Source organism: Euphorbia lathyris, chromosome 5 (assembly GCF_963576675.1).
Source record: "Euphorbia lathyris chromosome 5, ddEupLath1.1, whole genome shotgun sequence".
Classification (NCBI taxonomy): Eukaryota; Viridiplantae; Streptophyta; class Magnoliopsida; order Malpighiales; family Euphorbiaceae; genus Euphorbia; species Euphorbia lathyris.
Window position 1 is genome coordinate 86,015,176 of NC_088914.1, and position 72,089 is coordinate 86,087,264.

The 72,089-nt window shown below is 36.8% G+C and overlaps 1 non-coding gene and 1 pseudogene across 1 annotated transcript; one reads left to right on the forward strand and one right to left on the reverse strand.

Moving 5' to 3' along the window:
- Positions 1-28,661: 28,661 nt before the first annotated feature.
- Positions 28,662-36,629, reverse strand: LOC136229919 (early nodulin-like protein 1; annotated as a pseudogene).
- A 34,349-nt stretch (positions 36,630-70,978) lies between these two features.
- Positions 70,979-71,083, forward strand: LOC136231533 (small nucleolar RNA R71). The gene has a single exon (XR_010689907.1). It is a non-coding gene; the product is annotated as a small nucleolar RNA R71 (small nucleolar RNA).
- Positions 71,084-72,089: the final 1,006 nt, after the last annotated feature.

Sequence of the window (72,089 nt, forward strand, 5' to 3'; positions counted from 1 at the left end):
AAAATTATGGATTTTCTTTAGTAGAATAAGACAATGAAATTCTATCTAATAAAAAAAGTGACTTTCAATTTATGACGGATAAAATTAATTTTCCAAATATATGAGTGTCATACTTTTGAACTTATTAATAAAGTCTTCATTAAATGTGAGAATTAAATTTAGCCTTTTCTTTATTAAATGGTTTAAATTAGTTTCTTATAAAAATAACGTTTGCATTTACTCCATAATCTATTATTTAATAACATTAAAACTCTGGTCTATTAAAAATGTTGATGTTTTGTCATCTATAATTTTGTTAGATTACTAAAAAGTAATGATAAATAAGAATTAATTTTTTTTTTGGTAGGAATAAGAATTATTATTTAAATAAGTAAGAATATATTATTTCTAATTAAATACAAATACTTTTATATATATATATATATATATCATATAAATATATGTATAAATATAATTTATTATTTAATAGAGTAGAATAAAAGACTATTATATATGTAAGAATGAATTAGATTTAGGGTCTGTTTGGCAACTTGATGTATATTGTTTCTGTTTGCTGTTTGTTTTTCGAAAAATGCTACTTTTGAAAAAGCAGAGATTCTCTACTTTTGTAAAAAGTTATTTTAGCTTTAAAAGGTGAACAAGTCTCTAATAAAACACCTAAAACTCTGCCATTTAAAGTGAAAAGGTAAACCTGTGAAAAGTATGTAAACAAACACCCTCTTAATCCAACTTAGAAGGTTAACGTTTATATATATATATATAAAGAACACATTAAATGTTTACATTTGATTATTGTGAACCATATGACTTTTTTTTTTTTTGAAAAAGAATCATAAGACTTGAAAAAAAAGTTGTAAAACAATTGGGTAAATTACACCCATGACCACTTAACTATACCCTTTTTACATTGTGGCCATTGAACTTTACACTTTCTTACACTGATGGCCACTATGACTGTTGAACAGCTTTTATTACTGTTGAATCCTCTTTATGACTGGTTCTCTCTCTCATTCATTTTATTTAAAACCTAAAATACCAATTTTACCCCAACTCTCTTTTCATCTCTCCCTTTTACTCTTTCTCTTTCACTTTCCCTCTCTATCTTCATCACAAGCTCATTTATCCAACAGTTCCTGATACATCAGAAATATTAATGCGATACATTTATAAATGGTTGCTTTCATTTTGATACATTCGCTATATTAATCCCATTTCATAACAATTCAAGTTATTAAACAGAGGAGAGCATATTTTGAACTTGTATCCTATTGTTTCTCCATCAATTTGAGGTATTTCTTTTTCTCTCTTTATTTCTGTACTTCATATGGTTCTTTTACCTATTTTTAATGGTCATGGTTAGGAGTTAGAATCGAGCTAAGGGTTTCCATCAATTTGGAGTTCCTATGATCATCCTAAATTAGGGTTTTGCTCTTTGTTACTTGAAATTAAAAATTAAAAGGTAAGAATCTTCAATCTATCAGTCCTTAAAGCAGAAATTACGAAAATCAGTAAATCCCCTCTATGTTCATTGACGGTTGATTCTACCTCAGTTCCCTTTCACTGTTGCAAAGACAATGTGACTCACAGTTCCACAAAACAGACTTACAGTTCCAAAAACAATAAGAACCATTAAAGATCAAATGTAAGGAAGCATACTGAAGTTAGTTTTGTGTAGCAAAAATCATGATTTAATATTTACCTAGAATGATAGATAAATAGGAAAGAGACTGCAATTGAATATAGAGAGAGAAAGAGTGGAATAGAGAGATGAAGAGGGACAAAAGCTAAAATGGGTATTCTAAATTTTAGATAGAGGAAATGGGAGAGAGAACCGGTCATAAAGGGGAGTCAATGGTAATAAAATATGTTCAACGGTTAGAGTGGCCATGGATAACAAAGTGTAAAGTTCAATGGTCATACCGGGAAGAATTGAATCAGTGGCCATAATGTGAAAATGGGTATATTTCAATGGCCATGGGTGTAATTTACCCTAAAACAATTATTATAATAGAAAGTTAAACATTTAGAATCAGCAATGAGGCCTTGATTATTTAAGTTTTGAATTTTTTACATATCTATCTATTATTACTACTATAAAAACAGTAACCTAAATTAAAACATGGCAAGCTAATACAACTAATCGTTTATGCAGTCTATGAACAGTTTCAACTGAGAGTTTATTAATTTATCGAGTATTAATTTATAGAGATTTTACTATATAGAAAGAAGCAGGTTAATGTTACTGTTGCAGAATATATTTGAAAAATATATGGAAATAAAAAAACATATAGAAATAAATATTAAATTAATAAATTAAGGTGAATGTATTATATGGTAACAGCAAGAAAAGAAAGAATTTTTTTTTTTAATGTATTACATGTGGCGACATGCGTGGGACCTAATGGTCATCACTTTTGTTTTTTCTCAAACCAACTTATTTTTCTTTTCTTTTCCTTTTTGAAACCTTTTTTGTATTTTTTTTTTTAAACCAACTTAATGCTAGTAAGTAATTATTTATAAATTACATACGATAATCCAACTACCATATAGCATAAACCTTTCAATGGATGTTACTTGCATTTGATATTATCATACTTGAGTTCCTCAATGTGTTATGAATATATTTGGCTGTTACTTGCCATTGAAATACGAATATCAAAAATTAATATCTTAATTATCGTGTTATAATATATTATTTTTTTTAATTATATCTAATATATAAATATAATATATAAATGGAATAGAAATTATAATCATTAGCTATATAAATCATATTATCATGTCCAAAATTAATATCTTAATTTAAATATTCTTATTTTATTATTATTTTTTTAAATTCTCAAAAACTTGCTAAAAATAAAAATTATCTACATTGATTCGAGACTGTTCAGAGCATGCCATGTCTACCGATGTGGTATGACCTTGACAGTCTTGAACTAGTTTGAACCGAAAAATTATGGATTTTCTTTAGTAGAATAAGACAATGAAATTCTATCTAATAAAAAAAGTGACTTTCAATTTATGACGGATAAAATTAATTTTCCAAATATATGAGTGTCATACTTTTGAATTTATTAATAAAGTCTTCGTTAAATGTGAGAATTAAATTTAGCCTTTTCTTTATTAAATGGTTTAAATTAGTTTCTTATAAAAATAACGTTTGCATTTACTCCATAATCTATTATTTAATAACATTAAAACTCATGTCTATTAAAATTGTTGATGTTTCGTCATTTATAATTTTGTTAGATTACTAAAAAGTAATGATAAATAGGAATTATTTTTTTTGGTAGGAATAAGAATTATTATTTAAATAAGTAAGAATATATTATTTCTAATTAAATACAAATACTTATAATATATATATATATATATATATATATATATATATATATATATATATAATCTATTATTTAATAAAATAGAATAAGAGACTCTTATATATATAAGAATGAATTAGATTTAGGGTCTGTTTGGAAACTTGATGTATATTGTTTCTGTTTGCTGTTTGTTTTTCGAAAAATGCTACTTTTACAAAAAGCAGAGATTCTCTACTTTTGTAAAAAGTTATTTTAGCTTGAAAAGGTGAACAAGTGTCTAATAAAACTCCTAAAACTCTGCCATTTAAAGTGAAAAGGCAAACCTGTGAAAAGTATGTAACCAAACACCCTCTTAATCCAACTTAGAAGGTTAACGTTTATATATATATATATATATATATATATATATATATAAAAAGAACACATTAAATGTTTACATTTTGATTATTATCAACCATATGACTTTTTTTTTTGAAAAAGAATCATAAGACTTGAAAAAAAAGTTGTAAAACAATTGGGTAAATTACACCCCTGACCACTTAACTATACCCTTTTCACATTGTGGCCATTGAACTTTACACTTTCTTACACTGATGGCCACTATGATTGTTGAACCGCTTTTATTACCGTTGAATCCTCTTTATGACTGGTTCTCTCTCTCATTCATTTTATCTAAAACCTAAAATACCAATTTTACCCCCTTCTCGCTTTTCATCTCTCCCTTTTACTCTTTCTCTTTCACTTTCCCTCTCTATCTTCATCACAAGCTCATTTATTCAACAGTTCCTGATACATCAGAAATATTAATGCGATTCATTTATAAATGGTTGCTTTCATTTTGATACATTCGCTATATTAATCCCATTTCATAACAATTCAAGTTATTAAACAGAGGAGAGCATATTTTGAACTTGTATCCTATTGTTTCTCCATCAATTTGAGGTATTTCTTTTTCTCTCTTTATTTCTGTATTTCATATGGTTCTTTTACCTGTTTTTAATGGTCATGGTTAGGAGTTAGAATCAAGCTAAGGGTTTCCATCAATTTGGGGTTCCTATGATCATCCTAAATTAGGGTTTTGCTCTTTGTTACTTGAAATTAAAAATAAAAACACAAGAATCTTCAATCTATCAGTCCTGAAAGCAGAAATTACGAAAATCAGTAAATCCCCTCTATGTTCATTGACGGTTGATTCTTCCTCATTTCCCTTTCACTATTGCAAACACAATGTGACTCACAGTTTCCGCAAAACAGACTCACGGTTGCAAAAACAATAAGAACCATGAAAGATCAAATGTAAGGAAGGATACTGAAGTTAGTTCTGTGTAGCAAAAATCATGATTTAATATTTACCTAGAATGATAGATAAACAGGAAGCAGACTCCAACTGAATATTGAAAGAGAAAGAGTGGAATAGAGAGATGAAGAGGGACAGAAGGGTAAAATGGGTATCTAAATTTTAGATAGAGGAAATGGGAGAGAGAACTAGTCATAAAGGGGAGTCAACGGTGATAAAAGCTGGTCAACGGTTAGAGTGGCCATGGGTGTGTTGGGGTTTAATGTCCTAAAGACAATTGTTTTAGGATATTAATATTAATGAATAAATTGTTTATTTGATCATTTGTTTAATCAGATATATAGCATTAAAATATAATTATATATAAAAGCACAAATCTTTCATAAAGAAAGTGACCCTAAGTTTATTTAAGTAGTTATAAAGTGTTCATACAAGCATGAAGTGAGACTGTACTTTATAATAGACCAATAGACTTAAAGTTAACCCAAGTCAAGTAATATATTATAGGGGTTGGCATATTACTGTTGATGCTTGCATATAATAGTGTTTTCTGTCGAGACAGAAAGCTGATCTCACAAGCTTTAGATATTCAGATATCTAGACAGTTACATGGATCCGGTGAAGGAATTCATTAGGATTGGGACCCAACTTAAGATAACCGAATGAATTGATTTATCTAATGTGTCAACTGTTCATCTCATTGGTATTAGTAGGTATAACTAATCCTCAGACTCAAAAATTCGTTAATTAGTGATTTTGGATTATGGAGTCTGATACTTTGATTCTGTGCAAGCACGATCCAACAGGTGAGAGCCTAGGGTGTGTGAGAGCAGGGTTGGGTATCACACAAACTAATTGCAGAATAGTTAATGTCAGATTGAGCATTCGTCACTCCCGATAAGTGGGAGATATATCCAAAATGGCCGATTGTGGTGAATTGACTGAAATCCTTGCAAGGTGATAGATTAAGAGTAGAAATGAACATTTCACTTAACTTATCTTCGTTATATGTAACATTGACACGTTCCATGGTTATAAGGAATTGACCGACAGGATATAGTTGATGACGGGTCGTATTGTACTGTACCTAATGCAGAAAGGTTAACGTCAGTTATCAACCTGACTTCTTAATTGCTCCGGGGGAATATCATAGGTTCTGCTAGTAACAGCTCGCAATGGTATTCCGTTATATATATGTTGGAATTAATCGTGATGAATAATTTCAAAGGATATATACGGCTAGTGCCAATAAAGAACCTAATGGGTCGCATATGGGACTTGAAATTGGAGGACGAAAATGTAATTAGTGAGACATGAATATATGGGCCGAAATTTATAGAATAAATTAGGGATAAATTAATTTGATTAATAATTATAATTTGATTATGGTTGTGAATTAAATTAAAGTATTATCTGATAATATTAATTAGAAGTTTTTTATGTGATTGAAACTCTAATTAATTATCCCTAACATTAATTAATTATTAATTTGATTAATAATAATTATCTAGATATATATAATTAGTTATTATTTAGATAATAGTAAAGTGTTTATTTAATTATATAATTAGGAATCCTATTCCGAATGAGATTCCAATTACTTAATTACCTAACACAACTGGGATTAGGGTTTTGAGAAGTCTATAAATAGACTCCCTAACCCTAGATTTCGGCCAACACAAATATGAGAAGAAGGAATCGTTTCGTCGTCGTCTCGGCTAATTTACTTTATTTCTTACTCCCTTTTGATCTCGTATCGATTTCTGTTAGAGGCAATCATTGCGATTGCTATACTTTAAAGGTTGATTACTGATAAGTTTTGTTTTTCTATGTTGAACAGAAACGTTCCTTGCTCACGAGTTGATAATAAGAAGTTGTGGGCACTTCGTTTGCAACGGTAGATAGTTCTTCACTAAAGGTATTACTTTCTATTCTTCTTTATATGGAATAACAATTAACAGATCTTGGAAAAGTGAAATAGATAAAATAGATAAAATTTTATTATTCCGCTACGCCTAGGCTTGTCTATTTTCCTTCTTTGGTATCAGAGCCTATGTTAATATGTTATTTCATATATGTAAATAAAAGAGTTTTCAATCGGATTGAATAGATTTATTGTTAGGTTAGTTAATTAATCGGTTAGTTTAATTAATCTAAAGATAAATAAGTTTTGATTACTTGTTAATTAAAACTGATTATGCATAGTTCCTGATTATTTCAGTTGATAATCGTTTAAACAAAACTTAAAGGTTTTATAGTTAGATAATTAAAACGTTTTGGTTTTATTGAATCTAAAAGATAAAACTGTTTTCTGATATTTTGATTTTTTTTTTGAAACCGTGTTGAAACAATTATATGTATATATATATATATTTAAATAAAATATATATATATATATATATATATATATATATATATAATAGCAGCGTTTTCGAGGTCGCTGCCATGAGGCAGCAACCCCGACCGCTGCTGCCTCTGGTTGCTGCCGTGCGACATCAACCATTCGCAACGTGACACTACTGCCGTTGCCCTACGACAGCAGCTGTTATGTAAAGGGGTCGGGCTGATTGAATCGGCCCGACCCGATTGATGGTACCGGTTTTAAAAGTTGTTTTAAAATAGACCCGTTTTAAATATAAATATAAATATATGTTTCAGAATATAATAATTTGTTTTGATTATCAAAATCAATTTATTTAAAAGTTTGTTTTATCTAAATATTTGATATAAGTAATTCAAACCGTTAAATGAATTAAACGAATTAATTAGGATATGCATAATATTGATTTTGTAAATGTTATACTAATCTAATATGTACTTGCTACAATTTGTTTAGATTAAATATAAAGGATACAAAACTGATAAGATTAAAATTGGATGTAAATTAATTTTGTAATATCCGTAAATTTAGGGAGTGATTTTGCAAAATAAAAATTATAAAAGTTATTTTAAATTATATTAATATAGGTGTATTATTTTAACATTTTATTATTAGTTATTAGTTATTATCATTATAATTATAATAAGTTATATTTTTATTAGCTGTAGAAGGGTTGGCGGTGAAAAGGGGTTCCTCTTTTTTTTCCAGAATCAAAAACCTTCCTCTCCCTGTGGAGTTTCGTTTTCTTTTTTCTTTTTACTTTATTTTCTTCCATAGCTCCTTATTCCGGACACCATTTGAGATAAAAATTACACCATTTAATTCCTTATCACGTAAGGAAGATTTCAAGACCAATATTGCTATTTTTTTGGTCGAAAAATATGGTGATTGGTGCATGCGTTTTTCACCGAAAAGGTGTTAGATTTTGACCTTTTAGGTGATTTTAATAGTGAAAGGAGCATACTTTTGGACTCTCCTAAATGTTGGCTATCTTGTGGTAGTCTCGGTTCGTGCTTTCGACAACTCTGGCGAATTTCCGACCACCGGTTTCCGGTGAAACTCCGGTGAGTGTTCCGGGAAGAATTTTAATCTTTTTGTTTAGGTTTCAGTCTTCATAATAGTGTTTCTTAATTCTTGGTCTATTAGGAGAATTGAACTAATTAGACTAATATGAAATCTTAAAGTATTTGGTGGGGTTAGGAGCATTTTGAGTATACATTTGCATATATATTATTGTTTCAATAATAATTAATTATAGGAATGCATTTCTATAATTATAGGAGAGGAAGAGACGGGTGAGCATGACCCCGAACAGTTTGATTAGCTTTTGAGACGAGAGGTAACTATAATTATATATATATATATATATAAAACTAATACTTATATGCCTATAACTATATGTCAATAAATATATGTATATTCATTTCAGGAAAGTTATATCTATAACTATTGGTATATCATATGTTGTTCATGATAATGTTAAGTATGAACTAGTCTTTATTCTGGACAATCAATTATTGTGGTGAACCATTATCATTTAGTGGTATGGTTTTGATTAATTTAATCGTAGAGGTGCATATTATTTTATCACATATTGAATCATTACCTTACAAGGAAATAGTCTGTGGTTGAATGGAAAGACGTCTCATTTTAGAATTTCACTTAATTAGCTATCTTAAGTGGATAGGTACAATGGTTTAGAGGTTGTTGATACTGTGAATGTATACACCTGTCTTGAAAGAGGAGACGATAGGGTGTTATTATTGGGTTTGGTACTGCGTCTTGCAAGATTAGATGATAGCAGTATCGTTATAAAAGTACTTATATTGTGAAGTCTCAAGGTTGTGTGTCTTGTAAGAGTAGACGATAACGCATACCTATTTTGATGATAAAACACCATAGGGCCATTATATATATATATATATATATATATATTACTTAGGTTTAGCTAGGGCCCTTAAAATAAATATAACTTTAGGATATTAGGCGTAGTAAAGAGTCTGGCTTATGATATCATCTATTTAATTTTAATGATTACTTGATTGATCAAATATAATATATGTGAATTGTATGTGTGTGTGTATATGCTTATTGAGTAGGCAGCTCACCTCTTGTCATGTTGAAATTTTCAGGCTAGGTTCAGAAGTTCTCCTATTTGCTAGATTTTCAGGTTTTTCCTGCATTCAGGCTGGCCAGCACAACGGTCTTATTCCCATTAGCAAATTTCATAGACATTCATTATATTTATTATACTATTGGATTTGATTATTTGTTTAAATTTAAATGAATATTATTGACAGGTTAAATTGTTTGGTTGGTTATTTAATTCTTTGGTTATGAGATTTTGATAGACGGTAATAAATGAGGAGCCTTTATATAGTTATGTTGGTGTTTTTGCTTAAATTATGATAATTGCTTGGTTTTCTATACGTCCCGGAACGGGAGTTACAAATTTAAAGTTGTTAATTTGATTAACTCAAATATTACATAAATAGTTTATGTGATCAACCAATTAAATTTAATTTAATTGAGTCTTTGCATGTTTGACGTTATGGACATATTAGACCCTCTATAATAGTTATTCAGTCTTTTGGTATTTTAAAATAAGACATGCGTGTCCTTCCTTCTCTTACTCTCTATTGTATTTCTCTTCTCATCCAATCCCTTCAAGTAAATTGAAGTTTCTTAGAAATTGAATATTGTTGTAATTGAAGGCGCCAAGGAGAAGACGGAGGACCCAAAGAGAAATATGTAATAGTTAGTATTTCCCTATGGTGACCCTTTATTCCGTTTCTGGCTCAACGGAATAAACTTAGAGATATGTCCATAATTGTCAATGTTGAATGTATGAGTGTCTGATGAATGCTAAAGCAAATCAAGACTAGGTTAGATTATGATACTTTAAATAAAATCCCTCACTAATCAAAAGTCAAGTCAATAAACGAGTTATTGTAAAAATCGGTTACCCCTCCCTAATATTATAATTCAGCCGATAGTACTGGGGGCCTTAGGGTTGTTGAGTAAACTCAAGCTTGGGGTCTTATGGTAACACCTGGATTATCGAAAATCGTTTTCACGAATACAGGGTAACGACTTGGATTAGGTTAGAATAATTGGATGAGTAAACTCATGTTGTTCTAACCTAATGGGCAATATGGTTGGGACTGATAAACGACACATATCAGTTACTAATGTGGTTAGTAACCCAATAACCTAGAAGTCACATTGTTGATATGATTGATTGCATGAATCTACCTAATGAATAAAACTTAGCTTGTTGAGTAAACTCAAGGTGAAATTTTATGAGTTAGGATTCTAGCTCACTAAAGGGTTTTGAATATCCTTCGAATTAATATGGAGGGTTATTAATTTGGTAAAATAGTGGGAGCAATTTAAGAACATAAAAGTCCAACGTATATAAATTGTAAATGAATTAAACAAACGAATAACATTCGTCACTTTTCTCACTCTCAGGTTATTAACAAATCACACTCTAAAACAATCATGTCTAAAACCAATCTGCAAAATATACTTACCGATAACAAGTTGAACGGTTCAAACTTCACCGACTGGTATCACAACCTGAAAATCATTTTGAAGTTCGATAAGATGGAGTATGTACTTGATACATCAATACCCCCTACCCTGGCTTGTGATGCACCCATCGAAGAGATCAATGCTTACTAGAAGCAGAAGGCTGATGATGATCACGCGGGATGCATCATACTTGCATTGATGACACCGGAATTGAAAAGGCAACATGAGGAGATGGATGCCTATTAATGGTCGCGCACCTGAAAGAGTTGTTCGGGAATCAAACTCGGTGCGAATGCTGTGAGATATCGAAGCAGTTATATCGATGTAGGATGCAGGATGCAGGAGGGCACATCTTTAATGACACATTGTGTCAAGATGATTGGCCTTATTACCAAGTTTTCTAGTATTGGAGATGCGATGGATCATGATCTAAGTGTAGACTTACTTCTTCAATCCCTCTCCGAGAGTTATTCACAGTTCATCATGAACTACCAAGTGAATGGCTTGCAAACCTCTCTTGAAGAGCTTGCAAATATGCTCGAGACAGTCGAGCCAAATATAAAGGAAAACAAGGGAATACTGGCCCTTCCTATTGAGGGATCAAAGAAGAGGAAAGGGAACTCTCCCAATCCTATCTATCTCAAGAAGGGCAAGGGGGCCACGCCCAGTGAAACAAAAGGGATGGAAGTGAAGAAGCCCAAAGGAGAGTTCCACTTTTGTGGTGAAGACGGGCATTGGAAAAGAAACTGTTTCATGTACCTAGCACCCTCAAGAAGGGAAAAGCCGAGACTTCAACATCTGGTATGTTCTATATTGAAATAAATACAATTTCACAGTCTGAATCTTGGGTATTAGATACCGGATGTGGATCTCATATTTGTACGAATATGCAGGAACTAAATCGGACTAATGAATTGAAGAAGGGAAGCATAAACTTATGAGTAGGAAATGGAGCAAGAGTTGCCGCCTTCACGATTGGAGATTATGCTTTGAGTTTTCCCTCTAGACTTGTAATAGAATTAAAGAATTGTTTGTATGTTCTAGAGATGTCTCGTAACATTATTTCTATTAGCTGTCTAGTTGATGATGGCTTTCATGTTTCAATTAAGAACAATGGTTGTGAGTTTTATAGAAATAATATTTTCTATTTTTCAGGAATATCATTGAATGGGATTTATATTTTGAATGATAAAGTTTCTGCTTTCACAATTAATACCAAAAGACTTAGACTAGATAATTCAACTTACAAGGGCATTGTCGTTTAGGCCATATAAACCAAAGACGCATGGTTAAGCTACATCAAGATGGGCTTATAGACTCGATTGATTGTGAATCAATGGGAACATGTGAGTCATGTTTAAAAGGAAAAATGACAAAGAGACCTTTTAGTAATAAAGGTCAGCGTGTATCAGACACTCTAGGATTAATACATTCAGATGTATGTGGTCCTATATCAGTCCAAACAAGAGGAGGATTCAGATACTTCATTAGCTTCCTAGATGATCATACTAGATATGGTTATATCTATTTTATGAAGAACAAGTCAGAAGCTTTTGAGAAGTTCAAATGCTTTACGAATTAAGTTGAGAATCAAACAGGAAAGACTATTAAGATACTTCGATCTGATCGAGGTGGAGAATATCTTTCTAAAGAATTTATGAATTATCTAAATGAATGTGGAATATTCTCACAATGGATGCCTCCTTATACACCACAACACAATGGTGTATCAGAAAGGAGAAATCGCACCTTACTAGATATGGTACGATCCATGATGAGCAACACCTCTCTTCCAAAATCATTATGGGGCTATGTGTTGAGCGATTTCTGCAAGTGCACAGTATACGCTTGTAGTAATAAAAGATATCGATCCCATAGGGAACGTTTTTTAACAAAAACTTATTTTGAATCAGTTAGATTTACTTTTAAGGTTTATAATATGTAAAATCGTTTAATTGAATTTGGTTTTGAAATTGCTAGAATAAGAATTAGATTAGAGTATAACAAATGTTAGAAAATACTTCTGATTTAGGGATGAATTTACAAAACATGAACATTTAGTTCTTTTAGAAAAGTAAACAAATGTATTCGTTTGCATTAAGCAAAGAAAATAATTTTAAACTTTGCATAAATTAAAACAATGAAATAAATGACGGTTCTTCTAATTTTAGGGCTTTGAACTGCAGCCAATCCTCATACGGTCGGGTTAGATCGCTACCTTAATCAAATTAATACTCTAGTGATGATATTAATTTGTTAAGTGTTCAACAAAGTTACCTTGTAAATATTTTGAATTTAACTACGTTTTAATGAAAACACCAGCATCCACTTCGGATCCTTTACCAAAGTGCTGCATAAAAATCTATCGAATGGAACAAACTTTATTAGATGAAATATAAATTTGATACAAGTTTATAGAGAACAATAAGCATGAAAACATTTGACGACTTGCAAGTGAACGGGTTGTTAATCCTTTCCTTGGGTTTCGTTTAGAGTTTGTCAGACTCAGGGGCGGATTCTCTACTCAATCTTCTCGTTGTAACTTTGTAATAGGGATGCGGTCGGCCTCTACCAAAATGTAAACTAATATGAACAAATCTAAATGCTACTGTGTTTGTAATTATTTAATAAACAATGTGTGTACACCATAATGCTTTTTACAGAATCGAACTCTAATCTCTGACTCATTTTTGAGTCAGAGTTTCTGCATAACTCTTGCACTAATCTTAAAATCTAACTCTCTCATTATATTTTTAACTCTCAATCAACTCTTTATTTATAGATATTGAAGAATCGTGATTGAAGTGTCGTGTCTGTTATGGAGAGTCGTGTCCGCTGCGAAGAGATGTTTCTATCCACCCGAATGAACACGTTTCTTGGAATTTAAACATGTGTATGTTGTGCTTGGCATAATCTCTGATCTTACCGAGAATGGCAATTCTCGGCCGAGAATGGGGAACTGATTTTCAGCCTTTGAACGAAAGAGAGAGGTGCTGGACTTCAGTGTGTCGCGATCGAGAATTTGGGATTCTCGGTCGCGGCCCCAAAATTCTCTACCGAGAATTGGATTCTCAACCGAGAATTTGGCATTTTTCTCTGTTTCTGACTTCGTCTTTGTCCTCGTTTTGGTGTAATTGATCTTCGTCGTTTTTGACTCCTTTTGTAGGGTTTTTGTTCTGTTTTTAACCTCTTTTGTTCCTATTTGGATTTACCAAATATTTAGGTACCTTGCAAGAAAGAAATATATTTGAACGTAAAAGTATTCTAAATAGATATAAACAACACAAATTCATAGCAAAACTGATGTAAATACTAATGATATTTTAGGTATATTTTGGGCTTAACATTATGCCATAGAAACTGCCCTATTTACCTTGAATCGAGTTCCAACCAAATCCTCCAGTTCCACACCATTCGAACTGTTCGTTGGTAGAAAACCCATCTTCTCCTTCATGAGAATATAGGGATGTTCAACATATGTCAAGCGTATTGTGTCAGATAAATTAGATCCTAAATCTGACAAGTGTTTCTTTATTGGATACCCAAAAGAAACCATGAGATATTACTTTTATCATCCAGATGAACAGAAAGTAATTGTATCCAAACACGCAGTGTTTCTAGAGAAAGAGTTTCTAGAGGAAATACAGAATGAAAGCGTAGTTGAGCTTGATGAAGTTCAAGAGGAATCACATGCTGAAACCGCGAAAGAGGAAGTCGAGCCCAAACCTGTTTCACTAGATGAAACACAAATTTCATATCCCACTCATAGAAAGAGTTCGTTAACTCCCAGTTAGATATGGTTTTCTAGTGGGAGATAACGAACCGGTTCCCGTGTTAGACGATGAACCCGAAACCTACGAAGAAGCTCTTGCTAGTCCAGAATCTAAAGGATGGCTTAAAGCCATGAATTCTGAAATGGACTCCATGTATACTAACCAAGTGTGGACTTTGGTTGATCCACCCAAAGGGAAAAAACCCATTGGCTGCAGGTGGATCTTCAAGAAGAAGACGGACATGGATGGAAAGGTTAGTACCTACAAAGCTAGGTTAGTAGCGAAAGGATATCGTCAAAAGCAAGGAGTTGACTATGACGAGACTTTCTCTCCAGTAGCAATGTTCAAATCCATCAGAATATTGCTTGTAATTGCCGCTCATTTTGACTATGACATTTGGCAAATGGATGTGAAAACAACTTTCCTAAATGGAAACCTGCTTGAGGATATATACATGATGCAACCTGAAGGTTTCATATCGAAGGATGCAACCAAGGTTTGCAAACTTCAAAGGTCCATTTATGGACTTAAGCAAGCATCTAGAAGCTGGAACAAGCATTTTGATGAAACCATAAAACAATTTGGTTTCGAACAAAACTCTGAAGAGGCTTGTGTTTACAAGAACACAAGTGGGAGCTCAGTCGTTTTCTTAGTACTATATGTTGATGATATACTACTTATGGGAAACGATGTTGCAATGTTGCAAACAGTAAAAGTTTGGTTATCATGTAATTTCTCCATGAAAGACTTGGGAGAAGCAGCTTATATCTTGGGGATTAAGATCTATCAGGATAGATCGAAAAGGTTGCTTGGACTATCTCAGTCTACATATATTGACAAAGTCCTAAAGCGTTTTGACATGCATGAATCGAAAAGGGGTAACTTGCCAATGGTCCATGGCGTCAAGTTATCAAATGATCATTGTCCTAAAACGGACAATGATAAGAAACGGATGGCTGTATTTCCTTACTCCAGTGTGGTTGGTTCGATCATGTATGCCATTGCACTAGACCTGATGTGGCGTTTGCATTGAGTATGATGAGCCGATATCAAGGGAATCCAGGATTTGATCACTAGATGCCGTCAAGAACATTATTAAGTATCTCAGAAGAACTAAAGATATGTTCCTCATGTATGGACATGGAGAATTGAAAATTGAAGGATATTAAGATGCTAGTCATCTAACTAATGAAAATGATTATAAATCCCAATCAAGATACCAGTTTATCCTGAATGGAGGCTCAGTCGGTTGGAAGAGTTCCAAGTAAGGAAATGTTGCTTTCTCGTCAATTGAATCAAAGTACATCGCAGCTATAGAAGCAACAAATGAGGATGTTTGGATTAGGAGGTTCATAACAGAACTAGGAGTGGTGCCTGACATTGTGAATCCCATTACTCTGTACTATGATAACAATGGAGCCATTGCACAAGCAAAGGAACCACGGTCTCATAATGCATCCAAACATTATCTCAAGTGATATCATCTCATTAGGAAGATCATAGCCAGGGGAGATGTGAGAATATAAAAGGTTCCTACTGAGGACAACATTGCAGATCCGTTGACCAAGCCATTACCACAAAGAGCTCACGATAAACATCTTAGTTCTTCCGGTATTAGTTTCAGAAACAATTGGCTTTAGTCCAAGTGGGAGAATGTTGGAGTTTAGTGTCCTAAAGACAATTGTTTTAGGATATTAATATTAATGAATAAATTGTTTATTTGATCATTTGTTTAATCAGATATATAGCATTAAAAGTAACTATATATAAAGGCACAAAAATCTTTCATAAAGAAAGTAACCCTAAGTTTATTTTAGTAGTTATAAAGTGTTCATACAAGCATGAAGTGAGAATGTACTTTATAATAGACCAATAGACTTAAAGTTAACCTAAGTCAAGTAATATGTAAGGGGTTGACATATTACTGTTGAGACTTGTATGTAACAGTGTTTTCTATCGAGACAGAAAGCTGATCTCACAAGCTTTAGATATTCAGATATCTAGACAGTTACATGGATCCGGTGAAGGAGTTCATTAGGATTGGGACCCAACTTGAGATAACAGAATGGATTGATTTATCTAATGTGTCAACTGTTCATCTCATTGGTATTAGTAGGTATAACTAATCCTCAGACTCAAACATTCGTTAATTAGTGATTCTGGATTATGAAGTCTGATACTTTGATTTCGTGCGAGCACGATCCAACAAGTGAGAGTCTGGGGTGTGTGAGAGCAGGGTTGGGTATCACACAAAGTAATTGCAGAATAGTTAATGTCAGATTGAGCATTCGTCACTCCCGATAAGGGGGAGATATATCCAAATGGCCGCTTGTGGTGAATTGACTGAAATCCTTGAAAGGTGATAGAGTTAAGAGTAGAAATGAACATTTCACTTAACTTATCTTTTCAGAGTGAATTCAACCTGTACAAGTAAAACCAGACTCTTTGTTATATGTAACCTTGACACGTTCCATCGTTATAAGGAATTGACTGACATGATATAGTTGATGAAGGATCGTATTGTACTGTACCTAATGCAGAAAGGTTAACGTCAGTTATCAACCTGACTTCTTAATTGCTCCGGGGGAATATCATAGGTTCTGCTAGTAACAGCTCGCGACGGTATTCCGTTTTATATATGTTGGAATTATTCGTGATGAATAATTTCAAAGGATATATACGGCTAGTGCCAATAAAGAACCTAATGGGTCGCATATGGGACTTGGAATCGGAGGACGAAAATGTAATTAGTGAGACATGAATATATGGGCCGAAATTTATAGAATAATTAGGGATAAATTAATTTGATTAATAATTATAATTTGATTATGGTTGTGAATTAAATTAAAGGATTATCTGATAATATTAATTAGAAGTTTTTATGTGATTGAAACGCTAATTAATTATTGATAGGGGTATTTTACCCCTATCTTTTAGCGTGATTTACGGGTTGATTTTCTATAAAATAAATAAGTTTAATTATAAAAATAAAGTGTTTTTGATAAAATAAAGCAATAAAATTAAATCTCGTACTTTCAGTTTATTTTCCTCGTTTTTGATTAGTTTAGGAAATAAAAACGTTAAGCTAACTCGGCTCTCAAGTTTTGTATTTCAGGTACGAGAAAGGAGCAAAAATCCACTCCATACGCGGGGCGTATAATCCTCTACGCGGGGCGTGAAACATGGTGTCGGTAATGATTGCCTTATCTGCAGAAGCCATGTGGAACTGACTCAGCATACGCGGGGCGTATGCCACTCTATGCGGGGCCTATGACACATGTCGGAAATAATTGGCCTAATCCTGAAAGCCAGACTGCATTGTCTCCCAGAGTCAACTCTCCATACGCGGGACGTAAAAGGCAGTTCTTCAACGTAAAAAGATCAGAGACTCTTTTACGCGGGGCGTACTTCAGCTATGCACGGCGTAAAAGCACCAATTCAAGCAATAAAACTTCAGAGACTTAAACACGCGGGGAGTACAATCCTTTACGCAGGGCGTGCTTGAGACAACAAGACAACGAATTGGTCCACATGCAGGAGATTTCTGACGGAATGTTGCTCCATACTTGTGCTTTGTGAAATTACAAACTTGCCCTTGCTTGATGTCTATATATAGGAAGCTCTTGAACTTCATTTGATACCAAGAAATAATTTACACACTAGAGAGCAAACTATACTTGTTTTGTTACTTGTTGTAGTATAGATTCAATTTTTGTAGCTAAACTCTCCACCTCGAGAGCTTGTTCGGTTGTTTTGGCATTCCATCGAAGTTCCGCTCCACCATTCGTCACCAAGCTCGAGAGTTCCACCTCCACGACCTAGGAGACGGCTTTGAGTCCGGTTAGCTAGTTTCAAGGGTGGATTCTCCCATTTTACGTGCTAATTAGCTTGTACTCTTCCTATGTACTAGGCTTGGTTGTATCCCATTTATATACATTTCATATTTATAATTTCATGGTTTATAATCTCTATTTCCCTTTACGTCTTAGTATTTGCTACTTGTTTTGATATTGATAATTGATTATTGTGTAGGAGAACGCGATTTACGACGCCATTCGGGTTATCTTTAAGGAGTTATATAGGTGTTGCGCTACCGGAAGTGACAAACCAGAAACCGTAGGAATTGACAAGCCACGGAACTTACGGGCCCTTGTTTCTAATTCCCCCGCATTAGACACACATTGACTAGGAATTACGTAGTCTAAGTGCTTCACGGGTCGGTCCTACTATACTTAGTCATGTTTGCAAGAGTAAATTCTTATCCGTATACATTTAGAGTCATTATTTATCACGGTTATAACTTATCAATATTCATCCCACTTCATAGGGTTTTAGCTACACAAATCTGAGTCGCCAATAGTTAGGATAATGTGTAGTTGTATCTTGCTTCACCCCAAAGTAATCGCCGCTTAAATAACATACGAAACCAAGTCGTCTAATACTTGTAATTATAAATCCCGTGGATTCGATACCCGGTCTTAACCGGATTATTACTTGATACAACGGGGTACACTTGCCCCTAAGTAGCCGTAGCATCTAGTAGAGTTAAGAACATTTAAAAGATCACATCTATATTCATAGCACATTCACCGCAATACACATTTAATCGTCGTAGGGAAAACTCTACCTAGGCGCGCACGCTATCAAGTTTTTGGCGCCGTTGCCGGGGATTTATAATCTCCTACAATATTAGACAAAAACGTTTCATTGTTAGTTTAAGCATTCTTTTTGTATAAATTGTTTATATATACTTTGACTAACATTATTCTTTCTTGTTGATAACCTTTTATACTTCTTTTTACTTTATGCACACCCGATCGAAAAGTGATTCTCTTATTCCTATTGATCTCGAAATTGAACGTACTGTTTGTAGGATTCGAAAAGAGAAAATGGCAAACCCCAACGCCGAGGTCAACCAACCCGACGGAAACCAAAGGCCACATATGAACAACGTCCGTGGGGGAAATGATACGCGTTCGATGATGGAAATCCTCGCTCCGCATCGCCCCTAGAATCATAATGGCATAGTCGCTCCCACAATCCCGGCCAACACATACGAGATCAAGACCGGAATGATCCAATTGATACAACAATGTGGTCAATTCGGAAGGGAACTCCATGAGAACCCCAACGAACATTTGGATAAATTTCTTATGTGTGCCGATACCTCTCGGCAAAATGGTGTTCCCGTTGAAGCTGTGAGACTGAAATTGTTTCCTTTTTCATTGACAGGACAGGCGTTGGAATGGCTACACTCACTGGAGGCGGAATCCATCACGTCATGGGAAGAGCTCGAAAAGGAGTTCCTTTCCTACTATTTTCCGCCGTCCAAAACAGTCAAGTTACGGACCGATATCACATCCTTCAGGCAGTTGGAATGCGAGGCCCTTCATGCAGCTTGGGCTAGGTTCCGGAAGTTGCTCCGAAACTGCCCCCACCATGACATCCCAAAGCACGACTTGGTAAGCACTTTTTACCATGGGTTAACTCCCACTAACCGTGCGACTATTGGGGATCTATTTCGAAAGTCAGCTAGTGAGGCCTACGAGCTCATTCATGAGCTCGTAAGGAAAAGTGTGCAATGGCAAGAGGATCGGCTTGCTGGCCCGTCGTGACACCAGACATTCACTGTGGAGAAAGAGGCTCCGAAAAGCTCCATAGCTTAAATGAACAAGAAGCTTGACTCGTTGATCGCCCAATTAAGCCTCAATAAAAGTGTGCAGGTCTTGATGTGCACTCACTGTGGTGGAGACCATGATGCGTTTAATTGCCAAATCGGTAGCCCCTTCACCGGCGATGCCGAAAACGTAAGTTATATAAGAGGTAACCAAAGGTATAATTCCCATCCGAACTCCTATTCTCACCACAATAATAATAATAATAACGGCGGATGGCCTCGGTACCAACACCCGAACTTATCATATGGCAATAATAATAACGTGTTGAGGCCCCCATCCGGCTTTGAGCAAGAATTTCGGGAAAACGGGCTCGGGCAATCACAAGCCGCGCCCGGCAATCGAAACGCTCCACCTTCCAATAATGTACACGACCAATCGGCCACGTCCTTATTGAAGGACATATTAACCCGTCTTTCCGATAGCGAAGTGTTTTGTAGGGATCTTAGCTGCCAGGTGGCCCACCTAAACCGTCAACAACAAGAAAGGCCACTAGGAACCCTCCCGGAAAACACTGAACAAAATCAGCGAGATAAGAATAGGGAATCCGGGCAAGTGATAACGCTCCTCAACAATAGGAGTTCGGACCCGTCAAGCTCCAACGCGGACGTCTTGCAATAAGCCGCCATATAAGAAAGTCGAGCTACTTCGACTCAAAACGTAGCATCGGTTTGAATTCGTCGAACCACTTGTCTATATGTATTATAAACGTTATCTCCTTTCTTTATTTTGCATTATTGTCTTCATTTTTACTTTATTTTATTTTCTCCCTTTTTCTTTTATTTTCATAAAATCAACAGAAAAACAAATCCCACATTAATCCAAAACCCTTAAAATACGCGGGGCGTACAACCCCTTACGCCCCGCGTAGTTGTGTGTCTGCCCCTTTTTACTTAATAAAGGACACACTACGCGCGGCGTACCTGAATTTGCGCCCCGCGTACGTTTTTCCTAGAACAAGCTCTTGTTTAATAAATTCCATGTAGAGGACACGCGGGGCGTACCCTAGGGTACGCCGCGCGTATCCTCGGGGGAGTTGTGAATCACAACTCCCCATGGCAACTTCCTCTCTCTCCAACTTCCCATCACTCCTCTTCCCTATACAACTTTCCCACTTCCACACTCCACCTCCTCTTCCACCCAATCAATTCCCATCCTTTCAAATTCAAATCTCTACCTTCCCTCCATAATAAATTTTCATTAACTACCCCCTTAATTACAAATTAATAAAAATTAAAAAAGAGTCATAAATAAAACATAAAAATCAAAAAAATCAGAAAATTACCAAAAAACCACAAAAATCCTTCATCTCCCGTCCGCTTACGCGGGGCGTAACCCCAATTACGCCCCGCGTCTCCGCCATTTTTGTCATAAAAAAGGAGCAAAAGGTCTGATACGCGTGGCGTAACCCTGTTTACGCCGCGCGTATCTCACCGATCTTGCGTAGAATAACATCAGGGGAGGGATACGCGTGGCGTAGCCCCTTTACGCCCCGCGTACCCCTCTGGGAATCCGAGCTTTGCTTGGATTCCCCACTTCTCCCCTATATATATCTTCCCCTTCTCCCCTTTCCTTCCTCACAACTACCCCAATTCTTTACAAAATTCATCTCCCACTCCCTCTTCAGTCCTTCTCCTTTCTTCCTCATATAATCATGACCCGAAGCAAACGAGCCGCCGTTAAGACCCCCCTAGACCAACAAATGCAAGCCCGTCGAGCTCGCACCACATGCTCCTCACGCTCCGCCCAAAATCAACAACCACCACCACCTGACCGGGAGGAAACTCCACCACTCACCCGCCAATACCGGGCCCCTTTTCATCTCCTCACCGAGGAGGAGGCCCAAAGGTATGAAGATCTTTATGCCGCCACTATCATGGAGCTTCCCTATATCCAATGAAGCGTGCTTGATCAATATGATTTAGTCATTCCTTTCGAAGCTCGCCTCCGTGCCCTCGGTTGGTACGACATCTACTCTACGCATCGGCGGGTGTACCCATCACTAGTGGTGGAATTCTACACCACCCTCACCTCTAACAACGTCCCCGGAGCCGCCCTCTTCAACTTTCGCCTCCACAACCACCCATTTTCCATTGACACTCAATGGCTCCAACACCATTTCACTTTCCAAACGGAGGGAGGCAGGTCTAGTTGGCCCGACGGTGTTGTGGCTCATGAGTTTTGGGCCTCCATTACGGGGTCCGATGACTATCACGTCTCCAACCTCCGCTCACCTATGACCTTGCCTATCACGTGGCTGTTCACCTCCATGCCACACCCGTCCGGAAGTGGGCCAAGCTCGATTTTGGCCACCTCGTCACCATCTTCGCCCTCACCACTCTCGGTGAAGCTGCCCTTGATCGCCTTTCGAGCCTTTTGCCTCGGCCCGTTGATAAGAACGCCTTTAAGTCTCTTAACCGTTCGACCTCCGCCCCGGGCGAGACCTCGGGGGCAGCCAACTCCAATGCGGAAGGTGACTCGGACTCGAGCTTGGGTCTCAATTTTAGTCCTCCACCCCTTCACGACATCAATGCCCTTTACGCTCGGTTGGATATCTTGGAGGATAACCAACGTCGTGATCGGGCCCATTTTGACACCCGCTTCGACACCATTGAGGCCCAACAACATGAGGACCGGGCTCATATCGACTCTCGTTTCGATGCCCTCACCGCTTCATTCGCTTCCTACTTCAACCTCCATGGCAATCCACCTCCACCTCCACCATAGTTCCATTTCCTTTTTGTTTTTCATTTTCTTTTGATGCTTTGATGCTTTAATGTTTTGATGTACTCTCTTTTTATTTTCTAATATATTAGTAATTTCCGTACTATTTTTTTGCGTTTATTTTCGCTGTTTATAATAAATCCACGCAGGGCGTACCCCATGGAACTCCCCGCGTACCCCTCATTTTCATACTAAAAAAAAAGTTCAGAAACTCAAACACGCGGGGCGTCCCCTATTACACCCAGCGTATTTGAGTCTCTAACTCCAAATACAATAAAAACACCAACTTACGCGGGGCGCCCCCGCCATTACGCCCCGCGTATTTGAGTCTCTGACTCAAAATGCATTAAACATGCCGCCCTACGCGGGGCGCCCCCCTGGGCACGCCTCGTGTAGGGCCTCTTACCACTAAGGGTCTTCTTCCTTCCCTTCCTTAGCTTTATTTTTGTTTTTTGTTTTAGTTTCTTTTTGCGACGCCCTTGGAATAGGCGTCATTTTAAATAACGCGGAGGGACGTGCAACCCCGCACTTAATGTTTGTTTTGCACTACCAAAAACAAAAATAAAAATTTAATAACAACAAAATAATTAAACTAATTTATTGACTCCTTTAATTTTTTCCAACACGTTATCCCTCCTTCGGAAATTAATTAAAGTTCTGTTATTTGTCATCAAAAATAAAAACGTCGGAACATAAAGGAATGATTCGATTAAGAAATTTTAGTCTTGATCTTAAAGTTAGGGAATTTGTGCAAAGCTTAGGTTAGTACTAAACTAAGGCATTGAGTTTTAACCCAAATGTAGAGTCTTAACCCAAATGTTATCTCCATAATGAACTCTAAAAAGATAATAAAAGCGGGATAGTTGAGAATTTAGCGAAAACTTGATAGTACACAATTTAAACCCGAATCTTTGTGAGGTATTTTTGAGCCTAAAAGAGTTCGTACGAGAACTCTAATTCTTTCACAATTTTTCGAGAGCTTTGACTTCACTTGACTTATAGAATTTGCATCCAATACCGGGTTAATTACACTTATTTATGGTAAAAACGCAATAGATGATAAACCGAACCCACTTAGGCTAATTTTTCTTAATTTATTTTTCTCGTTTTCATTGAACATTAGGAAACCCCCTCGAGCCTATTAACCAACTTTTTTTTTTGTTAATACCCTCTTAACATTTAACCCTTTTTCCTCTTGTTCACTTACCGACATAATCAAGTGCACCCGAATTACCCGAAATAAGTCACAGCCTTAGCAAATGAGCACCATAAGTTCTCAAAATATTGTTTTTGTGCCTCTGTCAAAACAAAGGATACGATAAAAATAAAAAGGCATTCTCAAGCTCCACCCGAGCAATTTTGAAGTACGTCTTGTAAAATTCGCCAAGGCCGAAATAAGCAATGATACGGTGCAATTACAAAACGGTATTTTTGAACTCGAGTTTCTTTAAACTAACCACTAAAGTAGCCACCCACATTACAACCCCCCTCCGGGTTCATTTTTAATATTGCCTAACCATATTTTAGGAGGAAAAACCCGGATAAAAATGCAAATTCAACATGATTTCAAGTAAGTGCAAAGAAGAGTGCTAAAACACCGACCCACCTAAAATTGAGCGTAAGAGCGAAATCCCTTGGTGAGGTACTATCGGGTTCTCAAAAGATAATCAACCCCCGTTAATATTGCCTACTAAATCTTGATCATGGAGGTTTCAAACAAGTTTTTGTACTCAATTGTTTGCGTAGGTACTTACCGAAACCTGTGCACAAAACCATAACTTTGAAATCACGCACTTGGCAAAACCAACCTTCGGTTTGTTTCTTAATTTTCTCAATCCTTTGTCTTTCGATTTCTTTTACTTGAGGACAAGTAAAACTTTAAAGTCCGAGGAGGTTTGATCGGGGTATTTTACCCCTATCTTTTAGCGTGATTTACGGGTTGATTTTGGATAAAATAAATAAGTTTAATTATAAAAATAAAGTGTTTTTGATAAAATAAAAAAATAAAAATAAATCTCGTACTTTCATTTTATTTTCCTCGTTTTTTATTAGTTTAGGAAATAAAAACGTCAAGCTAACTCGGCTCTCAAGTTTTGTATTTCAGGTACGAGAAATGAGCAAAAATCCACTCTATACGCGGGGCGTATAATCCTCTACGCGGGGCGTGAAACATGTTGTCGGTAATGATTGCCTTATCCGCAGAAGCCATGTGGAACTGACTCAGCATACGCGGGGCGTATGCCACTCTATGCGGGGCGTATGACACATGTCGGAAATAATTGGCCTAATCCTGAAAGTCAGACTGCATTGTCTCCCAAAGTCAACTCTCTATACGCGGGGCGTATCACCATATACGCAGGACGTAAAAGGCAGTTCTTCAACGTAAAAAGATTAGAGACTCTTTTACGCGGGGCGTACTTCAGCTACGCACGCGTAAAAGCACCAATTCAAGCAATAAAACTTCAGAGACTCAAACACGCGGGGCGTACAATCCTTTACGCATGGCGTGCTTGAGACAACAAGAGAACGAATTGGTCCACATGCAGGAGATTTCTGACGGAATGGGCATTTACGCGGGGCGTAGACCAATTTACGCGGGGCGTATCATGGGATTTCTGCACCAAATAATGTTGCTCCAAACTTGTGCTTTGTGAAATTACAAACTTTCCCTTGCTTGATGTCTATAAATAGGAAGCTCTTGAACTTCATTTGATACCAAGAAATAATTTACACATTAGAGAGCAAATTATACTTGTTTTGTTACTTGTTGAAGTATAGATTCAATTTTTGTAGCTAAACTCCACCTCGAGAGCTTGTTCGGTTGTTCCGGCATTCCATCAAAGTTCCGCTCCACCATTCGTCACCAAGCTCGAGAGTTCCACCTCCACGACCTAGGAGACGGCTTTGAGTCCGGTTAGCTAGTTTCAAGGGCGAATTCTCCCATTTTACGTGCTAATTAGCTTGTACTCTTCCTATGTACTAGGCTTGGTTGTATCCCATTTATATACATTTCATATTTATAATTTCATGGTTTATAATCTCTATTTCCCTTTACGTGTTAGTATTTGCTACTTGTTTTGATATTGATAATTGACTATTGTGTAGGAGAACGCAATTTCCGACGCCATTCGGGTTATCTTTAGGGAGTTATATAGGTGTTGCCCTACCGGAAGTGACAACCCGGAAACCGTAGGAATTGACAAGCCACGGAACTTACGGGCCCTAGTTTCTAATTCCCCCGCATTAGACACGCCTTGACTAGGAATTACGTAGTCTAAGTGCTTCACGGGTCGGTCCTACTATACTTAGTCGTCTTTGCAAGAGTAAATTCTTATCCGTATACATTTAGAGTCATTATTTATCACGGTTATAACTTATCAATATTCATCCCACTTCATAGGGTTTTAGCTACACAAATCTGAGTCGCCGATAGTTAGGATTGTGTGTAGTTGTATCTTGCTTCACCCCAAAGTAATCGCCGCTTAAATAACATACGAAACCGAGTCGTCTAATACTTGTAATCATAAATCCCGTGGATTCGATACCCGGGCTTAACCAGATTATTACTTGATACGACGGGGTACACTTGCCCCTAAGTAGCCATAACATCTAGTAGAGTTAAGAACATTTAAAAGATCACATCCATATTCATAGCACATTCACCGCAATACACATTTAATCGTCGTAGGGAAAACTCTACCTAGGCACGCATGCTATCAATTACCCCTAAGATTAATTAATTATTAATTTGATTAATAATAATTATCTAGATATAATTAGTTATTATTTAGATAATAGTAAAGTGTTTATTTAATTATCTAATTAGGAATCCTATTCCGAATGAGATTTCAATTACTTAATTACCTAACACAACTGGGATTACGGTTTTGAGAAGTCTATAAATAGACTCCATAACCCCAGATTTCGGCCAACACAAATAAGAGAAGGACGAATCGTTCCGTCGTCGTCTCGGCTAATTTACTTTATTTCTTACTCCCTCTTTGATCTCGTATCGATTTCTGTTAGGGGTAATCATTGCGGTTGCTATACTTTAAAGGTTGATTCCTGATTAGTTTTGTTTTTCTGTGTTGAACAAAAATGTTCGTTGCTCACGAGTTGATAATAAAAAGTTGTGGGCACTTCATTTGCAACGGTAGATAGTTCTTCACTAAAGGTATTACCTTCCATCATTCTTTATATGGAATAACAATTAACAGATCTTGGAAAAGGAAATAGAAAATTTTTTATTATTCCACTACGCCTAGGCTTGTCTATTTTCCTTCAGGGTGTAACAAAATGTAGAGTTCAATGGCCATACCGGGAAGAATTGAAGTTCAGTGGCCACAATGTGAAAATGGATATAGTTCAGTGGCCATGGGTGTAATTTCCCTTAAGACAATTATTATAATAGAAAGTTAAACATTTTGAATCAACAATGAGGCCTTGATTATTTAAGTTTTGAATTTTTTACATATCTATCTATTATTACTACTATAAAAACAGTAACCTAAATTAACACGTGGCAAGCTAATACAACTAACCGTTTATGCAGTCTATAAACAGTTTCAATTGAGAGAAAATTTACTGCTCTCTTGTAGTACATATGAGGTGGTACTTCGGACCAATAGAAAATTTACAGCACACTAAAATTAGATAACTCACAATAATTATAATAATAGATAAAAAAAACGTATATTCTCTCTTTCTCTTCCACCCACTCCCATAGACATAATCGACATCCACCGTAGTAGCAAAGAGATTCTGAAACTAACTCAGGTGACTAAATCATCTCTGAAATTGAAAGAGAAAGGAAACATGTTGGAATCCCTTCCAAAAACTGAAGCAAATGTCTTATTACTTGGAAATTTGAAGCATAAGTAAAAAGAAAATAAACATTAATGTGTGAGGTGTTTTGGGTTAAGCTCAATCTCAATTTTAGGCCACAAATTCATAAAGTGTTGGGTTCCAAATAAATTACAGTTATAGTAGAAAAATTCATCATATTTTAATTAATGAAAAATGTGTCAGAGCATTACAAACCGGTAACCGAAAAGGAAAAAAAAGATGTATATAAAAGAAAGAGATAAGGTGGAAAAATACTCTCAACGTTTATATTCAGGAGCAATTTTACTACTAGCGTTTAAAATAGTGCAATTTTACCTAATATTAACAGTCAAGAGCAATTTTAAAGAGTATCGGGGAAAGGAACTAATGAAAGTATATATCTCCTCTAGGGCTTTCTATCCGCTATGAATACATTGATTGGGAGATAGAAAATCCAGGTGTGGGGTGTAAAGAATAGCTTAGCAGTTAATTTTTAACCGTGGTTAAAAGAAGGATAAATATTTTATCTTCCTTGTTACCGTTAGGAATAGGAATAAGCATAACCTTCATATATATAAATGGGTTTTCAGAATTAAACGCAAGAGTGATGGGACTGTTGAAAGATTGAAAGCTAGATTAGTTGCAAAAGGTTACACGCAACAAAATGGAATTGATTTTATTAACACTTTCTCTCATGTTGCAAAAATAACTACCATTAGAGTCATAGTGGCTTTAGCAGTAGTAAATGGATGGGAATTACATCAGCTCGACATCAATAATGTGTTTCTTCATGGAGATCTTGTTTAAGAAATATACATGGCAGTTCGAGAAGGCATCTCAACAAGCATTCCTAATGCCGCGTGTCGATTAAAGAAATCATTATACGGGCTGAAACAAGCAAGTCGGTAGTGGAATAGCAAATTAACAGAGGCATTAATTCAGTTACAGTTTGCTCAATCATCTGTTGATGCATCTTTTTTCGTTAGGGGTAAGGGAGATGATTTTATAGCAAACAATTACATAATGAGACAAGCCCTTTTATTTAATTACTAACTAAAAATAACATACAGTTTCTAAAAAAAATATATAATAAGAAGAAGAAATTTATTCAAATAATAATAATAAATCTAACTATATCCAACCATGGTTATCCAATGCCAGACTCACCCCAAAACTAGTACCCAAAACCACCTTCACAAAACCATCAAAGCCCTCAGATCCGGAATTGACCAATTGTTGCGGCGGTTGAGAAATCAAACCCATCGGACTCTCGGTAGAAGACTCGGCAAGCGGCATAGAAGGAGAAGTGATCGGTTGAGATGACGGAGACTGCACGTGAGCATTAGGGGAAGAAGGTTTGGATCTTATAGCCATAACAATAACATGCAATTTCTTGCTCTTTTTGCATTGATCAGAATCGCCGGAAATGAAGTATAATGGGCCGGAATTATTAAACTTAAAGATTGAATCGCCATTAGTTAATGATTGTTTAGGGGTTTTGGTGTTGCATGATTCAAAATCCTCTTTACTCACTATTAAAACTGAGTATTCTCCTTTCTTATACTTGAAAACTGCATATAATGATAAAATTAATCAAATATAGTCAAGCAAAAAAAAAAACTAGACTAGTTAATAACAACAATAATTACTATATCTCAAATAGAAATAAGTGGAAAAAGAGAAGAGAGATGTACGAAGAGTATCATTAACTTGAAATTTGCTCCTATGAGGCCAAATAGTGTAATTCCCATAAGGGTTCAAAATTCACTCATCTTTACCTCCATCATTTTGGTAATACTCATATATCTCAAAAAATGAACAGAATAATTAAAATCAAAGAATAAATAAATCTTTAAAACTCCATAATAAAGTATAAATAAAATCTGGCAATCAACTTGTAATTCTAGGTGTAGGAGAAATTAATTTTAATAAAGCTCTGAATGTGAGAAGGAAAGGGAAGGGATGGTGAAACTATATATAGGAAGAAGTGGGTTAATGTTACTGTTGTAGAATATATTTGAAAATATATGGAAATAAAAAATATATATAGAAATATATATTAAATTAATAAATTAAGGTGAATGTATTATATGGTAAGAGCAAGAAAAGAATTTTAAAGTGTCCTAATAGCCCTTCAAGTTGCATAAAATATTCAGTTAGCCTCCTGAACTTGCGTAAATGTAATCAATTTATTACTCGGTCACCAAAAAAGTAAGTTAAATGCGGAAGATGTATTCTACGTATTTTAGAATATTATTACATAATTCAAAAATTAATATATTAAAAATGAAGTTATTGTTTGCTCAACTATACAACTTGTCTTCTCTAATCTAAGAGTCGTATATCCCGATTTCGGTCATTTTACTTTTTTTTAAGACTCATGTAATACATCTTCCGCATTTAACTTACTTTTTTTTTGAAACTGAGTGATCAATTGATTATATTTTGTACAAATTCAGCAGGCTAACAGAATATTTTATGCAAGTTGAATGAGCTATCTGAACACTTTGAAAATTCAAAAGACCAATCAAGCTTTTTAAACAAATTTCAAGGGGGAAATGATATATTAAGCCTTAATTTAAAAATCATTAACTTCTCATTAGCTAGTGATATATCAATAATTGAGTTTAAACTATAAAATTTAGAATACATATACATAAATTGTGACCCTTTGGGACATCCGATACAATTGGAACTTCAATATACTTTTACATTCACATCTAATTTTTATATTAATCAAAGATTTAAGATATATTATTATAATTAATGGCTCAATGTATTAAAGTAAAATCTTTTTTAGCAAAATCATGAAATAAAAAAGTAATGTGTTAACCATACATAGGTTTATTAACCATAGATTAACAGTTAATGTTAACTTAGCAGTTAATGATTAGTCAGTTTCAAATTAAATATAGCCGTTAGACTCAAATGGTTATAAATAGCAGTAATATACTGACTATGAAGACAACTTCTTTTTATTAAATAAGAATCGTCTTTCTTAATTTGTATTTTAAATCGGATTTCAATTCAGATTTCTTTTTATTAAACAAGAATCGTCTTTCTTAATTTGTCTTTTAAATCAGATTTCAATTCAGATTTCTTTTTATTAAACAGGATTCGTCTTTCTTAATTTGTTCTTTTAAATCGGATTTCAATTCAGATTTCTTTTTATCAAACAGGAATCGAGCATCAGAGTGATTACGCCGATGCCTCATGACACCCGACCTCAATTCGGTATTCAACACATAAATTATTTCCAAAACTTAACCCCACTATTTGATCAACAACAAGAAGAAATCGACACAAATTGGGAAATAGAAAGCTCAGTTTCATATCACCAAACCCCAACAACAACAATTCCAGACACGGACGACGTCGTTTCGTCAGACACCCATGGAAAAACCCTACACCGTACATGATCATGGTCAAGCTACCCAAACACTTCATCTTCTTCCTCCCCCTTCTTCTTAATGTTAACTTAGCAGTTAATGATTAACTGCTAATCTATGGTTAATAAACCTATGTATGGTTAACATGATGGTCCATTAATATGGGCTTGAATGACACCGGCCTGTTATCCTTCTACTGCCGAGAGAGGGAGGTGTTCGCTGCTCTGTGAAGCCAGCCTCACGCGGTGCTCTCTACTTTAAGAGTCGTGAGATCTAAGCCATTGTCCAACTCATAAAGATCAACTCCGAGCTTGAAATGGACGAGCTAGAGTTAAACCACAGCAAGTCCAACCCATTGGGCCACAACCATGTTACATCATAATAATACTTCAAACATGTAAAGTATAAAATTCAATTGTAATCATTCAATGTGGGATGTACTAAAGAAGTGAAGTGTGTTGGTCCCTTGTTTAGTTACAAGTATAGTTCCAAGTGGGGGGGGGGGGGGGGGGGGTTAGGAACTATTTAAACTTTTTATGCAATTAGGGCAGACTTCTTTTTCTAAGGAAAAAGGTTTGAACAGCGGCACTGAGTAAACAGCAAGATACTGGCTTAGTCAACTGGTGACTAGGTCAGTTTCTTAGCTTGAGTCAGGAGATAGCACTTAGAGTCTATTCCTGAGCTCAGACGTTCAATGCGCACAACTCAACTTGACCTCTTTACTTGGTCAGTTTTGATTATTTAAAGCAAGCAATATAAATAAGGAGTTAAGGTAAGAAATACTTCACTCAGCAGACTTATCCAGGTTCGGCTTCTTCTAAGCCTACGTCCTGTCCCTGGAACACGTTCCGAGATTTCAAATACTCTACTGAGCTCTTTAAAGGTAGAGCCTCAAACCTTTTACAATATCAGCAATTGAGTATGACAAGAGTACCTTCCTCTATACTTCTACTCAATCCTAATCTCTCGCTGAGTACTTAAAACCGAGTACTCAGCCTCTCCTTTCTAACTCTAGAAATGATAAGTGTTTTGTCCTAATACAAATATGTGCTAAGACACTTTAGACGATTTACAATCACTCTAGACTTTTACACAGATATGAGAAGTGTAGTGTAAGAATTTGCTTTGCTTCTTGCTTTGCAGAACTTGTGTAGAAATTTGGTCAACGTAACTGCTTGATCAAGTTCTGTGTCTTGTGAAGCTTGTGATGGCACTATTTATAGAGACATCTAGGCATTCGGTCATTTCGAATTTCGAAATAACCATTGGAGGGAAACGACTATATGTCGTTGTCATCCTGACTTACTCAGAGCTCTTAGCCAATCACAATCGTGTATCTTCTGTCATCGGTCAGCTCAGCAGATGGTCTCTCCTTTTATGGTAAGGTCAACTGGACAGCATACTGTGTCGTCTGAACTTTACCAAAAGAGGAAACACTTTGTCTGAAAGTTTTCCTTTGCCAGCTGCTGTCTTGTATGCTTTGTCGAGACTACTCAGCAGCTTCATCTTGAAGTTGTTCCCGAAGGTCTTCTAGATCCTTCCGTTTGCTGAGTTGTGATTTCATTCAAAACGGCAACGTCTTGACATACGCGGGCCGAGTGTACTGAGTTGTTTGACATGGGCCTTGGATTCCGTATTGGGCTTGGGCCTTTTGATTCTTATGTCTTATAACATTTTAACTCAACATTGAACAAACACATTAGTAGAAATAAATCAAAGCATTTAAACTTAGTGTGTTTAGAATATGTATTTTAATTATACTTAAACAATTTTGTCAAATCAAAATTATGTGGAAAAGTTTTTCAACAAAGTGAAGTTCATAGTTTTGAGCGAACTGCTTCTATTGGTAATACTAGAGTAAATACTTGTGCAGTACACGGGCCTCGATCGAGATGTATTTTTCTAGTTATAAACTCTTAAATTTACAGATTTATCCATTTATAATTTAAAATAAATAATAGATTGATATATTATAAATTCTATTTTCTTGAGTCAATGTAGGTATGTATAATAGCTTTCTAAAATTCATTATTTTTTTTATGAGACCATGATTTGTTTTATTCAGTACAAGGTATTTAAACAAACACAGTAAATTACAAAAAATAAAAAATAAAAATAGTACTTTAACAACTAATTTTGAATGTCCATATAACTAAATTATTTATAAATAACGATTTTTGGTCTCTATTTCCCTTTTTCTGTAACATAAACAGAACATATACACATTATAGTTTGTCCTATTATTTTAATATTGTTGCGTTAAGTATCATTTTCTTAATTTTATTTATCAATTCTCAATTTTCTATTCAATTCAATTAGTTTTAAGCAACTTTTAAATTATTTATTTATTTTTACATCATGAATAATTAGCAATATAATAATTTAATACAAACATTAAGTAGAATAAAAAAAAACTAAAATGGGCTCTAATAAAATAAACAAATGAATAAAAAAACTAAAATGGTTATAATAAAGTAAACAGATGAAACGAATGATAAAGCCAAATAAGATCAACAATGTTTAATGATATCACTAGATGTGAAATAAAATTGGCAGTTGGAGGTTTCCACCTTATAACAACCCAAATTATTCTTGAATAAGGAATAAAGGAAAATAAATAGAAATAATGGCAAACCATTATTTCTTCTAAAAGAGATATTTATGCATGATTAATGTGGAATTAATGATAATTAATGCAGGGGTGAATATGCAAATAATGAGGAAAAGGAAGGAGTTTCTAGCATTATGCCACACCACGTGGACCATGGCGAGATACGCCATAACGAGATACGCCCGATGAGAGCGAGTAATGGAGACACGCCATTGTTCTCAAGGAGAGCGTACATACGCCTTGACGGATCCAAGAATACCAAAAGACGGCTTTATTACCATCCATGAATGGGAATAAATACAATTAAATGGCAATTAATAGCCATTAAGGGGGAATAAAGACTTGACTGTTCGAATACCTCAACTCTGAGGGTTTTAGTGATAAATGTTGGGATTAATGGAGAATTGATAGCAATCAAAGATGAGTAATGTCACAACTCTTCACCTGCTTCCCTATTAATGCTGAACCTTATAAATACCCCAGCTTCCTAGGATCAAAGGTACACTTACTGATTCTCTACTTTTGTGCTTACAGTTTATTCTCAGAAATATTACTGACTTTGGCATCAGAGTGTCCCCGGCCGATCCCAACGGCGCCTCACAGGGAAGTGCTCCGATCAAGGATTTTTCCACAAGTTATCAATTGGTGCGGTGAAGGTGGATCTCTAACAAACAGAAGTTCACAAAATCTTGATTGTATAGAGTTTCACAAAGAACAAAATAATGAAGTCAACAGAATAGAAATCACAATCTCAAACTTTGGCTCAATCAGTACAACAAATTTGTCCAAAGATAGAGTTCTCCATATATTGGTGGGAAAGAGTTTTCTATTAAATCTGGAATTTTATGATGAAAAAGATAAGTTTCCTCCCCTTTCTTATTCCATTTTTAATTAAAGAAAATTGAGATCCCTCACTCTTATAAAGTGATATGAATATCATTACATGTTATTATGATAAATCTAATAACTGTGAAAGATGAAGTCATAAACACAAATTTCATTAAATCTTGCATGCTTACTATACCCTCATATTTTTATGCATGACAAGTGTAATATGATATTATCATTGAATTAGTACAAACGCATGTATAAGACCTGTAATCTTGGGATTTACACAAAAAATCATCCATTCAATGTGATTTTGTCATTTGATATTAAAATATCATAAAAGGGCTCATGTAATTACAAATGATTTAGATCTGGTCGGTCTTTTGGATGAACATGCATATAACTATTAGAAGAAATTACAAAAAAATCATATTTGGTTTTTTGTACAATTCACCATATATATATGGCTTTTCTCCTATATAGTACTTTTAATATCAGAAATTCATATTTTTAAATATTGTTTTTTCAAACAGTTATTTCATTCCATTTTTTTTACAAGGATGTGTCTATTCATATAAAAACTGTTTATATGAAATTGTTAGAATTTCTCTTACCAACACAAGAGACTTGAAAATATTGAGTCTATTTCTAATTATCCTGTAATTGTCCCTAACTATTAAGGCCATTATGAGTTGATGAATTACCAAATTGGATAAACAAAACTTTCATGTCCTGAGCTAACTACAAAATAGTGCAAGTGTCGGTTTCGGATCAGAGCATTAATTTATGCGAAATTCTTAAGATATACATGAGAATTCCTTAAAAATTGGAGGATTGTATGTGAAGGTAGGTGAGAGTGGATTTTGAGTAATTTTCCTTACGCTCCAAATTGGAGGAGAATCATGGTACATGTATTTTTCTTCCAAAATTACCCTTTCTCTTTTATTTTATTCGCACAAATGAAATAATATAAGAGTAATTTTATATATAACTATATTATTAAATCATCACTTACGTTTCTTTAATTACACCTCATTCAAATGAGGCTTTAATGATCTCTGAATGCCATTAATGTATGGATGCACAATATTAATTGCAAGTAAATAGCAACGATGTAAGATATCTTACCCAATATAGAATGTCATAACTTTTATGACGTTTAAAATAAATATGCTATCTTGGATATTAATGTGCACTGAAATACAAAAGGACATTATTCTTAACACATTCTCATTATGGTTACTTATTAAGAATTCATTATGATATTCATGTGCAGTAGCAATCTTTATGGTTATGACCGTTATACGTGATATTATTATTAAAACAAGCACGATTAAAATTCTATTATGAATTTGTTTGACATATAATATTTACTCGGTTTTATCCTTTGACTAAGTTCATTCTAGAGTCAGGGACCAACGTGAAGGAATTATTAAGTTGATTCCAAGATGAACTAAAAATTCCATAAAGAGAATTGCATCATACATGATATTTGCCAACAAGGCAAATGCAAACATTCTTTTGCTATGAAGTATGTTCCATGGATCAAGTCATTGATCCTCCAAGGTAAGTGAATATAGCTTTTATGACTTACCACAATCTTTTAATAATGGACAGAGTATGCCCCACTTCTGGAGTTCTTTCAGTGCTAACCCACAGGTACAAGGGAGTTGCTAATACTACAACCAGTGCAAACACTGATATGAAAAATAAAGCTCAATCCAAAGAAGTGTATATGCAGAGTCACTTTAGAAAAATTCCTTGACTATGTCATTGGCCAAAAAGGAGTTAGAGCAAATCCACATAAAATAAAAGCCTTGCAAGGAAAAAGGTGAAAAGAGCGCCTAAATAAAAGCCATGCGTGGAAAAAGGTGAAAAGAGCGCCTAAATGAAAACCCCACAATGGGTGAGAAAGATCCAGAGGTTGAACGGGCGGATCATCATACTAGAAAGATTGTCAACAAGCATATCGAGGTATAAAACAATTCCTAGCAGAACCACCATTGATAAGCAGACCAATCTGAAGGGGAGACCTGTATTTGTATCAATCTGTCATGGATAAAGCTATATGCACCGTGGTTATTCAAGAAGAAGAAGGTCAGCAGTTCTCCATCTATTATGTTAGCAAAATGTTGAAGAATGCGGAGACAAGATATTCGAAGCTAGATAAAATAGCTCCCACGGTTGTGACAATATCCATCCGCATTAAACCATAGCTCCAAACATAACCTCAACATGATCGCGATCAAGATCAAGAGCCGGCTTCACCATCATGATTCAACATTGAACACACGAATGATGAGATTGAAAGGCGAGTGCATGCCGCTCTGGATAGATAAGAGAACAATGCAGAAAGATACGCCATCCAGTTAATAGGAATTCGCCATTCACAGCACAGATCTTGAGGTACGAGGCAGACATAATGTTTAAAGCTTCTAACTTGCCACAATATAAAGGAGAAGAGTCAATATAAATGGGACATTACATATCCCGAACCCAAAGGAGGGGAGCATGTAACCGTTGGAAGAAATGCCAAAGCGTACTACAGGTTGGCCACCACACTGAAGCTTACTGGGAGCTGGCAAACTAGATAGCTTTGTCCAGAATAACAAATAACAAGTTGACAAGCAGAAGACAGATCCCAAAAATAAATTCAAAAGTATCATTAATGTCATAGCAGATGGACCAGTGTATCAGCCACCCATGGAAAAAGCAAAAATATCCGCTCTAGATAAAACATCCCTCCATTGCTCCTTTTGTAGAAACAGGTCCAGTAATCTCTCCACATGCAGATGCATTGGTAGTAACAATGACGATTCAAGGATGGGAGATAAAATAAAGCGAGTAAAGACACAGGCAGTTCTCGCAATGTCATCACCAAAGGTGCATTCGCCAAACTAAAGCTTGATCCGATCCAAATAGAAACAACCATTGTTGACATCATTGGAGTGACGGGTCACACTATCCAGACCAAGGGCCAGAGGTTGCAGCCCTAATTTCCATCCGTCGTCTGACAATGTACATTCCCACCAGCAAAGGAGGAGTAATGATTAGCGGGAACCAAAAGGTGGCTAAAGAGACTTATACTCGGCGTCACTATCAATCCGCCCACAATCCAAAGAGGACGAAGGTGAGAAATATTAACTTGTCACTACAGCTTTGGGTGACACAGAAACGCTCCTTATTGCTGATGGAAAGCGGGTGTGGATCGCCAAAGGATTAAAACTTGAGATCAAAGAGGATGTTAAAAAAGTTCTCATTGAGTCTGAAAGCATATTTACATAGGAGAATGAGATCCCCACAGGAGTAAGCCCAGATGTGATTACTCATAAGTTAAACATCATTGAGGATGCGGTTCTAGTTGCTCAGAAAAGATGGAACCATGGGCCTAAAAATCAGTATTTTTACATATTCTTATATGTGCATTAAACTATTATAGTATCCTATATTTTATAATTTATTCTTTCTCGCCATACTTCTTATATTCATTTGCCTAGCTTTTAGTGCTGATATACGCCTAGTGGCTGGCGAATGAAAAGTTCCACAGGTGGATCAATTACCTCAAAGATATGACAATTGATCCCATCACGGGCGGATCCCCTTTCCATAAAGATAAGAAGCACAAACCCTCAGGAGCTTTCAAATGAGCTCAACTCTCTCCTCAAAGACAGGAAAAGGATTGACCACCATCAAAAGCGGGTTAAAATCGTCTCAAACATGAGATCATTACACCCTCAACTTTCTTCTTAAAGATAGGAGAACACTCTCATGGGCGGATCCATCTTTAGATGATCACCATTCGAGAAAGAGTTAAAACATTCCTTGGACGCAAAGACTTTACACTCTCCCACTCCCTTCCCAAAGAAGGGTTCACAAGTCCTACGGGCGGATCGCTTCACCTCAAAGATAGGTAGCAAGTTGATCCCCTAGGCAGCTTTACTTCCTCTAGAAGGAATAGAACAGCTTCTAAACCTTCACAAAGGTTCACACATTGGGGTACGACTGGCCACCTACCCTAAACAATCAGAGAAATCCTAAACCAGATTCTAGAAAATTACTTGCTAAAAGATATAATGCATTAGTAAAAATAGTTCTGGAAAGCAAAGGGTTCATCCAACTAATGAAGCCTCGTCTTCATCTCCAAATAATGAAGCCTCGTCTTCATCTCCAAACAATGAAGCCTCGTCTTCATCAAATTAATGAAGCCTCATCTTCATCCAATTCATGAGGCATCATCTTCATCCAATTAATGAAGCCTCGTCTTCATCCAATTCATGAAGCCTCGTCTTCATCCAATCAATGAAGCCTCGTCTTTATCCAATTAATGAAGTCTCGTCTTTATCCAAACAATGAAGTCTCGTTTTCATCAAAGTAATGAATCTGCATCTTCATCATAGAAATAACAAAGTCTCACCTCCACAAAATGCATAAAAGTCCCTAAATGGCTGATCATTCTTACTGATCCCTAAGTGCGGGTCATTCTCCTCAATATGGCAGAACTGAACAAAAGAAGTCCCTAAGGCGAATCATAATCCTATGCGGTAGGAATAAGTGGTCCAATAAAGGGCGGGTTATTCCCTTTCTAAAGGAAATATAACTCTCAAGAAGCCCCTAGAGGATAACGATGGATACAGTTGGCCACCTATCCACAAGGAATCAAAAGCCCCAAAACGTGCATCATATCCATATATGATCCCACATAGGGCGGATCTTGTTCATTAGATCCCGCATAAGGAAGCCCCAAAAGGCGCATCATTTCATATATGATCCCCCATCTAGGGCGGGTCCACTTTCCTCCAAGATAGAAAAATAAAACACCATTTAGACAGCCCTAAAGAGCTTTTTATACCTTTAGGGGGGGCTTCTGATAACAACCCAAATTATTCTTGAATAAGGAATAAAGGAAAATAAATAGAAATAATGGCAAACCATTATTTCTTCTAAAAGAGATATTTATGCATGATTAATGTGGAATTAATGATAATTAATGCAGGGGTGAATATGCAAATAATGAGGAAAAGGAAGGAGTTTCTAGCATTATGCCACACCACGTGGACCATGACGAGATACGCCATAACGAGATACGCCCGATGAGAGCGAGTAATGGAGACCCGCAATTGTTCTCAAGGAGAGTGTACATACGCCTTGACGGATCCAAGAATACCAAAAGACGGCTTTATTACCATCCATGAATGGGAATAAATACAATTAAATGGCAATTAATAGCCATTAAAGGGGAATAAAGACTTGACTGTTCGAATACCTCAACTCTGAGGGTTTTAATGATAAATGCTGGGATTAATGGAGAATTGATAGCAATCAAAGATGAGTAATGTCACAACTCTTCACCTGCTTCCCCATTAATGCTGAACCTTATAAATACCCCAGCTTCCTAGGATCAAATGTACACTTACTGATTCTCTACTTTTGTGCTTACAGTTTATTCTCAGAAATATTACTGACTTTGGCATCAGAGTGTCCCCGGCCGATCCCAACGGCGCCTCACAGGGAAGTGCTCCGATCAAGGATTTTTCCACAAGTTATCACCACCAAATTTTTTTTTTTTTGCGCACGATGATATCAGCTACCTAAAATTGAAATTTGGAGAATTTAGAAATTGCAGCAATAGTGTGGTGGGCCTATGGAACAACTGCAATAATCAGGTCTGTCATAATTTTTGGGGCAGAGTTAAGTCATAGCAAGCTTTTAATCTTTTGGCTCTTTCGTTCTTTGACCGATCGGTTTTGGTAATAATGGTCAAGGCACATTAGATATATATTAGCTTGAATGACACGAATCGACTATCCTTTCACTGCCGAGAGGGAGGTACGTAATAAAAAAATAATGGTCCATTTTTTTTGGTAAGGCTCAAAGCTTGAGCTTCAATTTTTTTAAGCAAAATCAAAATCCAATTAAGAAAAAAATTAAGTTAGAGCCAATAATTATTAAATATTTTGTCATTTTTATATTAAACTTAATATTATATTTTTATATTAAACTTAATTAACTTTCTATTTAGTGATTAATATCATAATTGATAAACTTTATTTATATATACTTATTCATATCATAACAACTATAACTTAATAATGTTTAACTAAACAAAAGAACTAAAAGTTAAAGATAATGACAGTAAAGTGCATTAAATTATTATCAAACGAACTAAAGGCACTAAAGTGCATTAAATTACTATTACAAAATCTAACTATATCCAACCATGGTTATTCAATACCAGACTCACCCCAAAACTAGTACCCAAAACCACCTTCACAAAACCATCAAAGCCCTCAGATCTGGAATTGAACAATTGTTTGCGGTTGAGAAATCAAACCCATTGGACTCTCGGCAGAAGACTCGACAAGCGGCGGAGAAGGAGAAGTGATCGGTGGAGATGAAGGAGACTACACGTGAGCATTAGGGGAAGAAGGTTTGGGTCGTATAGCCATAACAATAACATGCAATTTCTTACCCTTTTTGCATTGATCAGAATCGCCGGAGATGAAGTATAATGGGCTAGAATTATTAAACTTGAAGATTGAATCACCATTAGTTAATGATTGTTTTGGGATTTTGGTGTTGCATGATTCAAAATCCTCTTTACTCAATATTAAAACTGGGTATTCTCCTTTCTTATACTTGAAAACTGCATATAATGATTAAATTAATCAAATATAGTTAAGCAAAAAAAAACTAGATCAGTTAATAACAACAATAATTGGTATATCTCAAACAGAAATAAGTAGAAAAAGAGAAGAGAGGCGTAGGAAGAGTATCATTAACTTGAAATCTGCTCCTATAAGGCCAAATAGTGTAATTCTCATAGGGGTTCAAACCCCACTCATCTTTACCTCCATCATTTTGGTAATACTCATATATCTCAAAAAGGAACACAATAATTAAAATCAAAGAATAAATAAATCTTTGAAACTCCATAATAAAGTATAAATAAAATCTAGCAATCAACTTGTAATTCTAGGTGTAGGAGATATTAATTTTAATAAAGCTCTCAATGTGAGAAGGAAAGGAAGGGATGGAAACTATATATAGGAAGAAGTGGGTCAATATTATTGTTGTAGAATATATTTGAAAAATATATGGAAATAAAAAAAATGTATATGGAAATATATATATTAAATTAATAAATTAAGGTGAATGTATTATATGGTAACAGTAAGAAAAGAAAGAAGAAATTTTTTTGCATGTATTACACGTGGTAATATACGTGGGACCTAACGGTTATCATTTTTGTTTTTTCTGAAACCAACTTATTTGTCTTTTCTTTTTTTTTTTGAAACCTTCTTTGTTTTTTTTGAAACCAAGTTAATGCTAATAAGTAATTTTTTTTTTAAACTAAAGAACTTTATATTAAACTCAAATCAAAACAAAGAACATCAAGTAGAAAAGCGGCAGGACTGTCCCACTCACTACGTATAGACATAGACCCGACTGCCCTAGCTAGTGTATGAGCGGCCTGGTTCGCTGAACGTCTAATAAAAGAGATAACTATATAATCTAAATTTTGCATAATAGAAAGACAATCATGAATAATATTAGATAAATAAGAAAATTGCACCGATGGTTGTGTGATTGCCATAACAACTGATAAACAGTCGGTTTGTATTGTAACTCGCCTATGCGGAATTGATTTCAACCAAGACAAAGCTTCACGTATAGCCATAGCCTCGGCTAAAATTGGTTCAAAATGCCCTTCAATTGCACCATGCATTGCATATTCACATTGCCCCTGATGATTTCTGAGTAAGAAGCCAAATGAACAAAAATCCTTCTCCTTACTGACACCTGCATCGACATTACAGTACCATTGATTCTCAAGTGGTCATTGCTAGGACATATTCGCTGATATTGGACATCTCGTTGATACTGTTCGACTGATTTGCGCATTCCGCCAACCTTCCAATTCCTGTCGAGCTTCGCTTATAATACAACTTGGGGTTGTGATCTTTCTTTCCCAAACATAAACATTACGTGCTCTCCATAAAGACCAAAACACCATTGCTATTCTTTCAACTGTCGTTTTATTCAATTTGTTCACTTCTATGGCCAGCTAGATCCGTATTGCTCCCACTCTTTTCATACGATCATCTCCAAAGAATAGCCTCCATGTATCTGATGCAACTGGACACTGGAGGAATACATGTTCATCGTCTTCACCAATTGATTGACATCGATTACAGATGTTATCAATTGCACAATGCATGCGATTCAAATTAGAAACCGTAGGAAGCGTATTAGTGAAAAAATACCATATACAGTTTTTTACTCGCGGAGGTACTGTAAATGCCCAACATACATTCCAATCTACTGGCTGTGGTGTAGTAGTGAGTGAAGGATTACTAATATGATAACCACTACTAACCGTGTACATTCCATTTTTATTAAACATCCAGTACCAACCATCAGAACGGGCCATATTTCTTCGCGAAATAGATGTAATCAATTGCCTGTTGCGTTCATTAAAATGCTGAGTATGAAGCATTTGATTCCATTGTCCCGCATTGAGCAATAAACTATGTACCATTTCTGGTGGATCAGAAATGGGGATTAAACTTGTTGGAGTCGGGTGCGTTGGATCCTTTCTTGGATATCCATTCACTGTAGGGTTTCTCAGATTCAACGAAGCTCTTGGAGAACCATCGTGAGGGAACAACGTCGAGGTCCTCAACATCTGAGAATACAGATAGGAAGGTTCTTGCCTTAGGCTTCTTACCCTTGTCCTTCTTCTTCTTTGAAGGAGTTGAATGTTCAGTGTTGGGGTCAATGCCAAGGATGCTAACTTCATCCATGGGTTTGTCGTGCCGACCATGACCCGTTTGAGCCTCTTCTCTTGAGGTTTCGTCATACTCCTACTCAGGCGGAGAAGTAGGATTGATATCTGATCGGTTGTCTTCATACTGGTCATCGGAGAGATTCTGGGAATCAGGCATAATGTTCTTGAAGAGCTCCGAGGAATTTGAGATTTGAGAGAGAGAGAGTTCGAGTGCGAAAATCAAGCGTAGAAAGTAAATAATGAGAAATCTTTCGCTATTTATAGCCGATAAGCATTGATTTGATAGGTCGGGGAGAACGGTGAGAATTTGAACCATCGATAGTAAGTTATTACTGACATTAATTGCGAGAAATGGCACGTGGTTTTACTAATGATGATGCTTATGTCATCCTAGAGGCTACTTAAATACACGTGCAAACCCTAATTGTGTAAGTTGCTTTACTCAACAATGTAGTTACTCAGCAGTTCAAGTGCTGAGTGCATAAGTCAGTTTTATAACTTTGCATGGTAAAAGCACTCAGCATGCATAGCAACTCAGCATGTAACAAATCATTCAGCATGAATTATACTTAGAATTTATTGAAGAGGATTAAGCATACCGATAGCTTCTCTAAGTATATTGAATTGCTCGCGAGCCAGCGACTTGGTGAAGATATCGGCAAGCTGCTCATCCGTTGGGACGTAGGTCAGTTTGATCTCACCTTTGAGTACATGGTCTCTAATGAAGTGATGCCTTATGCTGACATGCTTCATCCTGCTGTGTTATATTGGGTTCTTTGATAGGTCAATGGCACTTTTGTTGTCACATTTGACTTCAATCATTTTGGTCTGAACGCCATAATCTTCTAGCTATTGCTTAATCCAAAGGACTTGGGCAACACAGTTTCCAGCAGCAATATACTCAGCTTCAGTGGTTGATAAGGCTAATGACGACTGCTTTTTACTGAACCAAGACACAAGACAGCTTCCAAGGAAATGACATCCTCTTGAAGTTCTTTTTCTCTCCAGCTTGTCACGTCCATAGTCAGTGTTGTTGGGGTTTAGTGTCCTATAGACAATTGTTCTAGGATATGAACTAAATATAAATGAAGTGTTCTTTATGTCATTTGTTTTTTTTAATAAGATATTGATAACACAAATGAAACTTCTGATCGGACCACGTCCCTGTGAGGCGCCGTTGGGATCGGCCGGGGACACTCTGATGCCAAAGTTAGTAACAAATCTGGCGAATAAACTGAATGGACAAAGCTTAGTGAAAAGTAAGTATGAGTGAATGTACCTTGATAGCCTAGACGTAGGCTATTTATAGTAGATAGATTTGTAACTCCTAGGTAACCAGAGAGTCTCCATTAATGCTCATTTAATGGCGGTTACAAGTTACTCTTAACCTGGCGGGTTAAGACTATTAATGATTCATTTAATGATCGTTATGGCCGAGTTGACGGTTAGCCATTATTTAAGTAAATGGAGAGATTCGCCTTAGAGATCCGCCAGCGGATCTCTTAGAGCTATCCCAAGGGGATCCGCCGGGCGGTTTCTTATGCCACGTGGCATATTTGAGGCGATTATCTCCTTTGGTCCTTGCGATAATATCCCGATGTTATCAGAAGCCCCCCCAAAATGCCTTTAAAGTCCTTTAGGGCTTTTAGACTTCTGCGCGCCGTCACACGCTTCCGCATTAATGAGCGCTCTGTTCGAGGTTCTTTGATGGTTGACACGTGTAATCACACTGCCCTAGGAGCGTTTTAAAAAGCCGTCTTCCTTCTCCGGAGTTCTCTTTCTCCCTTGCTTTCCATTTTCTTCTGTTTTTCGGAGCTTTTTCTCAGAAACCTCGAGCTTCTGCATTTCCATGTAAGTGTTCTTTACATCATTTTTTGAATGTTTAGAAGTTCATCTTCGTCTTCGGGGTCAACTTCAGAACTTTTTAATTTGCCATCTTCTCCTCGCATTGAAGTAGATTTTAGTTGGTCCTCGTCTTCGTTTTCGTCGGAGGATTCCCAATCTCTCGCCGGAGAAATTAATTTCGGTTTAGCTGAGTTCAATAACTCGGCGCAGAGCCATTATCGGACTCGTTCCTCTGGAAATCCTTCTTCTAGTTTCGCTCCGGCCGGTGCCCGTAACCGGTTTCTGGGTTCAATGGCTTCTTCTTCTGTTCCTGTTAGGAAGAAGACACCTCGAGCAGAATCCACTTCGTCTCGCATGAGTGCCGCGGATTTGGCGAACCTATCAGTTCGCTTTCCATGGATTAAAAACTACGAAACCCAACTCCCTGCTTCACATCAACGCCCTTCCAATCCTCCGACAGGCTTTTTTACTGTTTTTTGTAGTCATGTTGAGAGAGGGTTTCGCCTTCCTCTTCCCAAGATGTTGGCGGATATCCTCTCGTATTTTGACATCGCTGTCAGCCAACTACATCCTAATGGTTAGCTCGATATGGCCTTGGATTGCTGTCTGGCGTCAAATTTAGGCGTAACGTATAATGGCCGTATCTTCAGAGCCTTTCACAAACCTTCTAAGAGGAAGTCAGAGTCCTATCTTACATTCGCCAAATTTGGTGTTTATTCGCCCTTCTACCACAAAATGTCTAACGTGCACAGCTGGGATGAGAGTTTCTTCTATGTGAGGATAAAGGAGGACGAGCCATTGGACTTTCCTTTAGTCTGGAACTCTCATCCACTACACATGGCGGGAGACATGCGAATCTTAACGCTTGGTGATGAGGCTGTGGCAGATCTCATGAAGCAAATTAAGGCGGATGCCTGGACTTATGAGGATGCCTTAGCCTTCATGATGAGCGACATTCCTTTGATCCGCCGAGTGGAGGATCAACTTGTTTACTCGAAAATAACTCAATTTGATCAAGGTACCTTATTTATTTTTGGAGCTTTAATTTATTTTGATATCTTCTTTTGGCAGGGCTGCATCTAAGGCAAATCGTGCTCTTGCAGAGACGCGCAGGAAATTTCGAGAAGAGGAAGCCCGCAAGAAAAATCAAGAGGCCATCCCTCAAACTGATACGGACAAACGCCCTATGGAGACGACTGCTGATCCGCCTCTAAAGAAGAGGCGGCCCAACACCGTTGGGAGTACCAAGATAATGGCGGATGCCATTAAATCCGCCAAGACTACTGAAAAAACGGTTCAGGTAATGCATCTCTTAATTCTTTTGCCTGCTTGTCAGATTTTGAAGTGGCGTATGGTCTTTCTTACTTATGCAGTCGGCGAAGCCCAGTACTGGCGAATCTTGGTCCGCCAAGTTGGCTGGACGAACTTTCGAGGATGAATCGCTTTTGAATAACTTGGACGAAGCTCTAGGACAAGTAGGAGAAGTACAAAGGGGCTATGACCAAATCCCCAGATCGATCCACGTCCAAAAGGGGAAATCGGAGCTTCTTTCAGTAAGTTTTTTGGAAGAACGTGATGATTTCTTTGTTTCTGCTTTTTGGCTAACTTGTTTTGCTTTTCTCAGCTGTACGCTCGCCTTCGTACCTTGGAGAACGGGCTGCTTCAAGATAGGGTTACTGTTGAGAAGCTGGAGAAAGAGTTGGCAAATGCCAATTCTTCCTTTGCCGTTGTCAATGCCAACCTTTCTTCCGCTAACGCGAACTTGGCCTCTGCCACAGCTGCTTTGATTCTCCGAGACGAGGAGATACAGAAGTTAAAGGCAAAGATAGCCTCCGATGCTAAAAATCATGAAGATGCTCTCGGGGAGGCGGAATACACGACAGGCGAACAAGCATTCTTTTATGGCGAGATGCTTATGGCGTATTTCTCCTTAGCTCATCCCGGAATCGATTTTACAGATCCTGAGTTCGCCGTTCCTGAGCCGGAGGATGTGGCGAGGTTCAAGAAGATGCCTGATGCCAAGGGGTATCTCCGCGATTATGTAAGAAGATGGATGAAAGGAACCTTGCCTGAGGCTAAGCCTTCTACCATAGCTGTGGAGGATGATCTTCAGGAGATACCGTCTAAGGCTGATTCAGAACCAAAAGGAAACAATGAGGTATCTCTTGGTGGCGAATCTACAACTGTGGAGAAAAAGGATCCTCCAGTGTGCCCTGTTTGTGAGGGAAGCGTAAAAGGGGATGCCCCTGCTATCATTTAGTTTTTGTTTGTATAAGTTTTTGTAAAAACCAGTATGATTCCAAACATTGCTATTTAATTCACTTTTACACTTTTGTGCCCAATAGTGTTTTTAATGTGAATATGTTCAGGATTTTTGTTTGAAGTAGGTGGCCAGCCATACTTCACCGTATGAACCTTTGTGAAGGTTTGAAGCTATTCTATTCCTCCTTAGAGGAAGTAAAGCTGCCCAGGGGTTCGTTTTGCCACCTATCTTTGAGGTGAAACGATCCGCCCGTAGGACTTGTAAGTCCTTCTTAGGGAAGGACAAGAGAGTGTAAAGACCTTGCGTCCAAGGATCGTTTTAACTCTATTGGTGACCATGATCTGCCAAGTGGCGGATCTGTTGTGATTGTGAGGAGTGTTGGATGCCTCCTTTTTATGACTGGAATATTGATATTGCAGTAGTGAATCATAAAAAAGAAAATGGATAATAAAACCAACAATCTTTATTAATGGAAGAAACACCTTATTACAGGAAATAGGTCTTTGCAAATGAGCCTCATTAAAACCTTTAACAAGAAAAACCTCGTGGGAAAAAGCTTGTTAAAGAAAAAAGAGTACTCAAGACCATAGGTGCATTTCATTCTCTGACTAAGTGTTCACGTCGGCTCAAGAGATTCGCCATGTGTGGTAATGTATTGTCCTCCGCATCATCCTTATCCACTGCTATTGTAGTGCATTCCTCTTCTGTTTTCTTTTTAGATTGAGGGCGAATCATTAACGAAGCCGAATAAGTTTCTTGAGCCACTTTTTGACAACCTCTAACCATCACTCCCCCCTTGACCGTAGGAATGTAAAGTGTTAGATGGCGAATAGAGATAAGGGCCGCAACTTCGGAGATAAATGGTCGTCCGAGAATAATATTGTAGGCCAATTGTCTATCTAGGACTGAGAACTCCAGATCTCCTTTCCAAACTTGATCATCCCCAGCAAGTTCGCACTCCAAAATAACTTGGCCTTTCGTCTGAATGGTATGACCAGTGACTCCTAGAATATCGACCATAGTTGGTTCCACTTGGACAGGATCAACTTTGAGTTTAATGAATGCTTCTCGAGTGATGACGTTACATGAACTTCCCGTATCAATCATCACCCGTCTAATTTCCCAGCCTTCAACCATCATTGTGACGACCAGTGCATCCGCATGGGGTGCAATCTCCAGACCTGCGTCTGAAAAAGGGCGATTTAATGATATCCCATCAAGGTTGATCATTTTTGTCTTTTTTGATGCTGGCTGATAACCAGGTCCGCCAGCTATGACATTAATAGTGCCCTTTCCTTTCTTCTTTGAATCCTCCTTGGATCTATCATCGTCTTTTCCCTCCGTTTGGATGAACCGATCCAATTTACCTCTTTCAATGAGTCGTTCAATTTCTCGAGCTAACTCCCAGCAAGCATCCGTATCATGGCCATTTTTCCTGTGATATTTGCAATAATTTTTAGGATCCTTGCCTTTATTGGTATACTCCCCCCCTTTTGGCTCGGGGTATGAAATGCTCCGTTTGTGCTGGCTGTTCTCGATCCACATAAGAACCTCACTTTTAGAAGCATTAAGAGGTGTGAAGGAGGTGACAAATGTTGATTTGTTCCTGGAATCTCTTCATTTGTTTCGAGGAGAATCTTGACGTTTGTCTCTGTCCCGATCTCGGTCTCGAGAGCGGGATTCGCCTCGATCCTTCTTTGGCGATGATGGTGAGCCTCGGCGAATATCATCTACCTCTATAAAATCTTTGCAACGTTCCATTAATTCCGCCATGCTGGTTGGTTTCTTGCGGATGAGGTCTTCTTGCAAACTTTTACAAGTAGTGTTTCTCACAAAGCATTCCACAGCTACGGAGATGTCTACGTCAACGATCTGTATACACAATTGATTGAAAGTGTCTACATAGTCTCGGAGGGATTCATTCGCCTTTTGTTTTAACTCAAAAAGCTTTTCGGATTTCACCACTGCAGGAATGCAACCGGCGAATTTAGCACAAAATTCCCTGCTCAATTGATCGAAGCTGTTTATTGAGCCTGGAGGTAGGGATTGAAACCACAAATAAGCCGGGCCTCCTAACGTGGTGACAAACATTTTGCAAAGCACAGGTTCGGTGGCTCGATTGAGTCTGGCCATGATTCTGTATTTTCGAACATGAGCTTTCGGATTGTCTTTACCTGTATAAATTGCCAAATTAGGGATTTTAAACGCTCTTTCAGTTTCCTCTGCTTCAATCCAAGCCGCAAAAGGCGAATCCCTGTTGGCGAATGGATTATGCCTAGCATTTTCTTCATTCATTTGAAGCACTAGGGCTCTGACTCTGTCATCAAAATTCTCCGGCTCCGCCCTGGGACGATCTCTTCGTGGCGATCTGCTCGGAGAAGATGAAGAACTCGATTCGGACGATGAATCCGATGGCGAATGTCCTCCTCGTCCGCCTCCCCTTCCTCCTCCATTGCCTCCTCCCCCACTTCCTTTGTTTGGAGGATTCAGCTTGTTTCCTCCTTGTTGACCTCCTGTCAGAGTGTGTCCAACAGTTCCCGAAGATGGATGGGGTGGCGGTCCTCCTAAATGAGACGTTTTTTCCGGTCTCTTACTCCTTTTACGACCAGTAGATGGAGGAGATCTGCCACGGCGTGAAGATTTTGCTCGCCGGGGCGAAGGAGATCTTGGCTGCTTATCTTTGTTCTTTCTGTGCTTTTTGCGAATGGGCTCTTTAAATCCCCCAAGGGACGAATTCGTTCGTGGTCGTCTGGGTACATTCGGCCCATCAAGATTAAACCTTGGAACTTCTGATCCGCCAGGGGGGACCACGTCATTCCTACAGCTTCCTTCGCCAGGAAACAGCTCCCTCAAAACTGGTCGTGATCCACTTGGCGTCGTGGTAGTTACCGTAGAGTCAACATTATGAGCTTGAAGGAATGAAGAGCTACGAGCCCCTGGTCCTAGACCAAAGTTTAACGGAGGTAGAGACGAGACCACTGACGTAGAAACCGTACTACTATAAGGAATAGTTGTGAACGCTCGAAGGCGGTCTCCAATTTCAATCCCATATCGCGCCTCGATATCCAAAACACACATATCAAGGAAGGATGCTGGGGGCATATTTCCATCGATATTCATTGTGGGAGCGGTCGTACCCGTGTGCCCAGCACTGGATGGTGTGATTACTGGTGACTCGATCCCCGAGGAGGGATTTAGTATTTCATCATTCATGATGTTTCAATGTGACCGAAAATCCTTTATTGGGTTAAGGATTCCACGATCACCGCACCAATTGATAACACAAATGAAACTTCTGATCGGACCACGTCCCTATGAGGCGCCGTTGGGATCGGCCGGGGACACTCCGATGCCAAAGTCAGTAACAAATCTGGCGAATAAACTGAATGGACAAAGCTTAGTGAAAAGTAAGTATGAGTGAATGTACCTTGATAGCCTAGACGTAGGCTATTTATAGTAGATAGATTTGTAACTCCTAGGTAACCAGAGAGTCTCCATTAATGCTCATTTAATGGCGGTTACAAGTTACTCTTAACCTGGCGGGTTAAGACTATTAATGTATCATTTAATGATCGTTATGGCCGAGTTGACGGTTAGCCGTTATTTAAGTAAATGGAGAGATTCGCCTTAGAGATCCGCCAGCGGATCTCTTAGAGCTATCCCAAGGGGATCCGCCGGGCGGTTTCTTATGCCACGTGGCATATTTGAGGCGATTATCTCCTTTGGTCCTTGCGATAATATCCCGATGTTATCAGATATGGTTTCATAACTATATAAAGACAACCTCTTTTAAAGAACTAAATAAGTCTAATAAAAGGATATCCCTAAGTTTGTTTAAAGTGATTATAAAGTGTTCATACAAGCATGAAGTGAGACGAAACTTTATAATAAACTAATAAACTTAAAACCACCCCTAGTCAAGTAATATGTTTAGAAAAGGATTGACATATCACTGTTGAGACTTGTGATAGGGGTCAAAAACCCCTATCTTTGGGTACGGTTTTAGAACGGTTTTTAGCGTCATTTAGTTAATAAGCGAGCAATTCTCGAATTTAAATGCTTTTGTGTGAGTTAGTTAGAAATTGGAAATGTTTTATTTACTTTTCGTTGTTCAGGCTCGTTTTATGATCAATTTAGGCAAATACGGCCAAAATGGCATGCATATTATAATTCCGTTATCTTTTGAAGCTAATTGATCCGTCAAAAGTCGCACCAAACGAAGCGTTTCCTCAAAATAAGCAATTGGCGGGTCAATTTAGCCTTTGGACTAATGTTGTTTGGAGTTTATGTGCATGTGTAGGTTAAAACATGATCAATTTCAGGCAAAAATCATGTCTCGGGGACCCCCGGTAGTCGCTCGGTGAGCAGCCCAGGCGCTGCACGGCGCGCAGCCCGACCGCTGCTCGGCGAGCTACCCCAGCGCTGCTCGGCGAGCTGCCCAGGCACTGTGCCTGCTCGGCGAGCAGCTCGCCCTGCTCGGCGAGTAGACCTGCGGGAATTGGTCAAAAAGACAAATTCCACCCCCACGACTTCACGATCGGCCCCACGACTTCCTACTTGCATAAGGACACGAAATAGGTCATCAAAAGGGCCAAAGCCACGCCTATAAATAGGATTTTTCCAATGTAAATTAGTATCTTTTATCTTTTGTAATTTTCTTAGCTTTTCATCTTGAGAAATCCTCTCCACCTCCTCCATATCCTTCAAACCTCCATTGACGACACCTCCGAAGCTCCGCTCACCGAGGATTGCTCAAGCTCCATCCTTAAGTCCTAGGAAGACGCCTGCATTGGTAGACAGGTTCCCTGAAAGGGATTTTTCTTCTTTTACATTCTGTCTAGCCTCTGATACATGTTATGAATCCTAGGCTCATTGTAACTTCGTGACAATACTTTTCATCTTTGATATATATTATAGTTTTGTTTCTTCAATTGTTTTAATGCTTTAATATTTGTCTTACGCTTTGTCTGATTGGTTTAACTCATTCGATAATCCCAAAATTAAGTTGGCACATATTGCGAGCTGAATCTGACCTAGTCAGTGCCTATAGGATTGACGACCCTATAGAAGATTAAGCCCAAATTGGTGAGCCTTAGAGCTAGTTTCGGCCTTACAAGGGAAACACGAACTAGGGACTTTAGGAGGATAGGTCGGGTTAATCGCCTCGGACACAAGTGACTTAGGTTTTACTTCAATTGGTTAAACAATCTATTTTCATTATCATCGTATCCCTTCATGTTCCTTCGGATAATTGCATTGGTAAAAGATCACTTAGGAGTAGTTTAACTTAATTAGGGGTAGAGTAATTTAATTAGGCGTAGAATAACTTAGTTAGAATCAGATAACTTAGATAGGAGCAGTATAATCCAACCTAGGAGTAGATTAACTTAAGAAAAACCAACTCAAAACCCCATAAGCCTAGATAACACCTGAAACCAAGTAACTCGATACTTGCAAAAATAAATCTTGTGGATGATACCTGGACTTTCCAGAATTTTATTACTCGATAACGATGGGGTACATTTATCCCTAAGATCGGCCTCACTCCACGACTGCCGTGAGGCCGCGTCATGTTTTTGGCGCCATTGCCGAGGATTTATTTCTTCTGCAATATCGAACCAAAGGTTGATTTGTTAGTTTAGGCATTCCTTTGTGAATATCTTTGTTTATATCGTCTATACTTGTTAATATATAATTTCTTTATACTTTTCTATACTTGTTCATATCTGTATACTGTTACTTATCAACTTTTGTGCTAGAACTTCACTTTTTCTCAGCATTCTCTGATCAATGAATTGGCAAGAAAAAGTCGAGTGGCAAGCTCAAAAGTTTACTATCCCATCAAGACAATACATTCATGCCCTGGAGAATGAGGCTCCCAATCCCTCCATGGCCGACTTAAATGAGAAAATGGATATCTTGATGGCGAAACTGAGCCTCAACACCAATGAAAGTGTAAGTTTTGTGGGTAATCACCAAAGGTATAATTCTAAGTCCAATTCTTACAACTTTTATGGTAGTGATTGGAGGAGACCTCAACACTCAAATCTGTCCTACGGGAACCCTAACATGTTGAGGCCTCCAAATAGGTTTGTTAATGAGCACAGGGAAAACAAATTGGGAATGTTCCCTTACGAACAAGCACCCCAAGTTCCTCTATAACCCTCTAGCTCACGAGATGAGGTGCTGTCCCTTTTGAAAGGAATGTCAGTCCGACTTACAATCAACGAGGAGGTTTGCAAGGGCTTGAGCAACCAATTGGCTCAAATAAACCATGAGATGCAAGAGCAATCCCGAGATGCTCTCCCAGGCATAAAGGAAAATATAGAAATCCCACAAAGGGAATCAGCTCAAGCCATCTCTTTGAGGAATGACGAAAAGGTAGAACCAAGTCCACTGTCACATGCATCACTCAAGGTAAGTGAAGAACTGGAAGCGGTAAGCAACCCCGGTTCAAAAATCTGAAATTCTAAATCATGTGATAGAAATAAATGATCAAACCGAAGCTTGTGTATATCAACTACCTTTTCCTCAAAAGTTAGAAAAGTTTGGATTTACTCCTTGTTCAGAAGTTTTTATTCTCTTCGACCTACCAAGAGAATCCAAAAGGGAGCAAACCAAACTTTTTCATAATATGTTTAAATTCGGCCTCCTACTTTCATTAAACTTATTTGAGGCTCTTAATCCGTTTTGTAGGTACGGGTTATTTGTTAAGGAGTTCGAGTTCCTAACGCGAGTAGAAGCATACACCTATGTGGGAATTCTATGTCGAGCTCACCGACTATAACGTAGCGCTTCTTGGGAGGCAATCCAAGTTTTAATAAAACTTTTCAAGTTTATTTTATTTATATTATACATTGATATTTTAGTTTAGTTGTTTAGTTGTTTAGTTTTATTTTATTTTATTTTATTTTATTTTATTTTATTTTATTTTATTTTTAATTTTTTTTAAGTGTTCAGGTTTAAAATAAAATTAAAAAAAAAAATTGGCCCCAGGAGGCCCAGCTCGCCGCGAGCTAGGCACTGCTCGCCGCGAGCTGGGCACTGCTCGCCGCGAGCTGGGCACTGCTCGCCGCGAGCTGGGCACTGCTCGCCGCGAGCTGGGCGCTGCGCCCAGCCCGCTGCTCGGTCGCGATAAGCAAACTGTTCGGGATTTTTAAATCCCGAACGGAGCTGAAAAATAATAAATAAATAAATAATAATAATAATAATAAACAAAAAAAAACAAAACAAAAAATTGGCACCGCAAATCATCAAGTTTTTTGGTGATTACGATAAAATCAGTAAGTTGTCTTCTCCACCCTAACTTTTCACACTTGTTCTTTATGGTTTATGATGCAATGTTGGAACTTATTGTATATTTTTAGTGTGAGGAGGAGGGGTAGACAAACTTACAAAAATTGTATATTTTTTTTAAAATTTTTGTTGCGTCGTGTCTAGTTTAGTTTTGCGTTTTTCGGGTTTTATTTATGTTTTGCATGTTTAGGACCTAAAACCGTGAACCTCCTTCGAATCTAAACTTCGTTATTTCTCCTTGAGGGCTGAGAACCGAATCTAAGATTGCATGACAACTAGTTTAGGTGTAGGACACAATCCTTGTATCTATAAAAGCATGAGCTAAAGTTTTTGCATTTAGACCCTACTTTTGAAGAAATGCTAAAATCATTACTTAGGTAGATAACTTAAGAATTGAAGGCATCTGATGTTAAACTTGAGTTTGGGGAGAACTAGTAAACACAAAATTGAAACCCAAATAATTGTGAGTTGAATTTGAGCCCAAGAGTGAACATCAAAAAGCTATTTTTCTTGACATTTTTGTGTGAATGCTTTAACTTGTGGAAAGATTACAGATTTTGCACCTAATACTGTGTTGAACCTACATGCAATGATTTGAGATGATAAACGATGAATCAGCCTCATTAGAATTAACCATTTTCTTTACCTTATTTTCTCTTTTTCATCCACTCTAGGAAGCCCCTTTGAGCCCATATTTTTGTAGTTTATAGATTTTTCTTTCGTTCTAACCCAATTTTTGCAAACCATCATTTGGTTTGCTACTTAACCCTAAGTTTTTGCAAAGCTCATATCGAGCCTTTGTCGTTTCTAGCGCTTTATCTTTGTTTATGGCATCATAGTAGCAAGCCAAAAGGCTAAAAAGTGAATGAGCATCGCTATCCCAAAAAAAAAGGGAAAAAGAAAAGAGAAAAACGGAAAAACAGAAAAAAAAGAAAAGAAAAGAGACGAACAAAAAGGGGAGAACTTCATTCCCCAGTTCTTAAAATCAAAATGTCTCAAGAAAACGTCCTAAAAAGAGAATAATGAATGAATAAAAAGCTCAGTCACTTCATATTTGCTAAAGCCATTTGAACTTTGTTTTTCTAGCGCTAGAACTATTAACCCTTGTTGTACCTTTAATCCTCTAACCACATTATAACCCCAATTCGAGGCTGTTTTTGATATCATCGGAGTCTTATAGCATAGTAGAGGAACTCGGATGAACGTGCAAAATCAACGTAATCCTAAGCAGGAACATAAGCCGAGAGTAAACACCTTAGCCACCAAAATTGTGTGAAATGAGTGAACTACCTATGGTGAGGTGTTTTACTTAGCGATCCCCTCAAGCTCATTTAATTAAACATGTGTCCTTTTTCTTAAAACATATGACCTATGATAATTGAAATGCGGCTTTTGGATATCGTGTCTCTACTTTGTATTTCCGAATGCATGTAATTACAGATGCTCGAAATTGTGTCAAGCACCTAGTCAAACCAGGAGGTTTTCTAGCTTGCTTGTGATTGCGGGTTTAGTTTTTTAGTTTACTTAGGGACAAGTAAAGTTTTAAGTGCGAGGAGGTTTGATAGGGGTCAAAAACCCCTATCTTTGGGTGCGGTTTTATAACGGTTTTTAGCGTTATTTAGTTAATAAGCGAGCAATTCTCGCATTTAAATGCTTTTGTGTGAGTTAGTTAGAAATTGGAAATGTTTTATTTACTTTTCGTTGTTCAGGCTCGTTTTATGATCAATTTAGGCAAATACGGCCAAAATGGCATGCATATTATAATTCCGTTATCTTTTGAAGCTAATTGATCTGTCAAAAGTCGCACCAAACGAAGCGTTTGCTCAAAATAAGCGATTAGCGGGTCAATTTAGCCTTTGAACTAATGTTGTTTGGAGTTTATGTGCGTGTGCAGGTTAAAACATGATCAATTTCAGGCAAAAATCATGTCTTGGGGATCCCCGGCAGTCGCTCGGCGAATTGAGCATCGGTGAGCAGCCCAGGCGCTGCTCGGCACATAGCCCGGGCGCTGCTCGGCGAGCTGCCCAGGCACCGCCCCAGCACTGTGCCTGATCACCGAGCAGGCCCTCAGAGGCCTGCTCGCAGAGCAGGCTGTGCCTGCTCGCCGAGCAGCTCGCCCTGCTCGGCGTGCAGACCTGCGGGAATTTGTCAAAAAGATGAAATACAACCACGCCTAGTACATAGGAAGAGTACAAGCTAATTAGCAAGTAAAAAGGGAGAATCCTCCCTTGGAACTAGCTAACCGGACTCAAAGCCGTCTCCTAGGTCGTAGAGGTGGAACTCTCGAGCTTGGTGATGGATGATGGAGCAGAACTTCGATGGAACGTCGGAGCAACCGAACAAGCTCTCGAGGGGGAGAGTTTAACTACAAAAACTTGAATCTAAGTTACAAGGAAAGAAAAGAGTATAGTCTAGCTCTCTAGTATGTAATTGGTGTCTTATGAAGTTCAAGAGCTATCTATTTATAGACATCAAGCAAGGGCAAGTTGGTAATTTCACAAAGTACAAGCATGGACCAATTCCGTCAGAAATCTCCTGCATGTGGACCAATTCCGTGTCTATTTGTCTCAAACACGCCCTGCGTAGCTGGAGTACGCCCCGCGTGTTTGAATCTCTAAAGTTTATTGTTAGAATTGGAGTATGGTACGCCGTGCGTATGTGAAGTATGCCCCGCGTAAATGTGTTCCTGATCTTTTTCGTTGGAGAACTGCCTTATACGCCCCGCGTATAGAATGGTACGCCCCGCGTAAGGATAGTTGACTCTGGGAGACAATGCAGTCTGACTTTCAAGATTAGGCCAATTATTGCCGACAAGTGTCATACGCCCCGCGTAAAATGTCATACGCCCCGCGTATGCTGAGTCAATTCCACATGGTGCCTGCGGATAAGGCAATTATTTCTGGCACCATGTTTCACGCCACGCGTAAGGGTTTCTACGCCCCGCGTATGGGGTGTGTTTTTGCTCCTTTCTCGTACCTGAAATACAACACTTGAGAGCCGAGTTAGCTTGACGTTTTTATTTCCTAAACTAATAAAAAACAAGGAAAATTAACCGAAAGTACGGAGTTTATTATTATTTCGTCATTTTATTCAAAACACTTTATTTTTGTAATTAAACTTATTTATTTCTTCTAAAATCAACCCGTAAATCACGCTAAAAGATAGGGGTAAAATACCCCTATCAAACGTCCTCGGACTTTATAGTTTTACTTGTCCTCAAGTAAAAGAAATCGAAAGACAAGGGATTGAGATTATTAAGAAACAAACCGGCGGTTGGTTTTTGTCACACCCGACCCTAAATGACCTCAATCGGCATCGGGTGTGAAATGGAAAGATAATAATCAATACTTAGGAGTCTCCAATTTATCCACATATCATTATATTACAATTGCAATACCAAAGTTCTAACCATAATTCTAACAATAAGCATCCAACTTCCAAACCTCGCCTAATCGGGCGGTAACCTTCCCTCTATCATGTACTTTCTCACCTAAAAACATTAAAACATTTAAAAATGTGTGTTGAACGATTTTCGCAAGTGCACGGTTTCGCTTGTAGTAATAAAAATATCGATCCCACAGGGATACGTTTTTTAACGAAAAACTTATTTTTGAATCTGTTAATTTCGAACTTGTTAGATTTACTATTAATTGTAAATGAAAAGTGAATTTTGTCTAATTGAATTTAGGAAAAATAATTGTTTAATTGAGTTTGAGGACTTTGAGTATTTGAAAATGCTGGAATAAGATTTTATATTTAGAATAAATCGATTATTAGAAAGATCTTCTGATTTAGGGATGAATTTTACAAAACAGGAACATTTAGAACTTTTAGAAAAACAATGAATGTATTCATTTGCATTAAGCAAAGAAAACAACTTAAACTTTGTATCAATTATGATGATGAAATAAATGACGGAACCTCTAATTAATTGGCTTTGAACGCGACAAAACCCTTTCGGGATAGTTGCCCTTACTCAAATTAAAACTCTTTCGAGATGATAATTTGCCTAAGTGTTCAACAAAGTTTCCTTGTAATGATTTTGAATTTAACTACGTATTAATGAAAACACCAGCCTCACTTATATTGGATTGGTTACCATAAGTGCTGCATAACGATTTATCGAATAGAACGGACTTTATTAGATGAAATATAAATTGATACAAGTTTACAGAGAACATGGAGCATCGAGTTCTTCGAGGGCGTGCAAGTAAACGGCTGATCAGTCCTTTCCTTGGGTTTCCTTAGAGGTTGTCAGGCTCAGGGGCGAACACTCTACTCAATCTTCTCGCTGTAACTTCGTAATAGGGATTCGGTCGGCCACTACCATGATGCAAACTAAAACTGGAACAATGTCTAAACGCTACTGAGTTGTAATTAAACTATAAACAATATGTGTACCTCATCTTGTTTTGTACAGAATCTCATTTCTAACTCTCGAATTGTTTTTACTTAGAACTTAGACATTAGTTCTACGCTCTGATTCTATATTTCTAATTACATAACATTTCATATATCACTCCTCAACATCAACTCTTTATTTATAGATGTTGAAGGTTTGTGTTTGAAGTGATGTGTCCTTTGTGAAAAATTGTATCCGTTGGTTAAGAGTCGTGTCCGTTGTGAAAGGACGTCTTTATCCACTTGAACGAACGCGTTTCTTGGATTTCAACATGTGTTAAATGCATTTGGCATAATTTCTGCACTTACCGAGGATAGGAATCCTCGGCCGTGAATGGGGGAGCATTAAGTTGAACGTTGGACGAAGGGAGGAAATATCTGAACCACGCGTGTCGCGGTCGCGGGTGGGGGATTAGCTGTCGCGGCACGGTGAGTTTTCCATTTCTTTGCTTTCGTTCGTGTCCTCGACTTGGTGCTTTCGATTTACGTCGTCTTTGACTCCTTTTGTATGGTTTTTCTTCTGTTTTAGATCCTTTTTCATTCCTATTTGGATTTTACCAAATATTTAGGCACCTTGCAAGAAAGAAAGATATTTGAGAGTAAAAGTAATCTAAACAGATATAAACAACATAAATTTGTAATAATAATGATGTAAATGTTAATGATATTTTAGGTATATTTTGGGCTTAACAAATCTCCACACTTAATCTTTTGCTAGTCCCGAGCAAAATTTCACTGAATTTATTCCTTAACTAATCTCTTTATGAAAATAAAGCATATATCTTTGTGTTTACTTTTTAAATTAGTTAAGCCGAAAAGACTAACTTCGCATGGCAAATTTATACGCAAAATATCAAACTAACTTAGTATAAATACGATATATCATTCGTCTTGTATTTCAATGTTTAAATTGAAGTACTCGGGACGATGTAAGCACGCATGTTATTGAGTCTTTCATCTCAAGGCATTTCAAAGCATCAAATTTCCTTTCCCAAACTTGAATTATTATATATGAGTATTAAGTTTAATTTATTTGCTTAGTTACGCCCGTGATAAGGGTGGTCTCGACCGTAACTTTATATGCATTTGTTTGTGTTCGCTTAAGAGGTATCGACCATGCCATGGGTGGACGCAATCGTTACTTTAAACTTTAAACACGCTTAATTTTTCTAATTTTAAACGTTCCTTTCATACCTCGATTGTGATAAGGGTGGTCGCAATCATGGCCAAAAGTACGCTTACTTATTTATTTCTTCCCTTTCATACCTCGACTGTGATAAGGTTGGTCTCAATCATGGCCAAAAGTTAAGAATACGATTTATTGATTAATTAATATGAATTGGGAAAAAGAAAGTTAGCACATTCATCCTATATTGACTTAAAATTCAACATGTATTATGGCTATAGTTTCCTTAAAAACTTCAATTGGTGTTAATGTAAGACAAAATCAAAACCGAGCTAAAAATTGTTAGTTTAATTTAATGCCTATAAACCTAATTGAAAATTTAAAATAAGATTTATTGTATCATGGATTTCATGATATGAAATAGAGATTGAAAATAAAGAAATTATTACTTAAATACATTTACTCGAGACAATGTTTTACTTAAAATCGTGTCGAAGATTTGTGAAAATTTTTGAAAAATATTACCCGTATAGAAATATTATTTCTATCGATAATGATAACCTAAAAATAATCATAAAAGAAATTTAACTTATGATTAATTGATAAATGTAAAAATGATATTTCATAAAAAATGTTAAGTTTTTTCATTTGTTGCAATTTATTTAAAAGTGTTGCAATATACGTTGCATTTGTATTTTTGAAAACAAGTGTTGCATACATTCATTCATTCATTTGCATACATTCATTCATTCATTCGTTTGTATAAAAATGATAGATGTATATATCTCCTCCCACACTTAAATTGGACCATGTCCTCATTGGTGCAAAATGGAGATAAAACATTAAAGATTAAACAGACGGAAAGAAATGAAAGATATAGCAAAGAAACCATTCAACACAAAATTAAATTAAAATTGAAATTGTACGAAACATAAGAAAATAAAAATGTACGAAACTTAAATTAAAACAAGAGAAGATAAAAAAAATGAAAGATAAAACCTAAGCATGCGGCGGGGAATCCGGAGGTGTTGGTGAAGTTTCCACATTTCGGCGATGGAAAAATGAAAGCATCCGATGCCGAGTTGATCTATGCTCACGCCTCAAAGTATTGAGGTTGTCATTCATCACCATGTTGTTCTCCACCAAATCATCAATTCTCAAATTCATTTGTCTATTATTGGCATTGATTTGGTTCAAAATACGCCTCAAATCCACCGGATCATTATCTTGAGTTGCTTGGGCTTGTGGTGCATCTTCCGCTCCTTCCTCTGCACCCCCTTCTTCGGTACCTACATTATGGGAACTAGAAGCACCTCCACCCATAGTGCCACGAAGATGTGCAATACGGGTAGCATAAGAAATAAAAACGGGAGGAGCCGCAGAAACCAACAAATGAGCCCGCTCAAGAGCCGCAATGTCCAAAACCGGAACATACCCATGGTAGGTGGACATATCATAAGTTGCCAATTCATCCCGTGCTCCCAAAACAATAGCGGTAATTAAATTACCGAGAGGGACTTGAGTGGTGTGAGCCCTCGAAGCACGATACAAATTGTCAAAAATCATTCCAATGCTATCAACCCTTAAACCCTTGAACAAACAATCCCAAACAAACAAATCCCGGACTTGAATCTTCGAACTCTCAACACGACCAAAAAGTGAAAAACTCAAATACTTGTGAAAGAAAAACACACAATTGTCCTTAATCAATTTGCTTGAAGTGTTTTTAGAGTCGAAAGAGGTTTGATCGGAAAGAGTTTGCCAAAAAGAGTTATTGTCAAAATCCCTAGGCTTATCATAAAAATCACTAGTAGGGAAACCAAACATATTCCCCATAGCCTCATAATCTACGGTATAGGTAGTACCATTATTCCTAAAAGAAATTTCCGTTCTCTTTTTGTTCATCTTTAAAGTAACCAAAAACTCAACCACATACTCTTGAATTTGGGGAAAACGCATAGAAGCAAAAGTTTCCCACCCCAAAGTCTCAATAAAAGCATCAATTTGAGTAGTGAAGTTCAACTTCCTTACCGAATCAAAATCAAGAAACTGCATGTCCACGAACTTACGATGGGCGTGTGAAAAATGCTTGAAACGGCCAACTTCTTCCTCGGAATGAATGTCGAAATAAGCCCCGCAACTAATACGAAGGTGATTAGCCTCAGTGACAGCCGGCTTGTGTCCAACACGCTTTGCTCTAGGCATGGTTATGGTGTTTAGGGTGTAGAGAAAAAGATGAAAAGAGAGAAAAGCTTGAGGTTGAAGATGAAGTAGAAGTTTTGTATGGAGACTTGAATTTGAAAGGGTTAGGTGATGGAAAAGGGTAATGATGAAATTGGGAAGAGTAAAAGTAAGGTATTGGGAAGAGGTTAGAGTAGGGGATTGGTTAAAATTGGAGGTGATGTAAGGTTTGTGTAAGTAATAGGTATATATAGGGTTGAATAGGAAGATTAATAGGTAGAGTAGGAATAGGAAGAGTAATTGGTATAGTTGGAATAGGAAGAGATGGAAGAAATAGGCAAAAATCCGGACTAGGAAGTCCCTAAACAACGCGTGTCGCGACCGAGGACGGACATCCGCGGCCGCGGTACGCGTTGTGCAGTGAATTTTGTTCTGAATTTTTGAGGGATTTTGCTGAAGTTACCGAGAATTTAAGCATTCTCGGCCGCGGATCACCCCTTGGTCACCCAAAATCGGCATATTAACTCCATTTTGTGCAATTTCTTGATAAATTCTATCCTGAACTCCTTGAAAATGTTATCTGTACTTAAAAACATAAATGTAAAACATTAAATGATAAGGAAAACCAAAGGTTTATCCTTATTAATGGAAAAATAAATGAAAATGCTTTAATTAATGAAAGTTAAAGTAAGAATAGGAAAGGTTTGGAACTAAAATTAATTTAAGCATTTATGATCATTTATTAATGTAAGTTAGATGAATCTTTATTTAAGGAATTTGAACTTAGTTATTAACATTTAATTAGTCATGAATGTATTAAAGTTTTATTTAATAGATTCATTAGTGTAGAATAATGAAATTAATGTTAGTGTAACCATATAATAAAAAAAAACAGGATACAAAGCAAAAGAGAAAATTTTTTATTGAATAGAAATATGTACATTATATTTACAAACAAAATAAACAAAGTTATGCTAGAAATTCGCCCCTTTCAATCGGGATTTTCTTAGCCTTATAGCGGTCTATTTTCATCTGCACGAAGGCTTGACGTTCTGGTGTAGAAAGAAAATTTGGGCCTGATCGAAAAACTCGTTTCACTAGACCTTCATATTCTAAAAATTCATAGTCTAGTGTCGGGAAAGATTCAGCATCACTCCAAGGAACAGAAATACTTCCCTTGGTCCCTAGAATTATTCCACATATAATATTCCCGAATCCAACCTTCTTAGCCTTGGATCTAGACGCGGCAATAAGACCCTCCATCAAAATCTTTGAAGAATCAACCACGTTGCCTTGAAATATATCGCCAAGGACATAAAGGTCAGTTTCTTGGACGACTCTACTGAACGTGCGACCGAACAGACTATGACTCAGAAATTTATGAAAATACAACATAGAGTTGGAATAAAAAGACTTATTATAGGCAAGTTTAGGATTGAAAGGCCAGATGCCGGTGAGCATTCGCCAAATATCAGTGGATGTCATGTCTCTTCCATGATGACGTTTGGTAGTATCCTTCAAGGGAAAACCAAACCAAGCATGTAATTCAGGATATCCAAAAGTGAAAGTTTTGCCATCCCGACGAAAACTAAGACGCACCCGACGCTTGTTAACAAAACGAACCGTACAGAAGAACTCTAATATCCAGTCTCCAATTATAGGAAACTTCATATCAACAAATCTGGTCCATCCTAAACGTTCCATGTAGCGACTCATATCGTCTTTAATTCCCAACTGATTGTTAAGAAAGTCATCCATGTATAGCATTCCTACAAAGAATGTGTATCGAAGCCTCAAGAAGCGCCTTCCCTCATCATGATTGAAGATAGGAAAGTTACATCCATAACGCTCTGATATATCTGTATATTTATTGCGTGAAGCAACATCTTTCTTAGAATGAGTGTTTGTGGAAGTCATGGTGTTTGGAATGAGTAAGGAAGAAAGGTTCTGAACTTAATTTCTGGGTAGATGAATTGGAAGAAAATCAGAGAATTGTTCTGACAGAGATAAAAAGGAATGTGACAGAAAACTGAACCTCTAGAACCTATTTATAAAATCCAAGGATGAAAAGAGGTGTTGTTTGTTGAAACACCTTTCCACATAATTTTGATTTGACAAAATTGTTTAAGTATAAATTAGAATACATATTCTAAACACACTAAGTTTAAATGCGTTGATTTATTCTACTAATGTGTTTGTTCAATGTTGAGTATAAATGTTATAAGTCATAAGGACTGGAAGGCCCAAGCCCAATACGGAAGCCAAGGCCCAAGTCAAACAACTCAGTACACTCGGCCCGCGTATGTCAAGACGTTGTCGTTTTGGACAAAAATGCAACTCAGCAAACGGAAGGATCTAGAAGACCTTCAGGAACAACTTCACAATGAAGCTGCTGAGTAGTCTTGACAAAGCGTACAAGACAGCAGACCGGCAGAGGAAAACTTCCAGACAAAGTGTTTCTTCTTTTAGCAAAGTTCAAACGACACAGTATGCTGTCCAGTTGACTTTACCATAAAAGGAGAGACCATCTGCTGTGCTGACCGAGGACAGAAGATACACGATTGTGATTGGCCAAGAGCTCTGTGCAAGTCAGGATGACAACGACACATAGCCGTTTCCCTCCAACGGTTATTTCGAAATTCGAAATGACCGAATGACCAGACGTCTCTATAAATAGTGCCATCACAAGCTTCACAACACACAGAACTTGATCAAGCCATTACGCTGTCCAAATCTCTATAAGTTCTGCAAGCAAGAAGCAAAGCAAAATTCTTACACTACATTTTCATATCTGTGTAAAAGTCTAGAGTGGTTGTTTTCAATCATCTAAGGTGTTCTAGCAATTGTTGTTTAGGACAAAATCTTTATCATTTCTAGAAGTAGAAAGGAGAGGCTGGGTACTCGGTTTTAAGTACTCAGCGGAGAGATTAGGATTGAGTAGAAGTATAGAGGAAGGTACTCTTGTCATACTCAATTGCTGATATTGTAAAAGGTTTGAGGCTCTACCTTTAAAGAGCTCAGTAGAGGATTTGAAATCTCGGAGGTGTTCCGGGGACAGGACGTAGGCTTAGAAGAAGCCGAACCTGGATAAATCTGTTGAGTGAAGTATTTCTAAACCTTAACTCCTTATTCATATTGCTTGCTTAAAACAAACTAAAACTGACCAAGTAAAAGAGGTCAAGCTGAGTTGTGCACTATAAACGAGCAGGTTCAGGAATAGACTCTAAGTGCTATTTCCTGACCTAAGCAACGAAGCTGTCCTAGTCACTAGTTGACTAAGCCAGTGTCTTGCTGAGTGTTAAGTGCCGCTGTTTTATAAACTTTTCTTAAAGAAAAGAAATCTGCCCAAATTATTTAAAAAAGGTAAAATAGTTCCTAACCCCCCCTTGGAACTATATTTGCAACCTTACAAGGGACTAACATTGTTTTGAAGTGAAAAGGCATGAAATCAGACCTCTTTAAAATGAAGAAACTCAATTTTTCGTTTCTAAAAAGTTGTGTCTGCTGGAAAAATGAAGGACACAGGTCTGATTTCTGCAGAAATTCAGTGTGTCGCGACCGAGGATTCTGACCCACGGTCGCGACACGCTGATTTCCTTACGGAAATCAGGCGTCAAAAACCCCTAATCTTTGATCCTCGACCGAGAATCCCTATCCTCGGTAAGTTCAGAAATTTTCCTGTCTATTTGAAATCTATTGAAGCCAGAATTCTCAAATGAGAATCCCAAATCCTCTGTAAGTCCAGAAATTTTCCTAGCTAACCAGATTTACCCAAATTCTCAACTGAGAATTTTTAAATTCTCTATAAGTTCAGAAAATTTCTTACCTTCTTAAGAATTCTAAATATATGAATTCTCAACTGAGAATTTCAAATTCTCAACTGAGAATCACAAAATTTCTTCTAATTCACATTAAATTCCTAAAATTAATTAAAATCATGACTTGAATATATTTTTATATATCTAAAATTTCTAACATAAAATGATATAATCTAAAACAAAATAAAATAAAAATAATAAATAAATAAAAACTATGTGTAGAAAAACGAAATGATTTATATGTCAGGAAATCTTGTTACGAAATTAGTTCCTATTTCGGAAATATTTTCGTAATAAATTTTACATCGATTACCATTAACTTTGAAACGATTACCGTTGGTTTCCTCAAGTTCTAAAGAACCATAGTCGAATGTTTTGACGACTAAATACGGTCCGGTCCATCTGGACTTAAGTTTTCCTGGAAATATACGAAGCCGTGAATTAAATAACAGCACCTTATCTCCAACATTAAAGTGTTTGACTTTGATCTTGGCATCGTGCCATTTTTTCACTCTTTCTTTATAAATCCTCGCATTCTCATACGATAGATGACGTAACTCATCTAACTCATTTAAATTGAGCAAACGTTTCTTTCCTGCTTGTTGTAAATCAAAATTAAGTTTTCTAATAGCCCAATAGGCTTTATGTTCTAATTCTACTGGTAAATGACATGCTTTTCCATATACTAAACGATATGGAGTCATTCCTATTGGTGATTTAAATGTAGTACGGTATGCCCATAGCGCATTATTGAGTTTTTATGACCAATCTTTTCTTGATGACGAAACAGTTTTCTCTAGAATCCATTTGAGTTCTCTATTTGAGATCTCCGCCTGACCATTTGACTGAGGATGGTATGGCGTTGACACGCGGTGGCGTACTCCATACCTTTTCATAAGCATATCAAAATTCCGATTTATGAAATGGGTACCGCCATCACTAACAACGAATCTAGGACAACCAAATCTACAAAATATATCGTCAAGAAAATTAACAACTACTTTAGAATCATTCGTAGGGGTCGCAATTGCTTCAACCCACTTCGAAACATAATCAACGGCTACTAATATGTAAGTTTTACCATTGGAAGGCGGAAAAGGTCCCATGAAATCAATTCCCCACATGTCGAAGATTTCAACTTCCAATATGTTTGTGAGGGGCATCTCATCTTTCCTTCCTAAATTTCCCGTTCTTTGGCATTTATCACAACGAGTAATAAATGAACCAACGTCTTTAAACATCGTAGGCCAAAAGAAACCACATTCCAATATTTTAGCTACCGTTTTATTAACTCCAGTATGTCTTCCATATGAGCTGGAATGACATTCCGTTATTATAGATTCATATTCATTTTCTCCAACACATCTCCTAATTATCCCGTCGCCACATGATTTGAACAGAAAGGGATCTTCCCAAAAATACTGTTTAATATCGAAGAAAAATTTCCTCCTTTGTTGGGAAGATAATCCTTCCGGAACAATATCGGTTGCAAGATAATTAGCAAAATCTGCATACCATGGTGACATGATATTTTCTACTTGATAGAGATGTTCATCGGGGAAATCATCTCGTATACCGATAGTTTCACCTATAGGACCGTTTTCATCTTCTAGTCTCGATAGATGATCGGCGACAAGGTTTTCTACTCCCTTTTTGTCTTTAATTTCTATATCAAATTCTTGTAACAACAAAACCCATCTAATCAGACGCGGTTTTGCATCTTTCTTAGCAAACAGATAACGTAAAGCTGCGTGATCTGTATAAATAATAACTTTAGATCCTAACAAGTATGACCTAAACTTATCACATGCAAATACTACGGCTAACATCTCTTTTTCTGTTGTTGTGTAATTTAACTGTGCACCGGACAATGTGTGACTTGCATAATAAATAACATGTAATTTTGTATCCTTTCTTTGACCTAAAAAACATCCTACTGCTAGGTCACTTGCATCACACATGATTTCAAAAGGTAAATCTCAATCGGGTTTAGCAATTATGGGTGCACTGACTAAGGCTGTTTTCAATGTTTCGAAAGCTTTAATGCAATCTTCATTAAAATCGAAGGTTGAATCCTTCATAAGCAAATTAGTAAGTGGTTTGGAAATCACAGAAAAGTTTTTTATAAATCGTCTGTAAAAACCTGCATGTCCTAGAAATGATCTTACTCCCTTGACAGTTGTTGGTGGGGGTAATTTTTTTATTACTGAAGTTTTTGCTCTATCCACTTCTAATCCTTTTTCAGATATTTTATGACCTAAAACAATTCCTTCGTCAACCATGAAATGACATTTTTCCCAATTTAATACTAAATTCGTTTCTTCGCATCTAGAAAGAACTTTATCTAAGTTTTTTAAACATGCATCAAAAGAATCTCCATAAACTGAAAAATCATCCATAAATACTTCCATGATATCTTCGATGAAATCATTAAAAATTGCAGTCATACAACGTTGAAAAGTTGCTGGTGCATTACATAGACCAAAAGGCATTCTTCTATATGCAAATGTTCCATAAGGACATGTGAAGGTTGTTTTATCTTGGTCATCCGGGTAAATATATATTTGAAAGAATCCGGAATAGCCATCAAGAAAACAATAGAATGCATGACCGGCTATTCTTTCGATCATTTGATCAATGAAAGGTAAAGGAAAATGATCTTTCTTAGTTGCCTTATTTAGGTTCCTATAATCTATACTATTTAGGTTCCTATAATCTATACAAACCCTCCAACTAGTGGTGGTTCGCGTAGGTATTAATTCACCTTCATCATTCCTTACTACAGTTATGCCTCCCTTTTTGGGTACACAATGGATTGGACTAACCCATTCACTATCCGAAATAGGATAAATGATTCCATTGTCTAAAAGTTTAGTAATCTCATTTTTGACTACTTCTTTCATATTCGGATTTAAACGTCTTTGTCTATCCGCTTTAGGTGGCTTATCTTCTTCTAGGTGAATCCTATGCATTACAATACTAGGATTGATTCCTTTTAAATCTGAAATCTGCCATCCCATACTTCCTATTCTATTTCTAACAACTTCTTTCAAATTTTCTTCTTGATTTTCTGTTAATTTGTTAGAGATGATTATAGGTAGAGTATCACTTCCGCCTAGGAAAGTGTATCTCAGATGGTTTGGTAATTCTTTAAGTTCTAATTTATGTGGAACTACTACTGAAGGCGGAACTGGTCCATCTTCTCGAATCAAAGGCTCTGGGTCCTTATCTTCTAATTCTTCACCCATTATAGGTTCTATTATTTCTTCTCTTTGAACAATGTCATTAACACATTCTTCAACTAAATCAAGCTTCATACAAGCGAAATCCTCCATAGGATATTTCATCGATTGATTCATATCGAACTCGATCTTATCGTCACCTATTCTTAAAACTACTTTTTCTTCCGACACATCAACTAGAGCACGTCCCGTGTTCATGAACGGTCTACCAAAGATTAGCGGACAATTAACATCATAAGCAAAATCTAAGATAACAAAATCAGTAGGAAAAATAAATTTGTCAACTTTCACCAAAACGTCTTCAATTATACCATATGGTCTTTTAGTGGATTGATCCGCTAATTGCAAAACCATATTGGTACGTTTGATGTCTTCTTCTAAACCTAATTTTTCAAAAATAGACAATGGCATCAAGTTTATACTAGCTCCTAAATCACAAAGACAACTTGGGAATTCCATATTTCCCAATTTACACGGAATGGTAAAGCATCCGGGATCTTTGAGTTTAGTAGGTAATTTGCTTGATACTATCGAACTACAATCTTCAGTAAGCGAAATGGATGAAATTGCTTCCCAACTAATCTTTTTTGAAATTAAATCTTTCAAGAATTTTCCATAGTTAGGAATTTGCGTAATTGCATCCATGAATGTTAAATTTATATGAAAATTTTTAAGTTTATCTAAAAATGATAAGAGTTATTTATCATGGTCCTTATTTCGGACCCTGTGTGGAAAAGGTGGTTTTGGTACAAAAGGTTTCGTACTAGAGTCAATTGGTGTATCTTTTTGTTTTAATGTATCTTCTTTGGATTGTGGTAAATCATTTCCAGGTAAAGTTGAATTTCCGGGCATTTCCGGACCTAAATAGTTTTTCCCTGAGCGAAGAGTGATAGCCTTAACATGCTCTTTCGGATTTTCTTCCGTTTGGCTGGGAAGACTTCCCTCTTTGTGGGATGGAATTGATTTAGCAAGTTGTCCAATTTGAACCTCCAAATTATGGATGCTAGATGATTGGTTTTTGATAAGCTGATCGAATTTACTTTCGATCCGTTTAAAACCATCGTCTTGATTACTTACCTTTCCATTCATAGCATCTATAAATTTGTCGATTTTTGAAGATAAAGTGCTAATCGTATCTCTTGTTTGATTTTGATAATTATTTACACGATATTGATTAGCATTTGCATTATTATTATTATTATCTTTCCAGTTAAAGTTAGGATGATTTCTCCATCTAGGATTATAAGTATTAGAATAAGGATTAGTAGTTTGGTTTTGTCCTTGGACAAAATTTACCTGTTCTATCTCATTCATACCTTCGTAATCAATGTCTCTCTGGATTGGATCATTAGGATCGCATGGTGCCATAAACTTATCAATTTTGTGCGATAAGGCAGAAAATTGGGCTTGTAACATTGCTACTGGATCAAGATTCATTATACCTTTAACCGATGATGTACCTGAGGATGATGGTTTCGCCGTTGGTATATGTCCACGCTCTGCGGGCCACATACTGCTGTTGATTGCCATTTCCTCCAAAAGTTCTCTTGCTTGGGCGGACGTCTTCTTCATAAATAACCCTCCAGACATAGCATCTAATGAACCTCTAGTCGTAGGATTTAATCCATTATAGAATGTCTGCATTAAAAGTGCATCTGGCAGTTGGTGGTGTGGGCATAAACGTTGAAGTTCTTTAAAACGTTCCCAAGCTTCATAAAGAGTTTCATTATCATTTTGTGTAAAAGATGTCAATTCTTTAATGACTTGCGGTTTTTGCTAAGGGAAAATATTTTGATAAAAACGCTTGGGCTAATTGGTCCCAAGTTTCAAATGTTGCAGCAGGCATAGAAGTTAACCAAATTTTTGCCTTATCCTTCAAAGTGAAAGGAAAGAGGCGAAGTTTGATTGCTTCGGCTGTTACATCAGTAATTTTAAAAGTATCACAAATTTCTAAGAAATTTGTCAAATGTGCATTAGGGTTTTCGTTAGGTAGTCCATAAAACGTTACGTTGTTTTGCAACATATTAAGCAAAGCATGCTTAATTTCAAATTGATTTGCGTTTATACGGGGTCTAACTACACTATTAGTTACACCGGCCATTCCTGGCCTAGCATAATCCATAAGTGTCGGTGGATCGGCCATATTTTCTGGCTGGATTTTTTTGGTTTTTATGGGTGTTTTGTCTTTGTTTTTCTTGTTTTTCTTGTTTTTCTTAAGTGTTCTTTCAATTTCTGGATCAAAAGGGTCTGGTGGCGTGCCCGAACTTCGCGAACTGCGCATGAACTTGAAATTGTTACACGAGCCAAACTACCTTCAAAACAAAATTGAAAACAAATATGTTATAGAAACTGAAAATAAAATATAAAAGTTGTATAAAAAATAATGTGTAAACCTAGATTCGAAAATAAAATACGAAAAATAAAAATTTTGTTAAAAATTTTGGCGTATCCCCGGCAACGATGCCAAAAACTTGTTGAACGATTTCCGCAAGTGCACGGTTTCGCTTGTAGTAATAAAAATATCGATCCCACAGGGATACGTTTTTTAACGAAAAACTTATTTTTGAATCTGTTAATTTCGAACTTGTTAGATTTACTATTAATTGTAAATGAAAAGTGAATTTTGTCTAATTGAATTTAGGAAAAATAATTGTTTAATTGAGTTTGAGGACTTTGAGTATTTGAAATTGCTGGAATAAGATTTTATATTTAGAATAAATCGATTGTTAGAAAGATCTTCTGATTTAGGGATGAATTTTACAAAACAGGAA